The 71,567-nt window shown below is 49.1% G+C and overlaps 1 protein-coding gene across 1 annotated transcript; it reads right to left on the bottom strand.

Annotated features, from left to right (window-relative positions):
- Positions 1–15,420: 15,420 nt before the first annotated feature.
- On the bottom strand, positions 15,421–64,622 carry C5H14orf132 (chromosome 5 C14orf132 homolog). The gene is made up of 4 exons (XM_064486378.1): positions 64,617–64,622; positions 60,590–60,751; positions 60,208–60,468; positions 15,421–21,335 (listed from the first exon to the last, which is right to left on the bottom strand). The coding sequence occupies exons 1-4, from the start codon at positions 64,620–64,622 to the stop codon at positions 21,111–21,113; spliced, it is 654 nt and encodes a 217-aa protein (XP_064342448.1). The 3' UTR covers positions 15,421–21,110.
- Positions 64,623–71,567: the final 6,945 nt, after the last annotated feature.

Genomic DNA, 71,567 nt, shown 5'->3' with positions numbered 1-71,567 from the left:
GCAGGAATGCTTTTGTAAAAGTGTCAGAATAAAGCAATAACTCTCTGTAAATAACAAAAGATTTTAAAATGCCCATTAATAAATATCTGAATGGAATTTAGAAGGAAATGTGGTTATTACTTTAACATAAAACCTTTTAAGACAATAACTGGAATTATGACTGATAACATGATATCAGGACGTATCAGATTTCCAGGAATTCCACACAACTTCTGGAACACTTATAACATACACCTGTGCAGACACAACATAAAGAAGGCTTAGTGTTAATTTTTACTTGACAATCCTTCTCATGTAATTTAACATATAAAATAAATTTAATAAGTTTAACATCTCCCTTTTTATAAGGAGAGAGAACAATTTTTTTGGGGGGGGGGAAATGTTTCAGGGACCCTCCAGAAAATTTCAAAGTTAGTCTGAGGTCAAAAAAGACTTTCATTTAGAATTTGATGTTGGGAAGTTTGTCAAAAATATCAACAAATTTTAAGACACTTGGTCAAATAGGATCACGAATCACTGTGAAATAGTGTTTATCCATTTAACCCGTGGCAGCAGAAGATACTAAAGGCAAATACAGAAAGCTAAATAGTTGTTAAAAAAAAAAAAGCTTTAGCTCTTTTAATAGAGAAAATTCATCTTTCTAAGCATAAGAAATTATTTTGACAAAACACAGATCCTTGTTTTCTAGGCAGATTATTTTAAAAGGTGAAAAAAAAGTCTTTTACAATTTCTTATCAAGAGCAGACTGACCGTCTAAGAAAACTTTGTTCATTCAATAGAGAGAAAAACAAATTCTAGTTTTGCACCAGCTTACTTTTGATGTTAAAACACATTTACTTAATTAAATTCATTTCAATCCTAGCCATTTCTGACCCCACATAAAATTTCTTCCAGAGATTCATTTTTCATGAATTTCTTTAACTGAGGATACACACCTTACTTTCTTTGTGTAGGAAGCTGTTTCCCTTATTTCCTTCTAGTAGCTGCAATCACATCTATTAAAATTTTTTAACCCTTATAAACCTTTAATTTCTAGTAAAAATTAAAAAGTAAGCAATTTTGAGCCATCTTTTATATTAGCAGTCTGTAGACTGGCAAAAATACACTTTTCTATAAGTTATGGAGATGTGTTTTCTCATAGAAAATTTCTCAGCATGACACCAATCATGTTTACTAAGAGACTCAAATATCTTTAGTTTCTCTGTAAGAGGAAGCCAAAGGTAGATAAATCTATGATAATTACTTAATGTTAGAGTATTTTATCCTTTTTGGGAATGACCTGGATATTCAGTCAGTATCCATCATTTAATTTAACTAAGCAAAACTTTTAAAGTTTCATGTTACCAAAAAGATTTGGGAAAACAATTTAAGAAGTTAGCCCCGAAGCTTTTATCTCACTTACATCTATTTAATTTACTTGTTTTCAACAATTACGTTTAGATTACGTATGAAATGTTATCATAACCAGTTTTTTTCTTGCTGACAAATTTTGTAACAGAAATAACATGAACTTATTTGACTAATAAACCCAGGCTGGAGGAAAGCTGCATGTCTGCATCATACTCACTGTTGATAACTCTAAAGGCATACTGGTTTTAATTAAACCAACAACCTTAAGCTAGTTTTTATTTACTAAAGATTACTCTTAGATTATTTGAGATTGAAAAGCATTCGAGTTAGGTTCTATTACATTTTAATTCACAGAAGCAATTATTTATTTTTAAGCCAATTAAATAGAGCTCCTTTGCAAGTTAATGTTAGCCATGCCATCCAGAGGGAGAGAAATAGGACACACCCACACACACGGACACACAGGTGGATGCCAATAGCGACCTTACAGTGTTATTTTAAAATTCTAGTCGTGAGACAGGTGCAACAATGTAAAACTCACTAGCCGTTAAAGAAGCTGGATCTAAGTTGTTTTCTGGTAGATGGAATAAGTTAAGGTCACCCGATCAGGTGACTAAAGCCCTTCACTGATATTTGTAAAGAAACACTTAAAAGATTTTTGTTTATTTGCCCAAGTTTCCAATAATCTTTCTTCCTTTTTGTTCTCCCTCTGTAAAGAAATTTCTCCCCAAAGTTTGCATTTCAAAGAGCTGGCTATAGGGTCTGAGAGAGGACAGGGTAGAAAATCTGTTATTGCGAAGGCATGGAGAAAGTCTCCACATTTTCTCCAAGAAGTTTGGGGGTGTATTTCCCTATTATCAGAGGTGTAGAGTAATTATTATTTAAATTTCCTTCTTTTCTTAAGTACAGGACAATTCTGTCTCCAATGTCCCAATCTCTTAGAACATCTGCAAGCATTTTGAGATAAATAGAGGAGATTTTAGGAATGGCGATGTTTTCTAGGGGTGTATTTCTGGTTTTGCAAAATTTTTTGAGATAAAGCCAGTTGCTTTCAGCGAGTTTTTATTTTATTTTATTTTATTTTAATGGAGGTACTGGGGATCGAACCCAGGACCTTGTGCACACTAAGCATGCGCTCTCCCACTGAGCTATACCCACCCCAAAGACAGTTGCTTTCAATTCCTCAAGGGTTACGGCTTAAATAACATTATAATTTAATCTTTCCACCCAACTATATTATCCCCAAATTGCTTCTCTCTCTCTGGATATATAGTTTTATTTCAACTTGGGGGAGAAAGCTTAAATTTTTTTCCTAGCAGTCTCTGAATATCAGCTTCTAATCTGGTCAACTTTCGATTTACAGAGCTACTTTAAAAAATTCTTTTAAATATATATCTTGCCAGTTTTCAATTGGAGCAAATAGTAAATACTTCAAGCAGTATTAAACAAGTCCGTGGACCAAAGAGGCATCCTCAAAGAGGATATAAAAGTTATTAGCTTCCCAAGATCCAGAGTCACGCTCAAAGGTAGCCAAAAGAAAGAACCGCCAGCCTGTGTGTTCTGGTGGACGGCCAAGCTCAGCTCTTAGGACACAAAGTGAGATGAGCAAGAAGGGATAGCTCTCCCTGAGACAGGAGGGATCAATACCCAATAGATCTGGATTTGGAAAGGAAGGGACAGCGTGAAATTTTACTTCCTTTCCCGAAAGGACAGTATAGACAGAGATTTGGGAAAGTTGACTCTGGTTAGAATTCTCACCCTTAGCCAGTTTCTGCCGGCTCTCCCAGGATCCCACCTGCAGGCTCTGAGTGGGGCTTAAAGCGAAGAACACAGCTTTGATATTTACCAGAATTTGGCAAGATTTAAAAAAAAAAATTAATTTTAGTCTCCACCCGGCTGTTTAAGGAAATAATGTAGCAGTTTTCTAGAAAATTCCTGTCAACTCTGGGAGGGTCCCAAATGGGGGCCTTCTCTTGAAGGTAGACAAGGGGGTGTCCTTAAGGCCATTAACTTGGTGAGCTTTTGTTTACAATCTTGTAGTCTCTAAATTTTCTTTAACTGTTTGCAACAAATTTTTTAAATGAAGCTATCCAGGAATTTTGAAGCCTTTTGGAAGCTTCTGTATACCAATACAATAGGTATCCCATTCTGTTTGTTCACTTTGGGAATTCACACCTTTAAACACACTTCTTATCTGGTCCTATCTAGCTGGAACATTCCTTCTCATGGCCATTGGAATTCTGGGTTGTGTTTAGTAAGACTCGGCCATTTTTGTAGATGTTTACAGCTTCCAGGATTATAGATCTCAGACGTAAAATAAGCAGATGCACCAGAAGGTGGTGCATTTAACTCTTTATAAATAAATTAAATGTCTCATTTCTTTCAGCCAGACTTTATCTGCACAAAACAAGACAAACAAACACGTTCACATTAAGCCTCCAGCAGTGACCAGTTTTTGCAGCCTGGCCAAGACAAAGGCCCCGTGAGCACCACCACCAGTTCCCTAGTTCCCAGTGGAACCTGGGACGGGGGAAAGGACCGAACCAGTGGACCTTGAGTGAGGAACCACCAGCAGATTCCCAACATGGAATCTGGGAACAGAACCAATGGCTGGATTTTCCAATCAAATGTGGTCGGAACTGCCAGCAGCTCCCAGCGTGGAACTAGTGAGTCTAGACCAGTAGGGAACTGGCTGGAAAGTCCATTATATCAGGGATCAATGCAAAGAGAGCAGAGCTCAGAACCAGGAGGAGTTTACCCACGGCCCTCAGAAGTGGTAAGAGAGAAAGTGAACTCAAAAATGGGTTCGTGGGCACCATGTCTGTTTCTCAAAGTCCCCGAATGCTGGCAGAAGCTTGCCACTCATCTGTTAAAAAACAAAATTCACCTGAGTACATTTTAAAGATCTACTCTTCTTTACTAAATGATTCATGAGTCAGGTGGAATCTCATCTTGCAAGTCGGGAGGAGCTCCAAAGGGCTAAAGAAAGGGAAAGGTTTTTAAAGGCAACACAACCTGAGCTGCACCGGCCTGCCGTGGGGGAATGGGAAGAGGGACTTTGAAGCCCACGGTCATTGCCAAGGATGCTAGGAGTCATGTGCTTGCAAAGCTGGGGGAGGGGAAGGGCAGCTTCAGCCCTGGGGGAGGGGCGTCTGGGACAGCAGGGAGCTGGCCTTCGGAGGATGTGGTGTGCTCAGTGCTCTGGCCTTCCCACCGCACTCCAGAGCCTCATCTAGGTCCGGGCTGGGGTCATCTCAGTGGCTCTGGTTTAGGTCCACACACAGATGGAGCTGCATCCAGTTTTGAGGATGGGTTTATATCTAAGTGACCTGAAAATCAGGAGCCTGTGCTGCCTGAGCTCCTTCGAGCACGTGATGAGTCACACTTCTTCTACCAAGTTCTTCAGCGATTAGACACACACAGCAAACCCGACTGGTCTCCATTCACACCAGTTAGACGCCACGCAGCCTGTCTTCTGCCTGGAGTGTGTTTCTGTGACATGGGTCACCTTGAGGGCTGTGACTCTGAAGGACACGGACATCTTGGGGGTGCTTCCTCCTCCCCTTCCCTTTTCCCTCCTCCCCTCTTCCCTCCCCTGCTCCCCTCCAGCCTTTAAAAAATATTTACTGACAGCCAACTATATGTCAGGCACGCTGGTGGGTACTGAGGATTCAGGTGAATAAAGCAGAAAGCTAGTGGAGACAAGCATCATGCAGAGCTGTGGGCTGAGAGGCCTGCGACAGAAAAAGCCCGGGAGCCTGTGGTGGCCGGGGTGGTCAGGGCCCCTGCCCAGGGCCAACCGCAATGTACCAAAAGGAAGAAGAGTCTGGATAAAATGGAAGGAAAAAGCTTCTGGGCAGAAGGGCAGCTTAGGGAGGGCCTGAGGCCGGGCAGAGCCTTCTGCATTCACAGGCCACCCCCCCACACCAAATAAAGACATCTTGTGGGGGGGTGGGGTGGGGGGGCAGGCACTGCGGGAGCCGCAGTGGGGCGGGCTGTCTTGATGCTGATGGCTTCCCTGCACGTGGGGCCTTCAGCACTAAACCCCGGAGGGGGCGCCACCCTGGGGCGGGGTATGTGCGAAGCCCCTGGGGAAAGGAGCGCTGCCTCGGGGCCGGAAGCGGGTGGGGCTGGCGCGGCCGCGTGGGGGTGTGGGGGTGACTCTCCCTGAGCGGTTTGTTTTTGTAGGGAGAGGCCGGCCTACCAGCCGCCTGTGATCAACCTGAAAATAACTTGCTTTCCTCCGGGCTTCTCACACTCGGGAGCTTATCGCGCAGGCGGAAGCGTGTAAACAATGACTTCGCTGCCGTCCTGGCCGGCCTCCCGTGGCTCGGCACCTCTGGAGAGGGCAGAGGGCTGTAATTCCTGTCATCTGCACCATCTGGCTGTCTTTGGCCTCCTGCCCTGGCTCACACAGTCAGAGGTCACCCCTTATCTTTCCAGGAGCTTCCTGGGATGGCAGCCCTCCCTGGGGCCAGGAGGAGGGGTACTGGGCACCTCCCTGGGGTCTAAGGGTGCAGACACCTGTGGAGTCAGCTCTCAGCAGTGTGCAGCACCCAGGACTGGTGGGGAACTCAGAATCCTGGGGACCTGAGCCCAAAGTGTGGTCTAGAAGGGAGAAAGGGGGATCCAGACGGACACATTTTCTAGGCTCTTGGACCCTTTGTCCGACAGGAAAGTGCACGTAGAGGAGGACAGGGAAGGGCCCTTGACAGTATGGGTCCAGGTAAAGACGAAAACTCTAATTAAAAAAGATATATGCACCCAATGTTCATAGCAGCACCATTTACAACCTCCAAGACATGGAAGCAACCTAAATGTCCATCAACAGATGACTGGATAAAGAAGATATAGTACATATATACAGTGGCATATCACTCAGCCATAAAAAGGAGTGAAATAATGCCATTTGCAGCAACATGGATGGACCTGAAGAGCATCATTCTAAGTGAAGTAAGTCAGAACAGAGAAAGACAAATATCATATGACATCACTTATCTGTGGAATCTAAAAAAATGATACAAATGAACTTATTTACAAATCAGGAGCAGACTCACAGACATAGAAAACAAACTTATGGTTACTGAAGGGGAAAGGGAGGGAGGGATAAATTAGGAATTGGGGATTAACAGATTCGCACTATTATGTATTGAATAGATGAACAAAAAGGACCTACTTACTGTATAGCACTGGGAAATCTATTCATTGTCTTGTAATGATCTATAATGGAAAACAATCTGAAAAAGAGTATGTGTACATATAAATGTAAAACTGAATCACTTTGCTGTATACCTGAAACACTGTAAATCAACTATGCTTCAAAAAAATTAAACAAAACAAAATTTTTTTAAATGTAGGCCCAGGGCCCGGGCCCGTCTTCCTGGCTGAGGGAGGGGACCGCCATGAGCTGGTAAGTGGCCTCCTCCTTTAAAGCCCGCAGCCAACCTCAGCCCACGGGCGGGAGCACCCTGCGGATCTTCCCATTTTGTCAAGAAATCCAGATTTCTCTTTTGCTGTTGTTGTTGACAACTATTTAAAATGAACTTTGCAGCACCGGGCTGGCTTGAAGGGGTTTCTGGACGGGCTGAGAGCATTTGGCTTGTGGGCCTGAGTCCTTGGTTTATGAGTGTGACAAGAACTGTGAGCACATGACATGCCTTTGCTGCCTGTATGTCAGATTTCAACACCAAGATTCATTAAAACCGAGCCACGTCCAGGCCTGTCAGAGGAGGCCTGAGGGCTGGGCTCGGCCCAGGGCCCACCAGTTTGGACCCCGGCTTTATTGTCTGCTTAGCATTCGTTTCATGGGCCAGGGTCTGGGACCTGCAAGGAGATTTTGATCAGTTTCCTCGTCGTTTAGGGCTACCCCCTGGGGGAACAGTCCGCTGAAAGGTACCGTCTCAGAGCTTCTGCCTGTGCTTCCTGTGGGCGCGTGTCTCACACAGTTCTTACGCACTAAGTGGCAGAGATGGGCTGGAACCCACCTGCCCTAGCTGTCCACCTCCACCTGCTCACATTCCTGGAGGCACACTGCCCCCTGCTGGTCCTGGCCTACTGTGTTTGTCCATCTTTTTCTGGGCTCCGCGGGCATGGCGCCCTCTAGGGGCAAATTTTGGGAATGCATTAAAATCACCGAAGTTTTCTGGGCAAGGCGGGATTTTGAATGGGTTTTGGGGTGGGGTGGGGCATTGAAAAGTGAGTGTCCACACAGGTTCAGACACACACACATACTCCTTTCGCGTAGGACGGGGACCACAAGTGGGGATGGGGGAGAAGGTAGTCGTGACTTTGCCAAATGCTCCCCTGACGACAGCCGCAGTTCGGCAGGACTCCTCTTGCGCCTCCAAGCGGAGGCATTCCTCCCTCTGCTGTCACTACCTCCGAGCCAAGGGGCCCCCGGTGGTCTTCCAGCAGTGTCTGATGTCCCGATGGATTAACAAGGGTCATTACGTATTCATGCGCGTGCCCACAGGTGATCGATCTATCCTCAGTCCCGCTGCATTTTCATTCTCATTTTTGCCAAGTAATTCTCCTATTCTCCTTTCCCTTACCCTCCCCTCTCCCCCCATAACAAAATAATCCTAAGCACCCCACAAGGAAGGGAGTCTTGAGTGGATATAAGGAAATCTTTGTAAGTGGCTTTTTGCCAAGTATCCCCCCCCCGTTAACGAAAACAAGTCTTTATTAAGTAACATTTAATATCAGAAAATTTAAACTCACAATAAATTCTCTTTATAGCAAATATTGTGTCATCGATGCTTTGGCCATTTTAAGTTAAAGGCCCTTTGTCGTAAAATACATGGTTTTAAATTTTTACTCAAGTTGAATTATAATCCCTTTGACTTCCTTTCTAAACGTAACAAAAAAGAGGGTAATAAAATGAGCAAATTCTAAGCTGTACTGAAAATTTATCCCTCTTAGTTTGTGGGGTTTGGAAATAGCACACACGCCTAACATACACTGACTCCTGGGCTCTTCAGTCTCAGGAACAAAATACGCGCTTGCTGAACTTTCCGTTGGTGTCTGCAAGACGGCGGCTGAAGGTTAGGTTTCAATACTGACTGACATTTGTAACAAACTTCTTTTTAACTAGGAAGCAGCCACGACTGTGTTTGGATCTTGTGGGAGCTGCTCCGCATTGATCGTCTTCAGGGCTGTTAGGGATGGACGGGTGATGGCTCCCATCCCAGGATCCACATGATTGACTCACAAAGCAGGAAAAAGGATGGATGAGGTTAAGGTGAGAGGGGGATGAGACTCAGGGCTGTGGCTGCTGATGGCAGTGTTCAATGAAGAGTCTGGGCTGCAGAGAGCTCCCTAGGACTCTGACCTTGAACGTGGGGCTGTAGGTCAGACCCCAGGCAGCACACAGCATGGCGTGACAGGAGAGAGCACACTGGGAGCCCTTTCCACGTAGAAGAAGGGCCCGATAAGGTAAAAAAGCACCACATGGGTATGCCCCAAGCACAGCGATGCCCTGCCAGCGCCTCACTGCATGGGGGCCCATGCTGGGAATAAGAGGCCTTCAGAGGCTTCATCTCAAGGGAGAGCTGGGTCATGTCACGTGATCGCCTCTGAGCGGGAGCTCAGGACTAGACAGTGGGAACCTGAGGGCAGGAACCAGGCCCTATTCTTGTCTGTCCTGCTCGGAGTAGAAGCTCAGTGAACGCTTGTGGGTTAAGGAAGGATGCTATTTCCAAAGGCAGTTCTGAGACAACACTTGGTAAGAAGTGGGTACCAATCTCTCCTCTCTGCCCAGCTCCTCAGGGTGGCTGGGCACCTCAGTCACCTCTTTGAACTGTCGTCCTAGGCTGGGCCAGCACCACTCCTCTGCCAGGAGTAGAAGTTTTGAGAGCCGCAAAGGACTTTGCGCACGATGACCCTGTCCAAATCTCCGCACCAAAAGACCAACCTTAGCAGGCTTCTAGCAGCCTGAGGTGGTGTCCCTGGGCTGACCCAGCCCCCTTCAAGTTCCTGTCTGGAGAAGCTGTCGGAAGAATTTACCGTGTTTCCAGCCAATGCCTGACACAGGCCCCTGACTGCCTTTCCTCAGAGTATTTACCAGGAAGTGCTTTACAACGGCGAATTCTCCCTCTGTCCCTTTGAGACATCTGTGGATTTCCTACAACTCAGGAGAGTCTTTCTCAGGGACCTGAAAGCCATTCCTTTGAAACATGAGCCTTGGGAAGGCTGGACCCCTGTCCCCCAGGCTGCAGGGGGCGGGCGGGGCGTAGACTGTATTGATAGAACTGCCAGCTGGCAGACACAGCTGGCCTGAGCACATTTACACTGACCCACCCTTTGTAATTTTTCGCTTCCCTGAGCTCCCCGCACCTCGCCCCTCACCCCTCCAGCCTCCCTGATGGTGGTCCTTTGCTGGCACCTCCCACCTACGCACAGATCAGAACGGAGCTCAGCACCTCTCCTGCTGTCGGTGGGTCCTTACAGGATAAGCTCCGTTCTCACCGCTTTAACTCGTGCCTGATCTTTCTGTTTCCCGGCAAACAGCGTGCCTCTGCTTTCTAGCCTGTGACTAGCTTCATTTTCTCCCCATAACTCTGAGCACCATTTGATATTACAGGAAAATGGTTCCTCTGTTTACAACACTTCTGACACCACAGGTGTGGGGTTATTTGTCCCACACCAACCAATTCTCCAAGACTCCGATGCCAAGTGGGTGTCCCGCCCTGTCGTTTAATTCTGTTCTGACACTGACTACCTGGAGTTAGTGTCAGACCCCAGGTTGAGTGACTCGGTCCCAAAGATGCCCCCTCTGCAGACACCAGTCACAAGTTGTGGGGCCCCTGGGTCCCACACTTCTGTCTGATTGACTATAAATTGTTGAGGTTCTCACAATACCTTCCTTGGACTTGAGAATTTGCTAGAACAGCTCAAAGAACTCAGGGAAACACTTGACTTAACGTTTACCAGTTTATCATAAAGAACATTATAAAGGATATAGGTGAGCAGGAACACAGAGCGAGGTCTGGAAGGGTCCCCCGTGCGGAAACCTCTGTCCCCTTGGAGTTTGGGGTGCACCCCGCTCCTGTCACATGGATGTGTTCATCACCCAGGACGTCCTCCCAACCCCACAGTTTGGAGATTTTTATGGAAGCTTCATCTCATTGGCAGACCCTCACCTCTTCCCCAGAGGATGGGAGGTGGGGCTGACAGTCCCAAGCTTCTAATCATGGCTTGGTCTTTCTGGTGACCAGCCCCATCGAGGACCCCAGCAACACTCATCTCTTTAGAACAAAAGATGCTCCTGTCACCCGGGAAGCCAAGGGACTCAGGAACTCTGTGTGTGGCTCTCATGACTCAGGGAATGACAAGGGTCTTCGGAGTCCTGTGTCAGGCACCAGGGGCAGGGACCAAATATATATGTCCTTTTTGAAAAAAACACTTTATTGAGGTATGATTGATAGGTCAAAAGCTGTACATCTTCGATGTCCACAACTCGATGAATTTGGAGGTAAGTGAGCAGCCAGGAAACCGTCACTGCCATCAAGGCCACAGACAAGTCCATGCCTCCCAAAGGCTCCTCCACCCCCTTTATTATTATTGCTGCCACTGTCGTTGTTATTGTTGTCAGCGTCAGCACACTTAATGCTCCATCTACTCTCTCAGCGAATTTCAGGTGTGCGCTATGGGATTGTCAGCAACAGACACTAGGATGTATTTCTTACTATGTCACAGACATCATTTAACTACGTGCATTGTCGGAAGTTCCACTTATGCAGCCCCGCTGTCTAGAGTAGTGCCTGGCACACATTAGGTGCTCAATCATTAATCATTGTATAAGCAAGTACATGAAACTCATTTTGTTTTTCTAAAAACAGGAGTCTCAGCTTCTGGCCTGGGCTGCCAGCCTGGCCAGGAGGCCCTCCTCTGGCCGTCCCCTCCTCCAGGCTTCTCACTGTCCACGCCAACGCACTGTTGTCTTCAGCTGATCGTTTGTAAGCCTGTCTCCCTGGAGACAAAGCATAGGGAACCCTGCCTTGTTCCCCTGCACATCTCAGGGCCCAGCTGGGATAGGCAGTGTGGCGGAGCCAGGTCGGTGTTGGAGGGGAGGGTCCCGTTCAGAGGATCAGAGCTGGATTGGAAAGTGCTTTGTAAGCCCTTAGGGCAGCGCCTCTGCAGGGAGCTGGTTGCCCTGGTAGTTAATGTTATTTGTTTAGTTTGCAGAAAAGGCCCCAGCAGCCTGGCTCGTACAAACAGTCATCATGGGGCCCTTTCTGCTGCTCTGGTCAGGCCAGCACCCTACAGGAGTCTGAACCATCCCGAGCCTGGCTCGGTCAAAGGGGAAAATGCCCGGGGAGGGGCTCAGTTACAGTGGATGATCCCAGAATCACTGAGTCCCTCCTCTTCCCCCTCCCCCCAAGGCTCAGACAGCTCCCGAGGTGATGCAGGGAGTGGCCGTCCCCCAGGCATCAGTGTGCCCCTGCACTTTCCATCCCAGCTCACCTGTTTAGTATTCACCCACTTGTGAGGAAGCGTGGACTGGCGGGCACTGTGGGGGACTCAGGTGGGGGCCAAAGGGGCCTTTGCCCTCCAGGAGTGGACAGCTAGTCAGGGAGGCAGGCTAGTCCCAGAAATGGGAGCCCGCCCACCCCCCAAATCACAGTGCAGGGGCTCCTGGACAAAAGCGAAGATTGGTGGTTGTTTGAGCGATGACTTCCTCACAGGCCCAGCGCTGCGTAGCGTTCTGCTCCAGGAAGCCCGTTCCAGGCCGTTCAGATGTCAAGGTTGACTGGTAGCAGGCAAATAGAATGTCAACGTATGTATTTACAAATCAAGTTTTTTAAATTTAATTTTTAAAAAAATTGAAGTGCAGCCACTATGGAAAACAGTACAGAGATTCCTTTAAAAAAAAACACATGAAAAATAGATTTACCATAGGATCCAACAAACCAAATTTGTAAAATCAAAAATTGGGTGTAAATGCTAGCAGGGAAGGTGGCAGTGGACAGTGGGGATGTTTGTGGTATGGGCTGGACAGGTTGTGGCTTCTTAAAATATAAATACCACAGTTTGTACACTGGCTGCTCCCTTCTCTTGAAAAATCTTGCCACGTGCTGTCTTGGTTATTTCAAAATGATGCTTCTCAGTCTTGAGGACATAGTCTGTCAGGGCTTGTGGATTCCTCTGCCATCTTCACTTGTTATACCATGGGGAGGAAGACCCAAGGCCACTGGCCCGAACTAGGGGCAGGGGAGGTGCCGTGAGGGTGGCCGGAGGGGCAGGTTTGAGAGGCAAAATCAGGAGTTCCTTCCCAGCCTCCTTGCTGCCTCCCTAGATCCGCTTAGCAGCCTTATTCACATCACAGCCTTGACCTCCAGGCTCCAGCCTGATCTCCCATCCCCTAGTGCCCATGCACCCCTCTGCTGTGCACCTGCTTCTCCAGATCTTATGCAAGGTTGAATTTTGCCTCCTCCAGGAAGCCTTCAGTGATTTATTTGGCTTTACTTAACCATCTCAGAAACGTTAAGCGGCACTTCCATTGTGGAACACCTCCTTTCCGTGGATCTTTCCCCTTCCTCGGCTCACTTACCTGTGAGGGAGTTGACAGGCTGTCGTTTAGGACAGTGGGGCAGCCAGGCCCTGGGTTCTCCTCATCCAGCAGGCTAGCCTTGGCTCTGCAGGCTTCCAAAGCCATTAAGAGAAGAAGCTGAAAACCTTCCTGAGGACCATCTACACCCAGGACTGGCCCCACGTCCCTTTTGGAGGATGCAGTCCACCAAAGCCAGTCCAGACAGTCAGAGTTTGGGAAGACAGGCTCCACATTTGGATGGGGCAGCTGCAAAGTCACATTGTACAAGGCGCTTGCACGTAGGAATGGGAACATTTTCTGGCCTTTCCTGCTTCTCCCGCAAGCAATCAACATGAATTCCCCTGAAGAGCAGCCTGCGGGAGGAGACAGCGCGGTGGGGAGTGTGGTCCTCTGCCCCTTTCTTCCCCGGGCTGTGTAGCCCAGCGCAGCATGGCCAGGGTCAGCTTTGTGGGCACGTGAACTCTGCAGCTGCCCTGGGCTCCATCTTGAAGTCTTCATACCTCTGAACAAGAGCCCTGTGTTTTCATGTTACAGTGGGTCCTGCAAATTAGGTCACTGGACCTGAGAGGGGCAGGTGTGGGTTATCTTCCCAGTCTGGACTGACCCTGCTCTGATGAGACAGGAGGGAAAGGGCAGGGCACAAACATTAAAAGAATGACATAACCATTGAGGACATGACCAAAACTGGTTAGAACCTACTAAGCCGAAGATGGCGGAAGACTCACTTGCCAGGGGACCTTGAGCCTCAGCGTGTGCTCACCGTAGTACAGCAGCACGCTAAATGACGCACCGACAGGCTCCGTGACAGTTCTGAGGCTCACCATAAAAGGCCAAAAAGTGGGTGGTGGCCAAATTCCTGGAAATCTCTGCTCCTTCCTCAAGTAGTTGGAATAATCTTCCCACTTGTTAGCCTATGAAATTACCCCACACAACCCAACACCCCTTTACCCTGGCGCCCCTCTCGCCTTCCAAGACAGCCCACACTCTGCCTATGGAGTTTGTACCTCCCTGAATAAACCTACTTTCACTTTACTGTGGCTCGCTCTTGAATTCTTTCCTGCATGAAGCCAAGGACCCTCACTTGGCAGGGCGCGTATCAGGGACCTGGGACCTGTCACACCACCATCCTCTCTCGGCCCCCATTTTCCTGCAACACTGGGAGCCGTGGGCACTGGGTCTCCCTGCCTGACAGGGACTGGGAGAGCTGGGACCAGTTCAAGGCTAGAGTCGGGGGCGGGACGCCTCTGCAGCCCAAGGCTTCCTGGTCTTAAGACCCTGACACTCGAGCCATGAGTCTTTTGACTGGCCTGCCCCCTTCTGCACCTGCCCCCCTCCTGCACCTGCCCCCTCCTGCACCTGTCCTCTCCTGCACCTGCCCCCCTCCTGCACCTGCCCCCTCTTGACCTGCCCCCCTCCTGCACCTGCCCCCTCTTGACCTGCCCCCCTCCTGCACCTGCCCCCTCCTGCACCTGCCCCCCCTCCTGCACCTGCCCCCCCTCCTGCACCTGTCCCTCTCCTACCTTCTAGGATGACTAGGTTCTAAGCTGGGACCCAGAGCTCTGGGTCCAATCTCCCATCAGCTGTTAACTATTGCCTAAGCCACGGATCCAATCAATCCCTTACACCATTCCTCCTTCCCTAGGGTCCTGGCCACCACAGTGGGCCTCCTCTGGGCCTGTCCGGACCCTTCAGAAGGGATCCGAGTGCAGAGCGCAACACCTGGTCCCTTATCATTTCAGCACGTAACACCCGACAGTGATGGTGTTTGTGCCTCTTCCCCCTCAAAAATGTGTCCCGGACAGCATCCCTGCCCCAGCACAGGGCCTCTAGTCAGTGCTCATCAGACACTGAGGGGCATTTTACAGCCATTAGAATATGAACTGTGAGCCAGCCCTGGGTTCCAGTCCTGGTTCTGCCCTCACCGGCCACGTGCGAAACCAGTCCTCGCCTCAGATCCCTCATTTGTAAAACCAAGAAGGAGGGTAACAAAAATACTGACTTAATACAGCCATTGTGTAGACCAAGTGAGTTAATATACGTATAAAGAGCTCAGAACTGCACAGAACACCTAGTCAGTGCCGTATGTTTGCTGTGATCAGTGAGTGAATGAATTAAGCTTTAACTGCATACTCGCTGCCCTGTGTGGTGTTGAAATTCACTGGGCCGGTCCTTTGGCTACCACTCATTCATTCTCTGAATGTCAGTTGTGTGTTTACCACAGGCCAGGCACTGTGCTAGGCTGCGGGGGTGAGAAAAAGTTGGGATGATAAACTTTGCTCTCAGATGACTCAGAGGGCGGGGAAAACTGGTGGGTAAGTGAATGTTAATGAAAATGAATGTTAATGAATGAAAGCGATTTGCTGCAGGTGGTGGGGAGACTGGGAGGCTGCCGGCAGCGGTGGGGGGGGGGGCGTGCTGCCTGCGGGAGGGGGCGGCAGCTGGAGCGGAGCATCGCGAAGGTGAGTCGACAGCATCCTTTAGAGAAAGCACAGGCTGGATTCAGACACGTAAGAGTTGATGTTTCCTTTCTTTGTTTTAATTCTCATAATAGAAAATGACAACAAAGCAGCAGTGCCAACAGTCAACGGAGCACGATTCCACAGCTACAGTTTTACATCCATTAAGGTTAGAGATTTTTCATCAAAAGAGCACGTTGAAGCCCTACGTTAAGAAATAGCCTTTTCACTGTAGTAAAAGTTAGTGATCCCATCTCGAAACCTGGGGGCTTGAGTAGCAAAGGACTACAAGAATAGTGAAAATACCTTTTTGTTCAGTAAACTACTAACATTTACAAGTTGATTATGAAAACATTCGTAAGACACAGGAACGTTTCTGGTTCTCTTGGCATGAAGACTGGGTATCTGGACAGCGGTTAGTTACAAGAACAAGGTTTAAAACTTTGAACAGTAGAAACGTTAGATAGTAGAAAGGCTGTTAGGATATTTTCAACTGGGGGAAACAGGGTAGGAAAAAGTCAGAAACAAGAGAAGATGTGGGTTTGCCCAAAGGCTGTTAGCCAGTCCTCCCACCCCCTACCCCTTCTAAGATTTTCGCAGATATACTGGCGAGGGGCCAGGTCCCTCAAGGTCCCAGAGACACACAGTTACTGGGAGGGGGAATATTGGACAAGTTCAGCCCCACCCTCCCATTGAGTTTGTTGGATTTTTTTCCATCCAGGCTGACTCTGCACGGAAGCCCAAGACAGTGGCAAGGGAGAGGGCGTGGATTTCCAAATGGCTTGCTGGGTGCCGGACCACTGCCCTTGGCTGGAATTATTATTTGAACTTGAGGCAGCAACCATGATCACTTCTGCAGCTCAGAAGAGCTTTGAATTATTCAGTGACTCACAAATGGGGAAAGGTGGAGCTTTGGAAGACACCCACAGCTCTGGAGTCAGAGATAGCACGGTCTAGTGCTGGGTGTCCCACCCTCGGCACTACTGGTGTTTAGGGATGAATAATTCTTTGTCGTGGGGGCTGTTCAAAAGCATCCCTGGCTTCTATCCACTAGACACCAGTAGAACACATCCCCCCACATCATGAAAAACAAAACTGTCTTCAGACATTGCCAAAGGTCCCTTGGAGGGTAAAAGTGCCCCCAGGTGAGAACCACAGTCCCAGTGGTTGAGAAATGTCATAGATGTTCTGGGCTCAAGGCTCTGCTCCCCTGCTGATTGGTCTGACCTGGCAACTATCTCAAACCTCTCAGAGAGCAGGTAGGGCAGGAGAGGTGGGCCCCGCGAGGTAGGCCAGGCAAAGACAGAACATTCAGCCTCCGACTGCTCCCTCTGGCCAGGAGAACAGCTCCTAGGGCCTCCCCAGCCCACCAGGGACCTGAGGACAGTCAAAAAGCATTTGCCACGACGTGGAGAAGGGGGCTGGGTGACAGCTGGCAGAGAACACGATGCCTGTCCCAGGGCTGGGACTGGCAATCCAGGGTCCCCCCTGAGTTTCCTGGCGAATGCACAGCCTCTGGGCTGGGCATCCGGGCAGGGCCACCCCTGTCTCTCCGGCAAACGCACAGCACGCTGGGGGATGGCGCCCTGGGCCGGGCATCCCGAAACCTGTCCGCTCTCCACCAATTTACCGCGTGGCCCCAGCTGCCTTCCCAAAAGGTAAAGGTCCTGATGTCACTGTGAGGCTCTGAGACTGACAAATACCTGGGCACTGTTACCCACCCCTTCCTAGGACTCACAGTCAAAATCAGCTCTTCGGGACCAGAACAGCCCAGCCTCAGAAGCCCGTCCTGGGAAGGTCCATTCTAAAGGGCTCATCACAGAGGGAATGGACGCAGGGTGACCACCCAGCCTGCAGGGCCAGCAGCGCTGGCTCTGAACCCCAGCCCCTCCGCTGTGGGTTCCCAGGTGCACAGCCTGGCCTCAGCTTTCTCCACAGAAAAACATGACCGCACACCAGCCCCCAAGGGGTGATTTGAGAAGTACGTGAACTATATACAGCACACAGCACAGGAAGGTGTGTAGTCACGACAGCAGGAGGAATAATCATTGTTAACCACATCACCGCTAATTATGAGGGAGGGTCATGGTCCTGAGAGAGGGGAGTGCTTGTCTGGAAGGGATCGGCAGCAGTGTAGATGGCGGCCGAGCCTCTCCAGTCCCCAGGGAGGGATTCGGACAGATGCTTGTGGGCTGGCGGGCAGCCAGGCCATCCATTTAGAACAGACTGGAAAATGGCCTGTTGTCTCTCCAGCCAAGTTGTGCCAGCCTGTCCCCCCGCCTCTCTCCCTCGGATCCTACGAGACTCCTGAAAGGAGATATAAGCGTCTGTCTCTGGCGGATAGATGGTGTCAAGGGAATCTCGTTTGCCTCTTGACCTTGATCCCATGGAAAAGGGGAGGGCAGCAATGGCAGAGCAGGAACCAGCAGAGCGATCTCTCACTGGGTCCTCATGGGAAGCAGAATCTCCTTGGGACATGCTCCGGCCTCTCCTCCAAAATTCCAAGGACAGCAACTCATGACCTCATAAAGCAAGCGAGGTCTGTTTGGTGAAGGGCACACATGGGTGTGGAACACCTACGGCTCGCAGCGGGGAAATGGAGGGGCTCGCTGAGGGGCAAGTGCAGGGTGCTTTCCAGCAAACAGAGGACCCCTTCCCTGAGGAGCAGCGACTAAAGAGGCAAGCGTCTCCTCCCTCAGCATGGGCCGTCAAGCCAGGGTGGGCTCCGAGGCCAGCCTCACCTGGGAGAAGCCAGAACGGGAGCCCCAGGCTGGCTGGGGTCTGAGGGAGGAGCACCCCACCCCCGACCCCGACCCCACCCATCCCTGTGCTTGGGAGAGCCCTGGGGCTCAGCGGGAGGCCTGAGCCTGTGCTGGCTGGGGCCCAGCCTGCAGCATGGACCATCCCACATTGAGGATGTCCTCATCAATTCTGGCTGCATGAGCCTCCTCCTCCCGAGGGCCCCACTGTGGGTTCTGGGTCTGGGCCAGGGACCTTCTACACGTATCCCGAGAAAGCTGGTTTCTGGGAGCTTCTCTAGCCAGGCAAGAGACTTGTATTCAACTTTAAGGAACAGGGCAGGCGACACCGTGTTCCAGAAAGAGCCGGCTTTAGAAGCCAATGGTTCTAAATGGTTCAAGTTCAGCCTGCTCATCACTTTCATGCTGTGTGGCCTCGGGCAAGTTAGTCCACTCCTCTGAGCTCCTGGTTCCTTATCTGTGTATTGGAGCAATGATGCACTAGGGTAATTGTAAGGATTAAATCTGTGCATGCGAGTGGGGCACAGTGCCCGGACGCAGGACACAAGCCCTGATGTCAGATTTGCTGGCCTTTCTTAACACCCAAGACAGAACCCCAACTGAGGCAGGAGGGAGAGGGCAGCCACTCTGGCTGGAAATCTAACGTGCACATTGATTCTCACCATTATCTGAGTGAAGGTGGAGACAAAGAAACCACAGGAGATGGAGATGGAGTGAACTTGGGCAAGTCACTGTAATCTGTATGATGCAAAATTCGGATAGAAGGCCCCTAAAGCTCCTGACCATCTATGGCCCTGACAGAAAAGGGAGAAAGATTTGAAAGTTGAATTTAACTGTCACTCATGTCAGGGGGAAAAAGCTTTCACAGGGGAAACCCCTGTGCCCAGAAGTACCCAGTGAACAGGGGCCCACCAGGGCTGGCCTGGAGGCTGGAGCTCTCCTTACAGCTAGAAGCCAACCTTTTCTCTCCTCTCCCCATCATGGCAAACATAGAATTCTGTTTTCACAGGCCTTTTGAGAATAGGGAGCTGCCACCTGCCTCTTACAGGGCTGCGGGCTTCCCTGGGAATGTCAGGTCAGGAGGCAAAGAGTCAGAGAATTTGGACTTGAGTGACCCCCCATGAAGACACATTTTCTCCCCACCCTGGCTCTGGACCTCCCTCCTTGGCTCCTTCTCATAAAGACATGTGTCTAAGAAAGACCTCGCTCATGTGGCGGACGCCAGAGCTTCACGGAGAGGAGTTTGCTGTAGAAGCAGCTGGGACGGAGTGTTTCCCATGGCAACCACCCAGCCCTGCCTCCAGGCTGGTCCTGCCTGCACACAGCAGGGCCCCGTCAGTGATTCCAAAAGAGGTCCTGGTAGAAGGTGCCACATCCCTTCTCCCACTTTGCAGAGGTCACACTGGCTCTCTGTGCTCCTGATCTCCACTCGAGCTGAAGCATCTGTGGATGGACGCCGGGTGGCAGTGACGGATGCGGCCAATAAGAGCTGGCGGCTGTCTGCCGGCACTGTCTGGAGGTCGGGTGTAATCCTGTTACCAGGGCAGCTTGGTGCCAACCTCCCAGAGATGAGTGGCTGCCCCTGGACAATTAAGATGTCCCTTTGCCTGGCATCAGGAGCACTCATTTCTCCTGGGACCACAGTGACAAATTCAGCCTCTTTGCAATTGTCCGCAAATATGCATGAAGGCTTCTTATTGGTCCTATAAGTTTCTCCAGCACAAAGGGGGAGGTCATGCCCTTCATTTTCTTTTCACAGTGCAGGGGGGAGGCAAGGAGAAAGCCACTCCCTGCCTGCAGGCGAGTGAGCCCGCCTCTGAGCTCCTCCCACTCTCGGGGGCAGGGATGGGGGTCGGGGGAAGGCTGTCTCTGGAAGTAGGGGCACTGTGCAACGACCTTTCCTAAGGACGAAAGAAAACTGAGCCCTTCCCTCTACTGCCTCCTCCAGCACATCCATCCTGCTCTAGTCTTGACGAGGGGGCTCCCTGGTTTGCCAGTCCCCCCGGCCACTGGCTTTTAAGCACATAAGGACATTGACTCAGGCAGAACCCGTTCATGCCTGCAAGAGCACCTAGTGGCCAAACCACTTTTAAATGTGGGTGGCTCACCACCGTGCCCACCCTGGGCTCAACTGCCTGCGATCAAAGGCGAACCACGCCCCTCTCCTGCCCATCTGCCAAAGGAGGAGGTGGACTGGAGCCTTATTCATCCCAAACTCCGTGATTTCTCAGAGAAGGAAGGACATCTTCAGTAGGGGTCCTGAAGAGTTAACTGCCGGGCAAATCTGATTTTTAAAGATGCCTTCTCCTCTTTTTAAAAAGAAGAGATAGACTATCCAGCAGATAAAAACCACCACGACCACCCCGGAAGCCTCACCGTCTCACCAGTAACCCCCCCATTCCTGGGTTTTCTGATGCTTTCGGGTTTCATAAGGGGCCAGGTGTCTGTTGACAAAGATGCCATTTCTAAGTCAAACAAGGAACATTCAACGGCCCTTCAAGGGGCTACCGCCAGTATTCTGAGGGGCTGAGTGGGAAACCAAGATTGGCGTGGGCACACTCAAGTTCTGAGGGCTGCTCCTGCCCCAGTGCTCCACACACCACGTGTGATAAGTTTGCATAAAAAACAAGACACATAAATGATTATTTACTGTCAGCGAACTATCATCCAACCATGTCTGTATTTTAAACCTAACTGGCCATTCCCTCTGGTCTCATGTTCTTGAGATGCAGTTTTCAGAATTTCCCAATCTGCTCCTCGGAGGCTTGGCCCTGTCGTGCCTCTGGGGGCTGGAAGTCATGCCTTCGCGTTTACTGGATCAGCTGGACCACAGCGTGGAGTATTTGAAATCAGGGCTGCTTGGGGGAATTCCGGTTGCATGGTGGCTCTGCTTGGAGAGGCTGTGTGCCTGGTCAGAACTCCTGGTTCTAGAACGTGGGTGTGGCCCGCAGCCGACAGCCGCAGCGCCTCGCTGGCTGGGCCGTCTGGAGTCGCTCAGAAGGTGAAGGCGTACACCACGCCGACCACCACGATGTTCCCCAGCGTGGCCACGATGGCGATCCACAGCAAGACGGCATCATTGGAGGACCGGGGCGGCTCCTCCGGCTGGCCATGGCCGCTGGAGGCCGCGTGGACGTTGGTGGAGGAGTTAAAGAGGGAGTACTCGGTGCTGAAGTCCTCATTGGGCGAATCCATGAAGGCGCCTCCCATCATGGGCAGCTGAGAAGAAGGAGAGAGAGAATGAACAGGGCACCTGGGGGCAGGAGGACGGCCCGCAGTGGGGGGGGGGGGTGGTGGCGGGGCATCTACCTGGCCGAGCAGCCCTCTCCGAAGACACAGCATCTACCTGGGCTTTGCGTTTGGCGTTTTAAAATAATTGACGCCGCGTGGTTTAATCCAGAAATATCAGTATCCCTGCAACCTTGTGAGGCAAACGCTCAGGCCCATGTTGCAGGCGAAAGCCTCAGGGCTCCGAGCGGCTCAGCAGCCTTCAGCCCAGCCGGTGGGCAGCTCCCCTACAGACCCCCCTCCAGGATAGCATGCGTCCTAAATGTCTTTGCTCCTCTTCTAATTTTAATAACAATATAGGCTCAGGACGGAAGATTAAGACAATACAAAAGAGGAGAAAAAAGTGTAATCTCACCAATTTGGAATAATTACTGTTAATGTTTTGCACCTTAGAATGTTCATATTCTTTGTTCAATTGGCAGTCATTTATTCATTTATTTATTTAGAGGAGTAATTAGATTTGTCTATTTATTGATCGATTTTTAATGGAGGCACCGGGGATTGAACCCAAGACCTCGTGCGTGCTGAGCTACACCCTCCCCACTTAATCACTCTCAACAGTTTGATATCTTCCTTTGCAATCTGTTTTTCTGTGTGTGTGTATGTCTGTGAGAGAGAGAATACCTTTAAACCTGTGGCTGTATATTCCAGTATTAATAAGTCTATTAAAATACATTTTAACTGTTGTATAACATCGTAACATAAATACAAGCCATGACTTAACCATTCCCCTAGAACTGGAAAGCTAGGAATTTTGATGTTCTCTTATAGATAGCACACTGATAAGCATCCTTGTGCGTGCATTTGGGTGCACACACGTGCTTGCACACACACTTTTATTTAGTGAGCAGACCCAGATACAGAACTTCCCAGTCAATGACTTGTGAACATTTCAAGCTTCTGCTGCACAGGGACAAACTCCCCCCAGGAGAGTGATTCTAATCTCCAAGGCTTGCTTTTTGGCACCTGAAGATGCTGGTATGTTTGTGCTCCGGGGATCAGAGCTTCCTCTTTCCAGTTGTAAAGGCTTTTGCTCCTGAGACTCAGGATGGAGGTGGGAGAGGTGGGCTGCTCAAAGGGTGAGCTTGGCCTGGATACAGCCATGGAGAGGCCCCCTTTACCCGCTCCAGCCCAGGAGACCAATGTCCGTGCCATCCAGGCCTTTCCAGACCCCTCCAGAGGCTGACATGCCCTAAGCCTCAGGGTTGGCTCTGGCAACTGTTCGATCCATAGTAAACTTTTTTTTTTAATGGTACAGGAATGAATGAACACTGAACAGTTCATCTTTCCTTCAATTTATTGAGCACTATTCCTCTTACCAACATGGAGGCCCAGCTATGGTCAGGGAAAGTGCTAGGGATTTTTAAATACTCTCATCAAATCCCTCAGCTGTCCTGCTGGAGGGTACCACTGCACCCCCATTTCACAGATGGGTAAGCATGGGTCATGGCCACTGCACTCATCTGAGCTGCAATCAGGGACGAGAACCAGGTGTGTCCGACTGCAGAGCCAGGGTGCTTCGCACCCAGCACTCTAAGAAAGCGGGGCGAAACAGGAAGCTGACTTTCTCCCTCCCAAGCATGCCTGGACCTCGCAGCTGGTTCCGCAGCCACGTCCCCTGGCGTCCCTGCCGCACTCCCCCCATGTTAGTAACCGCACGTCTGGTGTCCTCTGCCCACTGGCCGGCTCAGCCTCTCCTCCCTCCCCCAGGACCCAGGTTTCTAGACAGACGTCCTGCTTGGACTCCACTCCTCCACCCTGTTGGGCTCTCTGGGCAAGTCCTGAACTCCCTCTCTTCTCTTCCGGGCATCTGTGCATTCAGTGAACATTTCCATCCGAATCACTGGGGGAAAAAGAGAGGGGACTGGGCAAAGCCTTTGGTCGGCGGAGGAGAGAGGAGCCCCCCGGCTGACACAGCCCTGCCACCAGCCTGCACGGGGGCTGCTGCCCCCGCCCCACGGGTCTCACCCCGTCCCCATCCCTGTGGGTATCTGACGCCCTGTGTTAGCTTCCTATAGCTAGTAAATGACCATAAGCTTCATGGTTTAAAAGAACACACATTTATTATCTGACAGTTCTGGAGTCAGAAGTCTGAGTCTCGCTGTGTTCATCATACTGGGCTCACATGGAGCCTCCAGGACCACCTCCCAACTCAAGATCCTGCACCTTCATCACCTCTGCAAAGTCTCTGGCTACCTAAGGGGACACATTCATGGGCGGCTCTATCTGGAGGTCAGCCTCCCACTCCACATGGAATTCTTCTGAAGACAAGGCCCCCTCATCTCGTGCTCCCTCAGCTCCACTCATAATGCAGAAAAGGAGACACATACAACCATGTGGAATTAATGAACTTGAAACCAGCAGAAGGGCTCCTAGCAGGCTGCACTTCATACCCCTGACCCCAGAGGGCCCCCAAGGTGGGACAGCTCATTATCCATGGTGAGCCCCCCTCTGCCTTGCACCTGCAGAGACGGACGGCTCAGCACTGCCAGAGGTCACAGCCAGTGTCTGATTCTCCTGCCTCAGAGCTTGGGGAACGGGGAAACGGGAGGGTTCCGCTGTCAGAAAGGCTGCCTCCTTACAGTTAGTACAGCCGAGTGAATCATTTAATCAGCTTGCCTCAGTTTCCTTCACTGTAAGTAATGAAGATAATACACTGGAACCAGCAGTATTCTCGCAAGGAGTAAATAAGATCCTATATGATAAGTCAAATGTGGCACAAGACAATCGCTCGATAACTCCTAATAGTCTTTCCTTCTCTTGTTCATGTAGTAATTCACAATCGAGAGTATCACGTGCATTTCTTATCCAACTGCTTAAGCTAAAATGAGGGAACTGGGGCCCCGGCATTTCTGGTCCCGAGCCTGTGTGGGATCAACTCACCACAGGCTCATCTGCAGCAGTGCAGGCTCCCCTGCTCACCCAAGTTCTGCCGCCGAGAGCTGCTCCAGGCCAGCACTGCCACTCAATCTGTCTCCTCAGGTTTGTTAGTTTTGATGTTTTTTTTTTCCTTTGTAAAAATAAATTCTACTTCAAAGTAATGGGGTAAGCAGGAAAATGAGTTTAAACAGCAAAATCCCATGAATAGAAAATCAAAGGAGGTCAGCCTTGGTTCCGTCATTTGGAAGTTGGGAAGATTTGATCAGAAACTGACTCTTGGTAAGAATGAAAGAATGTCGGTGGTGTGTCATTACTGAGACAAGCAACTGGGCCTTCTCACCCCTGTGGGCAGGTGAAGTCACTGGAGCCCTGAGCATGGGGCTGAGTGGCTTGGATGAGGGTTTAGCTCAGAGCAGATCTGGAGTGATGATACATAACTTCAAGCACCAGAGGGTCCATCATGCAGAACAGAATGCAGCCCGAGGAGGCGGAACGAGGGAAGGAGCCTCCTGCTGCTGAACTGGACACCAGCAGTCAGAAGGACACAAGGTTGGAGTGAGGGTGGGGGCTTGCTTCCTCATCAGAGATGACCGTGTCAAGATCAGGAAAACTCTCGCTGGCTTGTTGAAGAGGGCTCCCCAGCACAGAGTGGCCCAATGGCCAGTGTTCAAGGTCAGTGTTATCTCTACAAGCTTCCTGACCAGAACTTCCAGGACGGCAGGAAGCTTCCCTGTTTCCCAGTATCCCAGGGCCCAGGACAGAGCTGATGCTCAAAACACACTTCTTGAATAAATGAATTCTAGAATCAGCCAAAAATCCTGGGGGCACGCTGCGATTCAGCCCCTGAGCCAACATGTCCTCGCTCGGGGCCCAATTCTTAACCTGAGGCTCAGGCTTCTCATTTAAAAACAGGGAAAAGAACGCAGACTGCCTCATAGCAGAAGGGGGGCTGGGAGGCTCTGACAGTAAGTGAAAAAAAGCTTTTTGTTGGGGGAAAAGGCAAGTCACAAAAGAAACTCAGTTACCATCCCTGAAATTAAAAACACGCCTAAAAAAAATACTGTATCTCATGCACGGCTCCACTTGCAGGGAACCGTGCAAACATGGACTGTGAATATAGAGTCAGGTTCACGACAGCGGCTGCCTCTGAGGAAGGGGGTGGTGGGAGGAGACAGACTGATTTTGTTTAATATTTTATAATAAGAAAAGATGAGCAAACATGGTAAAATATGAAAAAATGGTCTATTCTGGTTAGTGGGCACACAGGCGTCTGTCACTTTTTGGTGTTTTAAACTTTACGACGGTAAGAGTGATGCTTTGAATACTGCAGCACGTCACACACAAGACGGTTAGGACCAGCTGCCCTCTGAAGCCAGGAGGGTGACCCAGCCCTCGGGGTCCCCGTCCCTCATGTGATGGGGTCACCGTGTGGCATGTGTGGCCAAGCGAGGAGTGGAGGGGCTCCAGGAGGATATGGCTGCCTTGGGCCAGGGGGAACAGAGCTGCTCGGAGGGGGCGTGGCCTCTGGGTCCCCATCTGTCCCTGCTGAGACAGAGGTTACGTAAATGTCCCCTAAGTGGGCCTCTCAGAGAGAGGAACAGAAGATGCTTTCAAAAGAAAGTCTTCAAAGCGCAGGAACCAGAGGTGGCCCAGCTGCACATTTTCCTGAATAATGACCGCCTTTCAGAGGAAATGAGAGAGAATGGGCTTTTGTTGGTGGAGGCTCTGTGAAGGGGAACTTGCTAGCCGTACCCCGGGCTACCCCAGGCCGTCCTCAGGGCCCTGGCACTGCGGCATCCCGGCCCTGCCACAACTAGATTCAATGCTCCTGGGCTGTGGATTTGAAGATAAATTTGTGCAGGAGTAAAAGCATTTCTGTAAGTGTCCCCTCCCACCCTCCTGGGCCCAGGAGCCTTGGGGTCTCCCTGCCTTCCTCGCTGAGCCTCGCTTACAAGGTAGCAGACCAGGAGAGTGATCGCCAAGGTCAAGCCCGGGGCCCCGGTGTCCTTGCCAGGTACTAAGGAGGTCAGACGCAGTTACAGACGGTCCCAAAGTGAGAGCTTGTGTGGTGAGGGTCGTCAGATAAACTGACAAAATCTTCCGAGAAAATGCAGGAGACCTAGTTAAATCTGAATTTCAGATAAACAACCACGAAACAATTTTTTTAGTACAACTATATCTCAAGTATTGCATTGGACATACTTACAGCAAAGAGTTATACTAAAAAATTATCTGACATTCGAATTCAACCGGGTGTCCTGTGTTTTTATTTGCTAAATCTGGCACCTCCACGCATGGCCAAGCCGAGAAAGAGCTGCAATTTCAGAATTTGTACAAGGGGCCGTGCCCTCAGTTTGTCTCTGCAGAGCCTGCCATCTGTGGCCCAGGCTCTCTGGTGACCTAGTTCATCGGAAAATTCCAGGGATGCCTCCAGCCAGACTACAAACATTATAAAGATAATTTCTCTCATCACTAAGTTCTCAAAGGGTCTTTTGCTCCAAATATAAAGGCTGGATAGATTTAGAGTGTCATTCACCCATTCATTATTCATTCAGCAAACGCTGAAGAGCCACTCTGCACCAGGAGGTGTTGGACAGACACTCGGGAGGTCAAGGGTAACCCATGACCTCTGCCCTTGTAGGGCTCACATTTAAAAGGAATAGAGACTCAAGCATGCTGTCCTAACATGGCATTACCCTCTCTTTAACAGAGATGAGAAAAGGCAGTGGGCTCCCACGGCGTGAGGCAGGGCAGGTTGGGGTCAATTCCGTGGGCTGGAGAACCAGGCATGAGGCTGAGCCCCAGCTCTGTCCCTTTCTGGCTGTGTGACAGGGGCAAGTGACTGACATGTTCTGGGCCTCAGTTTCTTTATCTGTAAAATGAGGATAATAATGGGAGCCACACCCTAGGGTCTCGTGTCTGAAATATGCAGCGTCCTGGCTGTAAGTACCCGGGGTTTGTGAGCCGTAATTGTTAGTATTGTCCTGAGGGGGTGGGGGTGGGGGTCCAGGCACCCGCGGCTGCTGCCCTCTCAAGTCCTCACCAGAGTGAAGCTCTCGATTTTCTCCATCTTCCACTTTTGGGTCTGTTTAATTTCAAGTGAATCCCACCGGGAGCAGGAGGAGTCCAGGGCCCACCGCAGAATGAACAGTGATGCCCTTGCAGTGTGCTCCGAAGGCGAGGGTTGAAGCCCCGTCAGGCGGGAGCATCAGGGGAGAGAGCAAGGCTCCGACTTCCACCTCTCGCCTGTGGATCTTACTAAGCGTCACGACTCCCTGGAGGCCTGGGTTGAAGGGCACGCTGAGCTGGCCGGTGAGGCCGCGGCCTCCTCGCCCGGGGAAGGGAGTAACCAGGCCGTGCATGGTCAAGGATGTCCGGAGATGCCCCAGGAGTTCGCGCCGTCCTGGCTCTAGGCCCAGCTGTGCCTGCCGGCCTGGCCCTCATTTACTGCTCGGTCCGTTTCCTGTCTAAACCGTGAGGCCTCCAGCCCCAGACCCAGGGGACCTTTATGAAAAAGTCAGATTAAGATGAAAGGCTTGTGGTGCTGGAGAGACACAGCACAACTAGGAACTCTCGACCTGGGGGCTGATGAGGGAGCAGCAGGCGGGGCGGGAGCGGGGAGCTTTCTGGGGCTCTGCCTCCTTCCCTGCCCACTTCCCCAGAGAAGCCCTGGGAGAAACCCTCCTTCTTGACAGAGAACTGAGAAGAGGGACACCCAGCAGCTGGAGAGCTTGGGGGAGTCTCAAAGTTCTTTCTTTTTTCTCTTTTCTCTCTCCTGGCCTTGTCCCAGGGCCAATCTCAATCACTGGACTGTGCTTTGATGGCCATGATGGTGGAGGCTGTGACCTAAAATGCAGGAGAAATCCCTTCTCTCCAGCTAATAGGATGGAGAAAAGGGGCCCTCGGGGTCTGAAGGGTGCGGGAGTCTCTCTTACCTTTTTTTCCTGCTTTGCCATGTGGGCATCTTGGCAGTATGGAGCTGGATGACAGCACAGGAGGATGGAACTGACAGAAACACCGACTTTCCAGCCAGAGGGTTGGGAAAGAAGGCCCCTGGGAGCCAGAGTATACTGGGGGTAAATCTCTGGGGGAGAGAGCTGGAGAAGGGGTCCTCTAATTCTGTGTGTGAACCTCACATGTTCTGGGCTCGCTCCCAGCTGCACATGCTCAGAAGTGAACCAAGGAATCACAATAAAGGCTTTGAGAACAGAATGAAGCCCCCTGAGAGCCCAGACTCAGCCCTGAGAGGTGCCTGTGCAGAACAGCCCTCACAGAGCTGCAAAGATGTCACAGCCAGAACTGACAACAGGACCACTGCTTACAGAAAATAAGGCAAAAACGTCCCCAAAAAAGAAACTGCTAAATGGTTTCACTGAAAAATTATATCGAATGTAAGGAAGAATCATACGAGTTCTACACAATCTCTCCCAGAAAACAGAAGAGGAGACACTTTCCAGTTTATTTTATGGGACATCTCCTAAATCATGTTAATGATGCTAGCATTATCTTGCTACCAAAATCAAAGACATGACAAGAAAACGGAAGATCAATTTCCTAACTGAACACAGACAAAAAGTAGACAACAAATACTAGCAAATTAAATCCAGCAACGTATAAAAAGGGATAATGAAAGACTGGGTCAACATTCAAAGTCAACTAATGTGATTCACTATAGTAACGGAAATAAGAAGAAATAAAACATGATCATATCAATAGACGCAGAAGAGACATTTGACAAAACTAAGTATCTATTAATGGTAAAAACTCTTAGCAAACTGGAAACAGAAGAAAACTCCTTAAATTTGATAAAGAACATCTACAAAAACAAAAAACAACAAACAACCTAGAGCTAATATCATACTTACTGGTGAAAGATTGAATGATTTCCCTCTAAGATCTGGGGAATAGGCAAGAATGTCATACTGGAAGTTCTAGCCAATGCAATAAGGTAGGAGAAAGAAATAAAAGGCATGTATATGGGAAAGGAAGAAATAAAACTACCTCTAATTGCAGAAGATATGATTGTCTGCATAGAAAATCCCAAGGAATTTACAAAAAGATCACCTCACTCTTAAGTGAGTTTAACAAGGTCATAGAATACAAGGTGAATATTAAAAACCAGGAGGGTGGATATAGTTCAGTGGTAGAGTGGGCCCTTAGCATGCGTGAGGTCCTGGGTTCAATCCCCACTATCTCTGTTAAAAAAAAAATGTAAAAAACCCCAATTGTATTTATACATTTAAGCAATGAACAATTGGAATTCAAAAAAGAAAAGTCTTATTTACAAAAGTACCAAAAATAAAACACTACTATAAATCTAACAAAATACGTGCATGATCTGAATGCTAATGAAATAAATCAAAAAAATATCTGAGTAAGTGGAGAGAAATATTATGACCCAGAAGAATCAAGATTGTTAAGATGTGAATTCTCCCTACAGTGATGTATAGGTTCAATGCTATAACAATCAAAATCCTAGCAGGAATTTTTGTAGATATAGACAAGCTGATTCCAAACACACACACACATGCACACACACACACACACACACAGACAAAGGACTGAATATAGCCAAAACAATTTTGAAAAAGAACTAAGCTGGTGCACTCACAGTACTTTAGCAAAAAAAACAAAACAAAACAAAAAAAAAAAAACAAAAAAAATACTTGCTATAAATAAAATATAAACTTATAAATAAAAACTTACTATAAATCTATAGTTACCAAAACTATAGTTCTGGCAAAAGAATAGATACATAGATCAATAGAACAGGGGGGTCTAGAAATAGATTCATATAAACATGGTCAATTGATTTTTGAAAACATTGCTAAGGCAATTAAATGAGAGGAGGGTAGTCTTTTCAACAAATGATGCTGAAACAACTGGACATCAATACGCAAAAAAAAAAGTTACCTGGAACCCAACCTCTTATATAAGAATTACTAAACAATTCTCATGACTTACACAAAAATTAACTCAAAATGGATCATAGACCTAAATGCAAATATAAAAGTATAATGCCTTTAAAAAATACAAAGGAGAAAGATGTCTGTGACCTTGGGTTCGACAAAGAGTTCTTTTAGATCCAACACCAAAAGCACAATCCATACAAAGAAAACACTGGTAAACTGGATTTCACTAATATTAGACACTTTTCCTTTGTGAAAGTCACTGTGAAGAGAATGAAAAGACAAGCCATAAACTGGAAGAAAATATTTACAAGTCACATATCTGACAAAGAATGTGTAACTAGAATATATAAAGTTCTCTGAAAACTCAACAATAGGGAAAAAAAATCACACTTTGAAAAATGAGCAAAAGATTTGAACAGCCACTGAGTGGGAGATACATAGAAGGCAGACAAACGCCCAAAAAGATGTTCAACGTCATTAATCATTAGGAAAATGCAAATTAGAACGATCATGAGCTACCACTACATGCCTATTAAAATGGCTAAGTTAAAAACACAAAAACCCGTCACTATTTAGTTCTAAGAATGTGGACGAAGCAAACAGAACTCTAGCACAAAGCTGGTGAGGAAGAAGAATGGTAGAGACATTTGAGAAAATCGTTTGGCAGTTTCTTACCAAGTTAAACATACACTTACCAAATGACCCTGGGATGCTGTCCCATGCATTCACCCAAGAGAAATGAAAACTTATGTCCACACAAAAATCTATGTGCAAATGTTCCTAATAGCTTTATTCATAAGTGCTCCAAACTGGAAACAGTGCAAACATCTCTTAACTTGTAAATGGACAAATGGTGGCACATTCTCACAATCAAACACTGCTCAACAATAAAAGTGACGAATTGTCAATGTACACAGCAACACAGCGAATGGCAAATGCGTTAGACTCTATTGAGTGAAGCAGGACTGAAAAGGCTGCATCCTGGATGATCCAATTCATGAGATATTCTGGAAGAGGCAGAATTGTAGGGCAGACACTGGGAGAAAGGTGTGGGTGTGACAACAAAGGACAGCAGGAGGCAATGTTCTGGGTGTGATGCAAAGTTCTAAATCTTCATCGTGGCCATCGTCATACGCCTCCACGCATTTGTTAAAACGTATAGGACTGGATCGCCCCCAAATAGTAAATTTTACGGAATATATATTAGAAGGTACATCACAGCGCACCAGTGGAAGGGCACTGTCATCCATGCCGCCCCCTCTCTGATCCAGGCGCTGAGCCCTGCCCGTAGCATGTGGTCCTCTTCATGCCCCCAGGAAGTGGTGGTAATGTTCCCGATTCACAGTCTGGGCTGAGGCCCCAGTGCCGAGCCAGACTCCACCCACGACAGGCTCCGAAGCCCAGGCTCTTTCTACGTGGCCCAAATTTTGCTGCATCTCTGGCAATGGTGATTAGGGAAACTGGGGCCCACATCAGAGATCACTGTGACGTTCTGACAGTTCTGCTGCGGCCTTAGGATGCTGACCTCAGGAAGGGCCAAGCACCCTGCCTGCTTTGCCTTCCTATAGCCACTCACTCCCTTGCCTCACTGGGAAGCTGGTCCAAGATCTACGTGTACCAAAATTTCAGGTCTGGGTACTATTTCTGGAAACTTCTCTTGAGGTTCCATCTTCCTCTGGTGCCCAAAGCATTTCACCTGTGGTTCTCCTCCCCACCCCCTCAACACGAGAGCACTGTGTACTCAGCTCATAACATACACACAAGAAGGATGGAAGGGAGAGAGGGAGGAAGGGAGGAAGGGAGGAAGGAAAAGTAGACTCTGATTCAAGGGCTGGAAAGTTTAACACCCAAATCCTGCCACCTTGGTCAGCACATAACATGGGTCAGAAGAATATTCTGATCAAGGAAAGTGACAGTCATGTGAAAGGTTATCAGGGTGGGGTCTCCTGCCTGTCACCCCCCGGGGCTCCTCATGCAGCACAGGCTTGGAGTTCAGCTTCCCAAGGCTGAGTGGTCCCATCCCTGGGGCTACAGGTCTGGTCAACAGGCTTCCTGCAGACCCCATCAGGAGAGAGGGCTTCAGGTGGTGATGAGTTGGCCAGAGGCTGGAGTCCCCACTGGGCTGTGTGGTGAGCATCAGTATCTTAATTGGAGTGACCGCAACAGCAATGTGCCCATCAGAACACTGGAGTTGATGCCACCAGGGCCAGGGCAAGGCTGGGGGAGGGGTCTGGCCCAAACATTTCCCCATATGAGGAAGTGATTCCCTTATGATGGAGGCATGGAGGTCACATGGGCACTGGTGGGAGAAGCAGCAAAAAAAATGTCACAGAACAGACTGTACGCCCAACAATGTGCTCAACAAAACACCTGTACACAAATGTCCACAGCAGAACCATCCAGAATCACTCCAAACTGGAAATAATCCAATTGCCCCACAACAGTAAGAGGATACATACATTGTGGCATGTTCACACGATGGAATTCTACACAGCAGTGAGAGTTAGGAACCACAATTCTACACAGCAGCATGGATGACTCTCACAAACACAATGATGACAATAACAAAACAAAATACCTAGACACAAACAAGAACAGTGTGACTCCATTTCTATCACTGGGTCTCAAGTAGGAGAAATTCTGCCCCCTAGGGGACATTTGGTGATGTCTGGAGACATTTTTGATGGTCACAACAGGTGGGGAGGGAGTTGCTACTGGCATCTGGTGGGTCAAGGCCCAGGATGCTGCTCCCAGGACAGCCCTTGACAACATAGAATCATCCAGCCCCAGTGTCAACAGTGTGCAGGTTGGGACATGGTGATTCTGGTAAAAGTCTTCAAAAAAAAAAAAAGGGAAAACTAATATCCGGTGTCAGAGTTGCTCTTGGAGTGGGAGGCAGAGTCTGAGAAGAGGATGAGGGGGTTCGAGCTGGGGGTTGGCTATGTTCTGATCTGGGTGCTGGTCACACGGGTCTGCTCACTTGGAGCAAATGCATCATGCTGCGCACTTTTCTTCGTGTTTATCATACTCCCAGAGTGGTCGTTTAAGAAGGCAGAGGGAACAATGAGGCTTGTACAGGAATCCTGAGTTTGATTCAAATGAGTTTTGAGATGGAACCTCCCTTCAGACAATTCACACCATCATGAGATGTTGCTTTCCCTTCTCAATACCTCAGGGGATGCTCAGAAAGAGCTCGCCTGTCCCTGCAAACCACAGGCAAAGAGCAAAGCAGTGTGGTGGTCATTACCACACACGTTTAACTGCCTTCCAGGGACCAGCAGGCCCCAAGGATGGGGAGACAGAGATGAGGCAGGGGCATCCTGGGGGCAGAGGCGAGGGCGGGATGTGGGGTGTGCAGGCATCTCCCGACACACCTTCAGTCTGGATCTGCAGAACGGCTAACGGCACAGAGAGGGCCGCTCTTATTAATGCCCTCAGTGGAGGGGGTGCGGAGGCTGGCTCTGGAAAGGTTTGAGGAGGTTTAACTGCCCAGAGTCAGTCCCTCTGCCCAAGGGGCAGAAATCCGAAGGTATGTGAGTGAGTGTGTGTATATGTGTGTGTGTGTATGTATGTGTGAGGGAAACACACACACACACACACACAGAGACAGAGACACAGAGATTGAGAAACAGGAAGAGAGACAGAGAGAGAACACGGATGAGAGAATCCAGGTGAGCAGGTGGATGGAACTTTGCGATTCCCACACCAGTTCAGACTCAGAATCCGGGTCTCTGGGTGACACGCCTTAAGTGTATCCTCTCCCTGAAGCCTTGCATGTCTACAAATAGAGTTTGCATTTTATCCACCGAGGGCGGCCCCAGAGAGGCCCAGGGAGGAGGATGACGACAAGATAGGTACCGGCTTCAGAGAAGGAAGGGGGGCCGAGTCCAGCTCCAGGGACCCAAGTCCCAAGGCACTGTGCTCTGCGGGACGCTAAAGGGGGAAATCACTTATTTAAAAAGCAAGCAAACAGGTCAAGATTGTAAGATTCTGGGCAGAATCTGGAGTTAATCACCGTGGGAAACAGGCAGTCCTGGGGGGACCACCCGAGTGCCCTCCACGGGGGAGAACCCTCCTTTGGCAGAAACGCCCACACCTCTCGGGCCCCTGGCTCAGCTCCGGCTGCGGGGCTGGAGGTCAGGGTGGCATTTGGGCAAATCCGCCTGGCTTAGTGCAAAGGGCAACTTCCATTCTGCGAGCAGGGCTCTCGGACATGATGTACTAAATGGAAGCAGAATGAAATCTGGCACTGTTAACTTCCTCCCCGGGGACCTGGGGAAAGGGGGAAGGAATGCTAACGAGCACAGGTGTGAAGACTTCTCCAAGGGCCCCTATAAACTCCCACGAAAATAAAGGTCAGCGGGCGGGAGCTGGGAAGAAGGGACCCAAAACAAAGCTCTGTTGCCATTCCCGGGATTATTAGGGAGATCGAGTCTCCACTGTGTGCCGGAGCTCAGCGCCTGGAACAGAGGTGCGAAAGGCGACGAGGTGATGGTGGATAGAAGCCTCTACAGTGGCCTGACCCTCACGCTACAGTGGCTGTGTTCTGCCCTCCTTTCCCACCAGCCGTGCTGACCAGCTGATGCCCCCAACACACACACATGTGCTTGTTTGGATGAAGGTGGAAATTAAGAGCTCCAAACAGACCCGCTTCGGTCTCATGTGGAAGTAGGACACCCTTCTCTCCTCCCAGGGAGGGTGCCAGTGGGCAGGCTTCCCCTCCTCCTACAGATGCTGAAGCTCACGGCCAGAATCAGCGCCCGATCGAGTCTCTAGTGACTGCTCCCCTCCAGCCCCAGGTTTTAGGAATCTTGCCTAAAATCACTCAAATGAGCATCACACATCTGGGAATGGCATCCGGGCCTCTGGAACTCCAAATCTCCAAGGCCCTCTCGTGAAGTCACGTGATACCTGGGGATGCTACCTTGGCAGAGACTGGCCCCCCAGCTTGGCTGTTTTGTTGGAAGAGCACAGGGGAAAAAGTAGTTCTGCCCTTTAATCAAACCTTGCAACGCACAGCCAGCTACCCACTTCCCTGTGTTTTCTCCCACGTAGGCTGCAGTTAATGGCAGTATTTGCTGCCTGATGTCAGTATTCGTCATTCGTTGACTAATGTTTACACGCTGAAGAGTTTTTAATTAAAAACAAAGCATATGAAATAAAAAGAAAAGCTAATATTTATTGAGAGCCTGCTCTATGCCAGATGTATTTTACAGGCATGATCACATTTCCTCACAAACAACGCCATGGGGTGGGTACCATCGTCATGTTTGTTTGCTAGGGGAAGAGAGGAAACTGAGGCTCACGCTGAGCGGGGGGAGTGGGGAGGCATCGCCCCACAGCCGCTATACGCAGACACCTCCGTGTACCAACACTTTGCAGGACAAAGAGGAGAGACGCTTCATTCCCTCAAAGTGGGGAGGCAGAAGTCACGCCTGCAGCAGTCCCAGGCAGTGGCGTTGGGACCAGTGCTGAGCACACACTGAGAATTTTTAGAGCCACCTCTGTGTTTATTTTGGTTCCTCGGTAGCACGGAACCATTGTGACAGCAGTCTTGTTCAGCGGTGACACACAAAAAGGTTCCTGACCAGGGATGGTGACGGGTCAGATCCCTTCACGTGCATGGGCCACACTGGCCTCCTCACCACCCCCTGAACCCTACATGCCGGGCATCTTCGTGACGCCACCTCACTGCTCAGGCTGCTGCCCCTGAGACAGGTTCACCTGCCCCTCCACTGCCTATGCTCACATCCTCTCCTGACGCTCTCCTGAGCATCCAGGGGCTGAGCAGGGATGAGCAGGAAGTCCCAAGGAAGAACTGCCCTGGGCTGGGTGGGTGCTGTTTCACCCTCACACCAGCTGAGGACAAAGTGGGTGACTGGGGGCTCAGAGAGGCGTAGTCATTTTCCTGAGCTTGCACAGCTGTACGTAACTGATCAGAAATCAACATCCACGTCTGCCAGCTCCTGACCCTTGCTGTCACTCGAGGCTGAATGGCTTTCTCCACTGCCCTCCTCCCTACGCCACTAATTTATTCCTACAGCTGGAATGTTTATTATGGTAATTATATTATTGTATCATATGATGTTGCATTACATTATGTTATATGACATTATATCAGAGTTAGCTATGTACTAACATTACATCGTTGTATGTTATGCTGTTACATTATATTACATTGTACTATTTTTAGCTGTGTACTTGTTTATCTTTCTTAGGGAATGTGAGCTTTTTAAGGATAGGAGCTGAGTTTAACTTCTCTTTGAATCCCTAGTGCCTAGCACATCAACTCACGGAAAGTAGATGCTAAAAAGATTCTTCATTACAAAAGAAAGATTTCTCGATTGCTTGCTGTGTCTTGTACAATGTGATACAATATCTACATGGGGGGTGAGGTGATCTACTTGCTGTGGCCAAATATTTCTAGACTCGCACAAGGCCCAGGAAAAGAGATATTTCTGGAATGCCTGAGAGCATTACAGAATTAAAGAGGAAAAAATCAAATTCACCATTTTTGAAACCGTTGCCATAGAAACTCAGCACAACACAGCAGGAGAAAATGCTGTCTCGTCAGAACACATCATCTTTGATTACCAGTAATAAAGGGAACATTTGCCTTGGAGACAGAAAGGCCAGACAGTGGTGTGGCGGTCCTGGGTTCCCGGACCCTGTCCCCCACAGGCCGTCCATGGTCCACGGTGAGAAGTCAGGTGCCATCACTTGTTTTTAGGGGAGGCTGGCTAAGAACCTTGAGGAGAAACAGCTAAAACCAGTTTGGGGCAATGCACCTGACAACTTACCGTCTCCTCTGAGAAGCCAGGGCTCCCCATGGGTGGGGTTGCCACACCTCTGTCCTTCAGCTTTGAGAAGCTCCCGCCACCTTCACTGACTGTTTGCAAGCGAGTAAACACGGAAACAATGGGGAGTTTTAAAGTTCTCCCATAGGGAACACTGGCAAAGGTGATCCTAAATTCCCATCCATTCTGCTGCCCCCAGTGAATTCAGGAGCATCCTTGGAGTCATTCAACAGCATCAATGCAACCAAATGAGTGTCCCCCCTGTGGGCCCACCCCCTCTGATCACCTTAAACTCCTTTTCACCAAGTAGAACAAAATCTCAGGGCCTTAGGGTGGTGGTGGGACATTTGTTCAACTCTTCATTCATTCACTGGCTGAACAAACATCTACATATGTGGGGGTGGGAGAGTGTTGGAAGCCAGAGGTGCAAAGAGAAAAACTATGTGATCTCTGTTTTGGAGGAAGAGGGAGGGAGAAAGGGGAAGAGAGAGAAAGAGGGAGAGAGACAGGGAGAGAGAAGGGTGGAGACACAACTAACAGATGAAGTAGAATAGAGTGTGTTCCTGTCGGCGAGCGCGAGCATCCTGGACAGAAGGCAGGCTGGGGCTACGGTGCACCCAGCACCTTTTCCTCCCTGAGTGGATCCTTCTGGGTCATTTTTAAATCTCCCCTCCTGTATATGACAGAATCCTTTTCAGTAGTAACCATAATATAAAACAAGTAACAGTAACACTGGAGGGGACACCAGGATCTCCACGGAACGTTTTTAAAACACCAGAGTCTTCTCCAGCCAATAAAAGTCCCGGTGGGTCCCACACCCTCCTCCCCAGGGACACCTGTGTGTGCAGGAAGAAGAAAGGACAGACACGCACAAGGCAGGGCACGACTCATGTCCTAGGAAGCTTCCAGAAGGTTTCCACGAGGCGGTGTCCCTTGAGAAGGGTCCTGCGAGATGGACGGGAAGGAGTCTGTCAGGCGGAGGAAGGGAGTTGGTCTGTCCAACTCCTTCTGATGCTCTGAGTTGGGACCTGGTTAGTAGCGGTCTCACCCCATCCTTCGTTGGCTACTGGTCATGGAAAGCTGGCTGCGGCTCGCACACGCCCACTCAGGACAGGTGCAGCCACACTGGCAGGTGTTTCTGGTCAGAAGCCAAAGAAAGACTCTCCTCCCCTCACTGAGAAGCTACAGCAAAGCCCCCTGCCTGAGCACAGGAGGAAAAGAGAGCCCGGTGTGCTGTGAAGAAGCAGGGCAGAAGAGACAAAGGCGGCCGGTGCCGCATGTATAACCCCCGCCAGAGTGCACGGCGGTTCCAGAATGGGCCTCAGCACAGCCCAGCGAGCCAGGAAAGCAAGTAAAGACTGGGCTGTGACTTTTTATTTCCCTCCAAAGACCCCACAGTCCTGCTCCTTGGGCCAAGAGGACTTTTAAAGGAGTAACTGCGTACAAGGAACCTTCATTCCTTTTCAGCTGGCCTGGCCAGCGAGAGCTACTCCTTCTTAACCCTCTATCCCCGCGGGTAGCCACCCACCACTGGGGGGCTCACAGGGGCAAGGAGGGCTGAGACCTTGCTCACAGCAGCAGCTACTTTAAATCCTCTCTGGGTTCAGTTTACCAAACTTTCAAACAAACCTGATGATTCCTGCCTCAGTGACCTATCAGAGTTTTTTTGAGCATCAGATAAGATTTTCTTTTTATGCCGTAAACAATGGTTTTACTGTGGACTGACCTCCTCCCCACCCCACTCCTGGGGCCTGTTTTATCTTTGATCCTGAGTGTTGCACACACAGCAGGTACTCGATAAATGCTCACTGGAATGTTTGGGCAAAATCAACTCTGCATTATTCGCCACAGGAAACCTGCCTGTTGGAGAGAAATCATCTTAGAAACAAGGTTGTGGTCCTCCCAAGAGTATTTAAGGACACTCGAGGGCTAATGAGGCCCAGGGTACCCCCAAAAAGGGCGTGTTTGACAGCCTAGGAGCAAAGACAGCAATTCGAACCTCAGTGGAGAAACCCTGGTCCAGTTTCAGATGAAAAAGCCTGGAAAAGGAGTCCAGGCCTATTCCCCAGGGCTCTGACGAGGATGCCGCTCAGAGGATTGGCACCGAGGGGACCTGACTGTTACCAGCAGCTGCCGGGAACAGGGCAGGAGGAATTTTCTCAGAGAAGTGGCAGAAAATGCCTCCTTTCCAATCGAAAAAGACAGTCCTGTTGTTTCAGATGATTAGCGGAAAGACACACGGGGGTGGCTGTAGTCTCCATGTCAGCTTCTGCAACACGCAGGCAACACAGAAGAGCAGATAAAAGAGGATAGCACGAAGAGCCATCGGTCCTTCTGGCCTTCTGTCCTGATTAACTGGGCGTGATCAGAGGCCGTGATGTTCACGGCATAAGTGGAGAGGAGGGGCGGGCTGGGGTGCAGGGCAAGGTGCCGATTCAGGCTCTGCCTCCCATGGACGGTGCAGCCACAGGCATGCTACCTCACCCCAAGCCCACGTTCTCCCCCGACCTGTGGGGCAACACTCCGACTGCCAGACCGAGGGGCGGTTCAGAGATGATGCGTACACAGCGGGCACTCGATAAGTGAAGTGACTTGCTGGGAAAGGCAGGGAGCGGATAAGAAAGCCTCCTGACAGGGCTTTTGACTTCAAAACCTGCTGCAGGGCTAGGCCAGCTGGATAGAGGATTTATCTTGAGGAATTTTGATTAAAGCCTCATTAACGAGGATGTGGTTACCGAGATAGAAGATGAAGTATGAGAGGCACCATCTCGCTGAGGATTAATGAGAAAGTGTGGAATTAGGCGGAGGCGTTTATGTCTTTAAATCTTGCCCCGCAGGCATTATCTGGTACACACTGGTTACACCATGGCTGACAAGTTCTACTTAAAAGAAACACAGTAAATTACACACACACACACACACACACACACTAACACCGTATTTGCTGCTGTAGCCTGATGTTCATCACGCCTGGTCCCAGCAATTACTCTGGGCTCTCCTGGTGGCCCCGCTTGCTATCTGTCAAACACTTAAATGAGAACAGGAAGTTCTTTGGGTGAACTTACGGACTAAAATCTGGGGTGACAACACACAGGCCCAGTGGCAACCAGTCACACCAAACCCCAGCTACTCTGACAGAAAGTACAGGAAGTTGGGCCATCTGTATTCCGACATCTGCTTTGGCTACCAAGGAGCTGTGTGACCACGGATTAACCCCTCACCCTCTCTGAGCCTTACTTTTCTCATCTGTAAAATGGGGCCAATGAGAATAGCTCCCTCCTTGGGGTGCTGTGAGGACCTCATGAGCCCATGGATGTAAAGACCTGAGCTCAACGTTTGGCACGTGGCGTTAAGCACAGGGAAGGCCTGACACCAGGCGGATAATGATTAATAAGCAATCATATTTCTAGCAGCTAGTGTTATAAGTATTACTATTAGCCATAGTAGTTGGTAGTTCTTTCCACTTTATTTTTGGTAATTTAAGATGGTGCATATTCTGAAAAGAATCTGTTCTCCTTCCAACTCACGAATCTGCAGCCATGAGCTGGGGGAAGGGGCTGGGGTAGAGGCTGGGAGATCAGGGAACCCTCCCCAGACGGCATCCTGGACCCTCTGATGTTTGCTGTGTGGACTGGATTTAGGGCTTATTCCTCTTTGTTGATTGGCTGGTGGTGGGTGGATTCTCTGGGGCTGTCCATGAGCGGGAGCGGAGAGGCACCCAGCCGAAAAGGAAAGCAAGTGAGTGGGTGAGGCAGGAAGGGGTGAGAAAGACAGAGGGAGAGGACACTGCCCTGGGGTAAGCTGAGCCCTGAATTCCCAGCTCATGGCAAGAGAAAGAGAGTGCGGGGGATGCAAACCATCTGCTTGAATCAACTCAACCTACTGTTTATCCACGGGACCAACAAACATGCACGGCACGGGAAACTCCTACACCCCACAAAGCACGTCTCCACCGGCTCTGCTCATTCGGGGCTCGCTATGTAAACGGGGCTGCTCTCCACCTGGCCTGTTGCTCGGGGGCGGGGGCGGTGAGGACCTGCCTGAGGTCTTGCAGCGAGCCTGGGGAGCCAACTCAGACCTGGGCCGGCCACCACAGTCCCCTGCCTTCACGCCAGCCCCACGTCCCCCACTAGGGGGAGGCAAGGGAGAACAGCGCAGTCTGGGCCACGGGGGCTGCGCCTGACGTCTGTCTGCACAAATGGCAGCCCAGTGGATGGGAAGGAGCAATGCTGAGAGGATGGAAAAGACGAAGAGCTCTGCCTTGGAGTGGGGACCCAGGGTACCTGGCTTCCCGGGGGAGATGGTTCTGAACCTGGCCTTGAAGGAGGGGAGGGGAAAACCCAGGCAAAGCATGGAGTGTTCGGGTGGCACCTGGCCAAGGCTGGGACCAGGAAGGTGCGTGTGGGGCCTGAGCCTTGAGAAGATGCCTGATCCAGGGGATGGAGGGTCAGTCCAAGGACTGCGACGTTATCCCACGGACGGAGGTGGGGGGCACTGAGGGGCCTCAGCAGGAGAAAGCTCCTGGGACAGGGGTGAGAAAAACAAAATGGATCAGGAAGGAACCAGACACAACCACCTGGAGAGAAGAGCCTGCAATGGTCCAGAGAGGAGAGGACGGCGGGCCAAGGGCTGCCGCGGCAGCACGGGAACTCAGGATGAATGTTCCCATGTCAAGAAACATGCTGGGACCTCTTCCTGGGGCCCCCTCGGCGGAGACTGCCCCCAGGTGAGCAGCATCCTACAAGTGATGCAGCAGCTGACAGGTGAGTTGGCACAGTGGCTGAGAACCAGGACATCCAACCGCAGACCTTCAAATCCCCTCTCCCAACGCCGCTCATCTGTTGTATGACTTGGGCAAGTGACGTAACCTTTGGGCCTCACTTTCCTGATCTGCAGAATGGGCACGATGGCAGGAGCACTTCCGGCTCCAGGCTGTGAAGATGGACACGTATGAAGTGCCGAAAGTAGTCCCAGGCACATGCTAAGTGCTCAGTAAACCCCAGGCTGCATCCTTACCACCACTATTATATTTGCAAAGCTGTTTGCACACCTTAGCCCATCAGTGTTCGGAGCAAACTGGGATGGCAGGTACTCCTGAGCCCATTTTCAGACAGACAGACAGACAGACTCAACTGGCTCAGGAACCTGAGGGTCATGGCTGAGCTGAGACTGAGGGCTTGAAGCCCCTTGGGTTACCTGTGGCTACTCTACATGGAAGATTAATAACCCACCAGCTGCCCTTGGTCCTGCCTCCAGGGGCCCTTCGGCTGCACCCCAGAGGCATCTGGGGAGGGGGCTGGGCCAGACCCCGGCACTCTAGGAAGGCTGATCCTTCCAGCTCCATCTTACGTCCATCCTGTCTGATCAGTTGTGTCCAGATGAGCCAGGCGGTTGTTGATCCTCACCTCACAAAGCTCTCTGCTTGAGAGAACAGGCTCACTGTAACATCTCCCAGTGTCACGTGTAAATCTCTGCAGCGTGCGTGAGTGCCTGGCTGTGTGGGAAAAGCCACCAAGTTAACTTCAATTAAAAACTGTTCTGATAAATCCTGCTCTGCTTCAAAATGTCCTCAGAGAAGGTGAAGGATTGGAGCCTTTTAAAAAGTCTCCAGCAGGAAGACAGACTATTACAATCCCTGGCAGCATTAAAACAAAGTGAATAATTTTAAATAAGCCAGTATTTTACATGATTTTTAAAAGTCAGAACGCGGGGGGTTAAGTGCTGGGGGTCAGGGAAGAGGGGCAGCAGAAAGGGTGTCATTAAGCCACGTTCTTCCAGTGGGTAAAGCACTCCTGAGACAGGGGACAGTTATTTCCAGGAGACAAAAGATGTGAGTAAACAGTGTAAAAAAGGGAAGCAATTCTTCTGTGTGAAACAGATGCAGAGGAGGGGCTGAGTGAGAAGGGGGTACCCCAAGGACTACTGGCAGGGATGGGGGGACAGTGAGAGCAGGTGGGGACAATGACCAAGTCTTTGCGGGGGCACTGGCGGGAAAGGGCATAAGGAAATGTTCCACTTCGTGATCTGGGTGGCAGTTATGGGGGTGTCTACATATATTTGTCAGGGTCCCCCAAACCACCCCAGGTTCAGTGATTCTCTGGGAGGACTCACGGCTCCCATTTATTTCGGCACAGAACACAAAGCAAAGCCAGCAAAGGGAGAAGGCAGCGGGGCGAAGAAGCCACGGGAAACCGGCACAGGCACCCTCCCGGCGGGCGGGGTCGCACGGGGCGCACCTGGTACCCCAGCAACAGGTGGCCATGAGATGGCCAAAATGTAGCCAACTCAGGGTACGCAGAGCCAGGGTTCCTCCTGGGGGCTGGTCGCGAGGCGCCCTCTGCCCAGCACATGCCCGATCCCAGACTCCCAAAAGGAGGGCAGGTATATCCACATAACCGATACGCACCATACTGTTGGCACGAACAGTGCAGAGAGCCATCCTTACCAGTTAGGGCAGAGCGGACCCCGGCCAAGGGCCAGCTTTGTAAGCAGAGCTTTCACAGGGTAGCAGCCAGGCTTGTTATTTAATTATCTGCACATAAAAATATGTAGATCTGTTGGGCTGCACGCTTAAGAGTGTGTGCTCTGTGTTGCCTGTAAGTTACCCTTCGATTAAAAAAATAAACCCAGAAACAAACAATAAAATAGAATCTACAGCTCTGCGGGGAATTTGAGAGACTATGAAGCTATTGACACTCCAGTTTTTCATCTTCATTTAAACAGATAAGAGGAAAGATTATTGAATATTTACATAACAGTTACCGTAAGATTTCAGTTAAAGCTATGCTGATTTTTCAGCTTGTCCTCTAAAGGTCACACTTCTTTTTCTTTACCAAGAGCCACCAGCTCTGCTGTTACCATGACAATTTTGTTTTAACAGGTCCAAGGGCTGCTGACTTAACAACCCTGGGTCTATGAACATTTGTTATCATTTGTGAGAATATTTGCTGTAGAAACCTCTTTGTTCAGCCAAGGTGACGGACTCTGCTTCAGAAGGATTCTCCCCACCCAGCCGGGCTGCAGGTGGCCCACCGATGGTCAGTCCCCTAAACGGGCGTGACTCAGCTCAACGGCGCTGGCGCTGATGGCCTTAAAACCAGGAACATGGCTAACGGCTTGTGCTTCCTGGCACCCAATTATCTTGCGAGTAAAACAGCGTGGCTGGCAGATGAGCTTTCAAATGCAATGCCGAATCTCACCCTTGACCCTCTGAAGGAGCCCCAAAACGGGAATGGAATCATCATATTTGAGATGCTTTGAAAACCAAGGTGGTAACCCCCGCCGCCCTTTCCGGCTTGCCAGACTCAAGCTCTGTGTTGTCAGTCATGGTGGAAACGTGAGGGATGCCAATTACTGCTGCGCTCCGGTTCCCCACTCGGGCTGAGCTCAGATCTAAAAACAAACCAGGCCCACCTGGAGAGCCGCTGAGCCCAGGGAGTGAGCTGTGAGGAGAAGCCCGGCTGCCGGGCGGCCAGTTCAGATCCCAGCTCTGCTGCTTACGCCACCGCTCCGAGCCTCAGTTGCTTCATCGGAAAAGTGGGCATACTTGTAATTTCCACTTCAAAGTGTGATGGTGAGGCTGGCTGCACGGATCCAGTAGAGCGCTTAGAGGAGAGCCTGGCGCCCTCTGGATCCAGGGATCCGGGACGTGGGGGCCACATGCTCCTCTCCCCAGAATACCCACTAGCACCTTTTAATTTTCCTGACCGGAAGTATAAAAAATGGACTTCAGCCCCCAGAAGGCCCAGTAAACATCATTTGTTGGGAGGAGGCTGAGCAGATTCTCCATCTGAGGAAGACACTGTTCCTCTGTCCGCCCACAGCACCGTCCACCCCGCTTGCCGCTGGGGTGCCAAGAGCGGCAGGGTCCATCAGCCGAGGCCACTCCAGTGGTTCCAAAACATCCCAAGGACTGACCCCTGGGTTGGGACAGAGCAACAGGCGGCTCCAGCCGTGGGGACCTGCTGTAGGCCACCTGAAGAACCCCGAGCGCGCCTCTGGCCCACCACCTTCCTACTCGCTACGCCCTGAACACGCAGGGCGCTCTCTGAAGCCGGCAGCCCTGCTGATAAAACTCAGAGCCGAGAGGGGCCCTGAGCACTGACTGGGGTCCCAGGCCGCGCCCGGTGACCAGCGTTTCCGCCACCTGTGGTGGAAGGAGGTGTGATTAGCTGGCGAAACTGATGATGTGGAGCAGAGAAGTAAAGTGACTTGTCCAGGTCACAGGCAACCAACAAGGGGCTAAAGGGAATCTGGACCAGGAGGTTTTCACCTTGATTCCAGGAGGCTTCCATCTCTTCACGCCAAGAGATCTTATGGTCTCCCGACTCCTGCCCCCTCTTGTGGACCAAGAAACAGGAAATAATATGGCATCAGAGTAGGTGCCATCTCTTGGCCAGGCTCTGCACCCACACGGCCTTCTGCTTCTCCCAGCAACTCCGTGAGGCAAGGAAGGGCATCAGTTTTCAGGGGAGGAGAGCGGGCTTAGGTGGCTGTACTTGACTCTCCCAGTTGGTTTCGAACTCAAGATTCAAACCCAGGTCTGTCTGAGTCTACATCTCATCTTAACCATCACCGAGTTCCTAAAAGAAGCCCAGAGATGAGATGTTAGCCACCCCGCCCCAAGGTTACACAGTAAGTGAACAGCCACTGCCAAGGCCAGGTCTCCAGCGTTCCAAGCTTATCATCCCTGAACCCCATGGGAGGATGCCTTGGGCGGTTAGTTCTGTATCCCCCCCCCCCCGGGAGGCAGAGCACACAGGGTCCGGCCACGTGAATGCCCATGAACTGCTCCTGAATGCTGCCAGCATGCTGAGCCGTCTGCAAGAAGCTTGCAAAATGAGTTTATACCCCACAGTCTTCTTTGTTTGGCTTCTCGTAATCAGCTCTCTCCAGGGAGCAGCTCGGATGGCCGCTTTCCTCACCAGGCAGCAAGCTCATGTCTTCAGCCCCACGCTGCGTTCCAGGAGTCTCAGGTTTCAGAAACGAGAGGGCAGCATAATGGCTCTGCTGAGCACCTGTCACCTGCGGACACGTTCCAAACAGTCCACATTTATCATCTCCTTGCGTTCTTCCTGAAATCCCACAAGGCAGGTGCCACATAACGGATGAGGAAGCAGAGGCTTTGAAATGAATTCATCTGGATCCTGGAGCCCAGGCTCTGCTCTCTCTGCTCCAAGTTCCGGACACCAGCTTCCCGGGTCTTCACCACTGGCTGGTGGGCTTGGGGCCAGGATGGTGACTCTACCCCTTTGACAGGAGAGAAGGAACGGGAGCCCCAAGTCATGGTGACTGCGGGTTCTGCTGCCTTCTCTCCGTGGTCTTCTCAGTAGCAGGCACAGTCAGGATGCTTCAAGGACACTACTTCAAAGACTCCTTTACAGCACTCCCGGAAGGTAGGACTAAAACCTTTCTCAGGCTGTAGAAACTGAGGATCAGAGAAGCTAGGGGTTTGCCCAAGGTGGCACAGCTCTGGAGTGCCCAAGTGAGATTCAAGCCCCGATCAGTGCACTGCAGTTCTGATGGATAAATATAAACATACTGTTGGGAGACAACTCTCCATGGGTCTTTGTGTTCCACATGCCTTCCTAACAAAGATACGACAGCTCTTGTGCCAGACTATCTATTCAATGATGTTTGTACAGCAAGCTGTCTCTTTAAAGAAAGAGATAGTGTCCCCTCTGGGGCAGAGGGCACTTTTACTTCCTGACCAGGCTGACTGTCTCCCTCTGAGACAAAGGCTGGGCAGGTTTGCTAGCAGTTCCCTTGAAAGGAGTGGGGTTTCCTAAGCAGGGGGTTCCTCACTGTTGCACAAACCAACTGCGCACACAGAATCCACCCGGGCTGCCCTGCCTGGTCCCCTGGGACGCGTGGAGTCAGGGGCACTGATGTGAAGCTGAGGCTGCTGACTGTGCTGTGCGCAATAAAGCCCTCTGTCTGTGAGTCTCACTTCTTTGGTCAGCATCTTTCAAATTGTGGCAGCCTACCTTGCAAGCAGGGTAAAATTTCAGACCCTTCATAGCTCTTGACATATCTGTGCTAAGGTTCAAGGAAATTAGTTGCACAAATTCTAGAAGGGCGAACTGGCCGAACAGCACCACTCGGGAAAGAGACCTCTCATCAGTATGAGGCAAAAGCACAGCATGACACAGGGCAGGATTCAGCTCTCAGCGGCCACATTAATGGGTGTATCAGGGTTAGATCCAAGGAGGTGACAGATTCTTCTGGAGCATCATGTTTTGTTCTGAGAAAATTGATTTATAAGAAGGCTGATAGACCAGAGCCTGACCTGGTGAAAATTCCAAAGAGAAGAATCATTTGGGAAAATAGCTGAAGGAAATGGCCACATTTAGTCCAAAATAGGGATGATGGAGAGGGAGGGTGCAGAATGATGGTTCAAACGTGATAAACTGGCATTTGTGCAGGGCATACTTTCACATCCAACCTCTCACTTCATCCTCTTGCCCACGCTGTGAGCTAGGTGGTACTGTTTCCATTTAACAGACGGAAGAACTGAGGCTTTAAGAAATTAAGCACCTTGCTCCAAGTCATGAGTGGCAGAGCCAGCCCTGGAACTCAGGCCTCCTGCTTCCCCATCTGAGGCGCTCTCTGTGGCCCCAGGCAGTCACAGAACAGGCTGCCACGTGCAAGTAGGATTAGATTCGCCTCCTAGATCAACAGGCAGAGTTAAAGCGAAGATGATTTTTGACTCAAGAGAGGAAGCTCATAAGTGGGAAGTAATTCCCATTTACTGACCACTTACCAGGTGCCACGTTACCATGTTTCAGCCTCAAAATCCTGAGGTTTATCATAACTCATCACAACTCCCATCAGCCCACTGCACAGTTAAGAATGCTGAGGCCTGGCGAGATGGAGTGATTTGTGATTTCCCCAGACGCATGGTGGCAGGGCCATGTCTGAGTCCAAGGCTACCTGCCTCCAGTGGAAGTCACTGCCTTGCGAGGTGGTGAGATCTCCATCAGTGAAGATACACAGAGGGCGATCCCACCTTCACAGGAATCCCGGGGAGGGATTCTGGCATTTTATGGTAGCTCTGCCGAGGTGATCTGGCCAGGTTCTAGGGCAATGCAAACACACACGTCAGAACTCATGCCCACAGGTGAGGCAGGCGCTGCCCCTGAGTGGAGGAAGAAGGGATGGATGGCGTACATGAACTTGAGCACCTGCTGAGGGCCAGGCTCTGTGCTGCATGGCTCTCCCGTGAGGGCAGTGTTATCACACGCCTATTGCAGAGAGGAGGATACTGAGGCTCAGGCCCAAAGTCGCCCAGGCAGGAAGAAGTGCCTGGTGAGCTGATGCAGCACGTGTTTTCTACCCAGCTTTTCTCATGCTTTTATTGATCCTCTGCTCTCTTGATTTATTTATGAAATATTTACCAGCTCTGGCCCTGGGCTGAGCAGCACCAGTCCTGGCGTAAATAAGACAGGAACCTTTGCCTTCAGGGACCCTCAGACACAGGGATGCCCCGAGGGAGAGCTGGACTGAGCCTCGGGTTCAGAGGAGGAGGGAGGGCTGATCGCTTCCCCCACTCCAGACCCCTCCCTGGTTCTCTGAGCCTCCTGTGGGCTCCGCCTCCGGCACTGATGCCAGGCTGCCTGAGCTTTGGAGCAGCTCGCTTCAGTCACAATGTTCTCTGCCCACACAGGCCCGAGGGAGGAAGGTGTAGGCTTCCAGAGGGCTGGTCCGTGGAGGCTTGTGATTGAAACACACCCGCCTGGGGCTCAGGTCCCCCTCCACTCCCACGTCAACACTCTGCAAACTGTCAGCTGCCACTCAGCATTGGAGCCTGGGCCCCGGGCTCAGACCTAGCCTGTCTTCCCTTTCCTGCCTGAGTGACTGTGGGCCATACCCTCAGGCTCTGAGCCTCAGCATCCTCTTCTCTGAAATGGGTGTGTGAAAGCGCTGTCCTCAGGTGGAGGGGTGCGCGCAACACAGAGCCTGGCCCTCAGCATGTGCTCCGGTTCATCCGCACTGTCCACCCCTTCTTCTTCCACCACAGGGTGGCTCCTGCCTCACCTCACCTGTGCGCTTGAGAACAATAATCTGTATGTAATTCATGCTCACATGATGTTGGTGAGGGTGGGAAAGATGGCCAAGGCTGGTGATGGCTTCATTTTAGCTCCTCGACATCTCCCAACACAGCACGGAGGGTGTCCCCATGGCGTGCTGCCTGCATGGCATTCTCTGCCTGAATGACCTGGTTATTGGGATCCGCTGCGGGGCCCAGGCAGAACCTCCAGCGGGAGGGAAGAAGTGTCGGCAGGATGTCAGAGAGGAGGTAAAAGATGCAGGTGGCACGTCACGGCTCAGCAAAGAGAGGTGGGGGCGCAGGAGGCCCAGGGAGTGCAGTAGTCACCTCCCACATGTCGCCCTCAAAGCCGCGGGAAGCCGAGTCTTAACGCCTTTCTACTCAGCTCCCAGAGCTCCGTGCTGAGATGGATGAGGGGCCGTCACGGGGTCCGGAGAGGACCAACGGGGGCCCAGATGTTGACTGCCAACCTGGGCGGGCCTGAGGCTGGAGCAACCTGTTTCCCATTCTTCACTTTCACCCTCCCGGGGAACGGGGCTCCCCGGGGTTCAGGTGCCTGGGGTGCGGGCCTGAAGGAACCAGCCCTGCTCGCTAGGCTGCCCAACTTCTGGCTGCTGGCATGAAGACCTGCCACCTGGATCGCTGCCTGGCTCTCGATTTTGCAGGGAGCGTCCCATCACAAGGATGTTTCTAACTCTGGTATCCAAGACTCACCTGTGAGGTTAAGCACATACATTAACCACACTTTACGGCATTCGGAAGAGACAGAGAAATGCCAGAACAAGGTGCCAAAGCTGGGAGGCGGAGGCAGTGGGCCAGATTCAGGCTTAATGTTATATTCCGTTCCCCACAAGGGGAGGAAAGGACGCGGGGTGGAAACATACTTGCTAAAAACACAGGGTTAAGAAACCTCTGCCTCCGGCCAAGGTGAAGTAACAGGGGCTGGACTCACCCTCCCAACAGAAACAATAAACAAAAGGACAAAACCTATCGCAAAATGATTATAAATCAATAAAAAAAGTTAAAAAAAAAGGACAAAACCTATCGCAAAATGATTATAAATCAATAAAAAAAGTTAAAAAAAAAGGACAAAACCTATCGCAAAATGATTATAAATCAATAAAAAAAGTTAAAAAAAAAGGACAAAACCTATCGCAAAATGATTATAAGTCAATAAAAAAAGTTAAAAAAAAGGACAAAACCTATTGCAAAATGATTATAAATCAATAAAAAAAGTTAAAAACAAAAGGACAAAACCTATCGCAAAATGATTATAAATCAATAAAAAAGTTAAAAAAAAGGACAAAACCTATTGCAAAATGATTATAAATCAATAAAAAAAGTTAAAAAAAAAGGACAAAACCTATTGCAAAATGATTATAAATCAATAAAAAAAGTTAAAAAAAAAAGGACAAAACCTATTGCAAAATGATTATAAATCAATAAAAAAAGTTAAAAAAAAAAGGACAAAACCTATTGCAAAATGATTATAAATCAATAAAAAAAGTTAAAAAAAAAAAGGACAAAACCTAGGACAATTGTTTTCAAGACAGTGGATATCAGGCAGTGAAGGTTAGTGACCTCAGAGAGATGGGAAACAAGCAAAATAAGCCCTGTAATTGACTCAGTTCGTGGCCTGGGCAGCGTTCCCAGGCTTGGAGCAGGAAAGGGGAACCCAGATGGAGCCCAGTGGGCTCCCTGATTGAAGAGATGGGACTGAGAGTCTGGGGAGACCAAGGCGTCTGGAGACCACGAGGCAGAGGATGGAGGATGCAGGGCCACACAGATATTTAGCAGAGGACCGGTGAGCGCATGCGTGTGAGGAAAACACCTGAGGCGGGAAAGAATCACTGGAAAGGCTGACAGGGAATAGTGCCCGGTGCCCATGCAGGCCAGGAAGGGCGCCTTGTTTCCACCAGCCATTTTGAAAATCTTGTAATTCACAGGGAATTGGATGGAATACGCAGGGCAGCCTTCACGCAGGAGTGAGAAATAGTTGATCTTAGACTAAAGCTGGCTCTGGTCCTGCCTTCAGTCTTAAAAGCAGGACCCAAAAGAATCAGACTGTTTCCAAGCTACACAGTTGCATCCCAGAACAAAGCTTGAGAATATTTATAGGAATAACAAAATATCTAGCATCCAACAAGGTAAAGTTCACAATGTTTGGCATCCAATACAAAACTATCAGGCATGCAAAGCAGCGGAAAATATGATCCATGAGGAGGAGAAAAGGCAATCGATCAAAACCAGCCCAGAGCTGATGCAGGTTTAGGATTAGTGTATGAGGACGTTAAAGCAGCTGTTAGAGGAAATACTGAACATGTTAAAAAGAAGGCTGAAAATATTTTTAAAAAGACCCAAATTAAGCTTCTAGACATGAAAACCACAGTGTCTGAGATCAACAATATACTGGATTGGATTAGCAGAGATTAGGTATCCGAAAGAAATATTAGTGAACTTGAAGACAGGTCCATGATAACTATCCAAAAGGGAACACAAACAGAAAAAAAAAAAAGGCTCAAAAAAAGTGAACAAGCCTGACGGAGCTGTGAGACGTCAGGCAGCCTAATATATGTGTAAATGGAATTTTCAAAGGAGAGAAGAAAAATCTGTAAAGAAATAATGGAAAACTTATAAAATTCAGTAGTTAAAAAAAAAAAACACTCAATCAGATTAAAAATGGGCAGAGGACATGAATAAGCATTTTTCCAAAGAAGATGTTCAAATGGCCAACAGGGACGTGAAAAGGAGCTCAACATCACAAGCCATGAGGGAAATGCAAATCAGATCCGCAAGGAGATGCCACCCCACACCTATCAGAATGGCTAGCATCAGACAGACGGAGCTAACAAGTGTTGGAGAGGATGTGGAGAAAAGGGATGCCTTGTTCATTGTTAATAGGAATGTAAATTGGTGCAGCCACTGTGGAAAACAGGATGGAGGTTCAAAAACTAAATTAAAAAATTAAAAATAGAGCTACCATATGATTCAGCAATTCCATTTCTAGGTATATATCTGAAGGGAATGAAATCAGGATAGCCTGAAGAGATACCTGCTCCTGCATGTTGAATTTACTGCAGCGTTATTTACTATAGCCAGGACATTGAAACAACCTAAGCGTCTATTGACAGATGAGTACATAAAAAAAGTGTATGTGTGTATTATTAAGCCATAAAAAAGAAAGAAATCTTGCCATTTGAGACACCATGGGTGGACCTTGAGGGCATCATGCTAAGTGAAATAATTCAGACAAAGACAGAAATACTGTATTACCTCACTTATATGTGGAATCTAAAAACAAAAAACAAAAAACAAAAAAACAAACCTCATAGAAACAGACCAGATTGGTGTTTTCCAGAGACAGGGGGCTGGGGAATTGGGTAAAGGTGGTCAAAAAGTACAAACTCCAGGTCTAAGATAAATAATAGTCAAGGCATTCCATTTGCAGTCCACCTCCAGATGTCCTGATTCCCTTAGCTCTGTGAGATACAACTGTTTCAAGTCAAATGGAATGCCTTGGCTCTTAAAACTCTATCTAGATCTGCAGATACTAACTGCTACATATAAAATAAATACACATCAAGTTTCTTCTGTACAGCACAGGGGACTATATTCAATATCTCACAGTAACCTATAATGAAAAAGAATATGAAAATGAATATATGCATGTATATGTATGACTGAAACACTACACTGTACACCAGAAGTTGACACAACATTGTAAACTGACTATACTTAGGTTAAAAAAAAAGAACGCTATCTAGAAATTTGGTCTACAAAACATACAACAGATTTTTACTTCTTCCTTAACTTCTCATCACATCCCTGCAAAAACGTAGCACTATATTCTGTCCCGAGGCAGGTCTAATTAGAATGATGAAATATTTAAATCTTTAAATGGGAATCTGAAATACAACGAGACAGCCCTTAGGTTAAAAACATCTGAGATAACAGACAATTTGTATTTTAATGAGAATTCTTGCTTTAAGAAAAAGGAGCAGTCGCTGGCTGGGGAAAACATTATCTAAGTAGCAAATTGCCAGACCGTCTAGAATTCTATTTTTCTGGGCAGAGCTGTGTTCCTCCGGGGAGGGAAGACTTCTACTGGTTTCTTGCAAATCTTTGGGAACGCTCTCACAAGCCCTTGAGAATAGCTACGATCATTTCAAGAGATAACCGAACCGCCTCTTCAACATGACCAAAGACTTGCGGGTTTGTTTTTTTTTTTCCCTCTCCACGAAAAATAATTAAAATGCAAATTAATTGTGAGCCTCCCAAGGTCCGGGGGAGGGAGGGCAGGAGAAGAGGGACCGACAGTGGATGTATCAGCATCTCAGCTGTGATGAGACCATGCATCTCGTCTTCCAGAAAGACCCACCCAGTGGGACATAATGTTCCAGGTATGACTGTGTTCTCTCACCAGCATGACCAAGGTTCTCAGAGCCAGGCTGAGGGGAGAAGTGTGTGTGGGAGGTGGTCCCAGCTCTTCAAACACGGGAAGCCACCTCAGATCTCCCCAGTGGGTAGCGACCACCCCTCCCCCTGTCTCCTCATTCCACCTTACATCTGACAACACTTCCTCCCTCCAGAAGTCAAGGAACTTACTCCCAGTTAGCACCTAGTAGGCTGAACTATATGAAATTGTCATTTGATAGATCAAAATAGTCATGTATCAGCAACTTCATATGGTTCAGTCTAATAAAGTCACGGTCCACCTCCTTAGTAATAATTTACTTCTCTCCTGGGCTTGGAAGTTTACAAGGTTTTGGCAAGCTCTACACACACCTGTCCCGTCTAGAGATATTCATTACACTGGCAGCCCTGGGATGAATCCAGCCCACACACCTGTTCTGTTTGGTCCACATGCAGCCTGTCTCCACAGATGGCGGCCATCCATCCTTCCCGCCCCCCGGATGTGCATGCTGCTCTTTGCATCAGGAGGTGAAATCTAATCCCCTCCCCTTAAATCTGGGCTGGCCTTAGGATTTTCTTGACCAAATGAACGTGGAGTTAGTGACATTCTGGGACTTCCCAGTTTGGTTCATAAAAAACTTCGCAGGTTCTGGGAATGCCGGTTTGGTGGGGAAGCAGTGCCACACACGGAGTTCGACGACCCGGAGACCAGCATGCTGGAAGGAAGCCCCGCTTGCCTAAAGAAACATCTACAGGATGAAATGCCAAGTGCAGAGAAGGGTCAGGTTGCACGGAAGTGTCAGACAGGTGTGTGCAGCTGTGACGGGTGTCTAGACTCCAGCCCCAGGCCCCCGCTGATGCCATCGGAGCAGAAACAAACTGCCTAGCCCACTTCTTCCCAAGTGCCCGCAAAATCAATGATTGCTTTAAGCCACAAAGTAACTGAAACGAGAAGCAATAAGTAATTAAAACAGCTCACATCACGGTTGGTTGGTTGGTTGAAAATTTTTAATTAGTTGCCAACATGTGAAAATCCAGACTGCTTGCAAGCATCAGAATTTTCCATTTTCTTGAAAACCCAGAAGCATCCGTGGCTCTGCACCTGTGTGCTTGCAGAGCACAAGTGAGTTGTGGGTGCTCTGGGCCACTGTCTGTGCCCCCCCAGGCCAGGCGCCTGCTCTCTGGGTCACTGAAGTCCCCACCCCACCCTGCTCCACTCCCTGAGGCCACTGGCCCAACCCCTGTCTTCTGGGCCTCGTCCCCGACTCCCCTGCCACTTACCCCTCGGCCCAACCAAAGGGCTGCTTGCAATTCTCATTCCCAACAGGAGACACTACTTCAAGCCCCATGCCATTCCCTCGTCGGCCATGTCCTCACTCCTTCATCTACATAACAGCTATGCATCCTTCAAATTCAGCTCAACTCAAACCTCCAGAAGTCTTCCCTGATGCCCAAAGCTGGGTTAGGTGCCTCCTCTGGGCTCCCAGGGCACCTACATTTACCTCCACCCAGTTGGGTATCACAGGGCAGGGCCTGTGACCCTCTGCCCCCAGTACTTCATGTAGGGAGCGCCTGGCGCACAGGGAACACTTGCTGAATGACTAGAGGAACAGTTCCACGAGGAAGTCCATTTGTCCCCATTTCACAGATGATGAAACTGAGGTTTAGAGAAGTGGTCTGTCCACTGCTTCTCTAAGACCCATGGTCACTAAAAGGAAAACTAAGATGCTTATCCTTTAGGGATCTTCAGACCCTATTATAGATTGAGTTGTGTCTTCCAAAAAGATCCAGAGAAGACTCTAATTTGAAAAGACAGATGCACCCCAGTGTTCACAGTAGCACTATTTACAGTAGCCAAGACATGGAAACAACTTAAATGTCCATCAACAGATGACTAGATAAAGAAGATGTGTATATATATGCAATAGAATATACTCAGCCATAAAAAGGAATGAAATAATGCTATTTGCAGCAACATGGATGGACCTAGAGATTATCATATTGAGTGAAGTAAGCCAGACAGAGAAAGACAAATATCATTTGATATCACCTGCATGTGGAATCTAAAATATATATATATATATATATATATATACACACACACATATATATCCTATTTATAAGCCAAAAACAGGCTCACAGACGTAGAAAACAAACTATGGTTACTAACGGGGAAAGGGCAGAGAGGGATAAATTAGGGGTTGGCATTAACAGGCACACGTTACTATATTTATGATACAAAAACAAGGACCTCCTGTACAGCACAGGGCGCTATATTCAATTTCTAGTAATAACCTATAAGGGAAAAGAATCTGAAGGGAAAAAATACATCTGTATGTATATGTATAACTGAGTCACTTTGCTGTACACCTGACACTAACATTGTAAATCAATTACACTTCGATAAAAAATTAAAACAAAAAAAAGATACTGAAGTCCTAACTCCCAGTACCTGTAAGTGTGACCTTATTTGAAAACAGGATCTCTGCATATATAATCAGATTTTGATGAGGTCATTAGAGTGGGCCCTGATCCATTATGACTGGTGTCCTGATAAGACAAGAAGGGACACAGACACCAGGAGAGCACCAGGTGACAACGGGGCAGAGGCATGACAGCGTCTATGAGCCACGGAACGTCACAGATTGCAGACAACACCACGCAGCTCCAAGAGGGGTGTGGAATTATCCTCCCCGGGGCCTTTGGAGAGACCCCAGCCCTGTCCACACTTTGACTTTGGACCTTGAGTCTCCAGGACCAGGAGGGATTAAATTTCTGTTTTAAGTCACTCAGATTGGGGTAATTTGCAGCCTTAGGAAACGAACACAGACTTCTTTAAGACCTTGCTTAAAATTACACATAAACACAATATTTTGTGTACCTCAGGTCCCCATAAGGACAAAAATGAGGCTGGGCTCTTATGCCATAGGCATGCTTGTTCCACAGGGGGCTACAACCTAGAAGCGTGTGAACAGAGCTCCTGGTCCCCCTAGTCCATTCGATGTGCTGGCCCAGCACACAGTAGGTTCCTTAAATGTTCATTCCCTTCCTGCAGGAGGAGAGTCTTGTGCAAGACGGCGGACAGCTTCCAGAGCAAGCATGCCAAGAGTCCCAGTATTCTTACAAGCTAATCTCACAATGTCACATACCCGCGTTGTCCTGGTCAGGAAGGTCACTAAGGCCAGCTCAAATTTAGGGGGAGGGTAATCAGATCCCCCAACCCGCTGATGTGGGGGCCTGTACACACACCTGGGAGGAAGGCGAGGAAAGGATGGGGCCCCCGATGAAGACAGGCTACCCCATCAATGGCACAGGGAGAGTCTGTGATTCTCCCCTCCTCCCCAGCTCCTGGAGGGTCTGGGTAGCCCTGCCCTTCTGATCACCTCTGGCCCTACAGAAACAGAAGCTCCTGTTCACTCTTCAACACTCCAGAGGGTCTAAGGACCCAGGGACTGTGTGGAGTATGCTGGGGTGTTTTCAGGGGATTGGGGGTAGGGAGAATGACTGAGTCCCTCCAGGGCTCAGGAGCAAGCTGTGCCTTTATATTTTCAATGCTTACAGCTTCTTCTAAGCCCAAACGCACAGCCCCATGTCCTCACACCAGGGAGGGCATATCTGCACAAGAGGATTTGCAGGATAACTGATGTCCACTCTGGACATCCAAGAAGAGTGTCTTTTCAATGCTGAGGTTCTGAGAGGGAAATCTGTCTCAAATGGCATATATCCTCTGGGCCTTTGTAAGCCACGAGCAGGAATCATATTTCACAACATGATGAAGAGGAAGAGAGTTGGGTTTGGAAGTCACAAGGATCTGGTTTCTTTCACTCAATCAATTAATCAAGCAGGTGTGCCCCCCTGACTCCCCCATCCCTCCAGCTTCTGGCCTCTACTGGGGCCGGGGTCTTCCCAAGGCACTGCTTCATTTATAAGCTGTTCCCTGCTCAACCTGCAATGGCTCCTACTGTCTACTGATTAAATATGGCCCTTTCATCCCCAACAGTTAGTACCTTCTAGAACCTGGCCCTGGCTTCTCCCTCCCAGATCTACTGTGTTCCCTACCCTCCAGCTTCCTGAAGGATCCTGTGAATATATTCTGGGCTTTCCTACCTCTGTGCCTCTCTGCTTAGAATGCCCTTATTTCCAAGCCCACCAAGGGAAAAGTTCTCATCCATCAGAAGCCCCACCCTCAAGTACCGATGAACAGGTGTTTGACGGGGAGGGCATCTGACACCTCAAACTCACCATCTTTTCCTGTTAATGTGTTTTCATGCACATACATCTCACGCTCAACAATCATCTAACAGATACTTCCAGAGGGCTTACTACGTGCCAGGAGTTTTGGTTGCCCTTTCTTGGAATGGCCTGGTCCATCATTTCTCCAATACTCTGCAAGCACCCAGAAAGAAAATCTATCTCCCATTCAACTGACCCCCAGCAGCTCCGTCCCAGCGCCCAGCACGGAGCTTGGCACAAGGCAGGCTCTCAACATTTGCTGAACAGGTGGCTGGAGATATTCACATTTCTCTATCAAACTGCCCTCTGCTGATGTGTAGGGACAGTGCTCGGTCACCCGCACCTGGTGGTCACTGCACACTCACAGCATGTGCTGAACACTCATTGCAGCCAAGCCCTGCTAAGTGCTCCCAAAAAAGAAGTAAAAGTTCCTGCCCTTGTGCGGATAAGAGGGACAGAGGATCATCAGAATGTCCATTAGATCACAACGCACCATGATAAGACCACTTCCGGGGGGAGGAGAAGGGATGAGTCATCGTTAAGTATGTCCACCCTGTCCCTTATGCTGTGTCTTTTTCAGGGTGAAGCAGCAAGGTGGGAAACCTAGCAGCTTTGCAGATACTCAGACCCGGATTTGAAACCAAATTCTTCTTGTTAATGGTGTATCATGGGCAAATTATTTTATTTCGCTGAAGTTTGGTATCCTGATCTGTAAAATGGGGATAACAGTGCCGACATCACAGACGTGTAAGGATCTACTGTAACAGAGCGTGAGTCCCATGGCTGGCACACAGCAGGTGCTCAGCGAACATCGGCATCTCTCCCCATGTGATGGCTTCGTGTTTCTGCTCTTTGTGGCCAGCCCAGGACTGAGCATGTAATCAATGCCCACATATCTGCCCACGGGAATAAACTGACCACATCAAACTTGAGTTGTAAACAAAAAGAAAAAAGAAAAAAAGAACCCAATCTCTGTGCAGTCTCTGCCTCTAGGTGCTGAAAAGCCCTGTGTTTATTTTGTCAAGTTACCATAGCAACTCCTGATGTTCCAGCCAGCCCCAGGGTTAGCAGTCATCAATTTATCTTGTAACCATGGAAACACCAGCTGTTTGGTGGGATCTAGAGGGGGAAGGTAGAGGTAAAGGGTGTGTGAGCTTCTCTCTCCTCTAGAAATAAATCCGGTGACATCTCCTCAGTCATCATGCAGCTACGGTCACCACTATCTAAAATGATGTCCATATGACAATATTTATAAACATGGCTTTAGGAACAGGAGACAGAAAATTAGGCAAAAAAAGACCAGCATCGATCATGGGAACAATTAGCAATATTGTGAACTTGTTAAGAGGCTGAGGCTGCACAGAGCTGGAATCCAGGTTCCTTTGAGCCAGCCTGGGGATTCTGCACCCATTCATGCCTCCACTGGGGACTCACTGGCCCTGCAGCCTGGATTTTACTGTTACTTTTAAACAGGCTTCCAACATGGTGCAGTTTGAGGGGAAAGTGTCTCCTGAAACTCCATTCCCTGGAAAAGTAAACAGCAGCCAGTGGGGCTCCTGCCACATACCCAGAGGATGAAAGGAGTCTTGGGGGCCCTTGTTACCACTAGGCTCCCAAAATAACCAACCCTATAGAAGGTGCAAGGTCTGAATTTTGTACATGGGAACTTACTCTCTCAGCCCAAATGTGGTGGCTCTTCCCTTGAGCCAGACTGTAACTCCAAGAGGCCACAGCCTGCTCGGGAAAGCCAGCGATGCCTTTGTTCTGGCTGGATAGTTCAGGCGTAAAACATAAAGATCACCCCACTCTTAGAACTCTTGGGGATTCTCCTGCAGCAAAGACCAAGCGATGAGAGGTCACCTGTTTTCTCTGCCACTGGGAACCTGTTTTGTGTCGAGGGAAGAGTTATGGTCGCGCCGGGCACTGATGGCTACAGACTCAGCACAAAGCAAAAAAGGCTGAAAACGAGCGCTTTGCTCTGGCGCTTGGCTGGTCACATAGCGGGTCTCTCCGCCTTCCTCAGGCTGCAGACGCCCATGATCTCCATCCGAGGAGTGAAAAGTGAGGTGGGAGGCGCCCGAGGTCAGTGGCAAGTGACAGATTACCTGGCGCCTCGAGAAGATACAGAATGGGGAAGAGAGAGGTTGCCCGCCCGCCAGGATTCGCACGGATCCGGGCAGCCCCGTCGAGGAGGGCTCCGGGGCGCCGGAGAGGGGACCACAGCGAGGGGGATGAGCAAAGAAGGGACCACTGCCCAGGCCCCTCGCACAGGTCGACCCGGGGAGCTCAGGATGCACGGCCCGCCCCACCATGGGGAGCCACGCTCGCCGCCCCACCGATGCGCTCACCAGGTGGGGATGCCAGCCCGCACAAAGGACCGGGACTTGCATCCCCGGCGGCCGCCACCGCCCGGCCTGAATCCTCCCGGTGCGTCCAACCCAGGCGGGGAGGGCGAGACCGTGGCCCCGAACCTGCCCAAACTTGGCGGCCCGGGGCGCGGGTGGAAGGTGCCCTGTTACCTGTGCGGCCATAAAGGACAGATCCATGGTGTCGCTGCTGCCGCCCGCGCTCGAGTCCTCGCTGCTGCTGCCGCTGCTGGTCCGGCGCCTGCACCGCTGCCTTGGGGAAGGCCGCGCAGCGAGCCGGCGTCCCCGAAACCCCGCGGTGGCGGCGCCGCCCTCAGCAGCCCGGGGGTGGCGGCAGGTCCCGAGCCCGCGACGCGCCTTGGGCTGGCTCTGCACTCTCGCCTCCGGACGGCGGCTGGGCGGAGGTCCTGGAGCCTGGGGGCGGGGCGGGATGGGGCGGGGTTCGGGGGACCCGGCGCCCCTCCACGTGACCACTCCCAGTCCCACCCCCGAGGGCGGGGCTCGGCGGAGCCCCTGAGAGCTCACAATCGCCTGCCTGCGTGTTCCGGAGGGAGAAATTGAGGTCCGAGGTCAGCCAGAGGGTCTGTGCACGAGCCAGCGTGGAACCCGAGTCCTGCGCAGGCTCAACGGGGTCAGGATTTACAGGCTTTTTGCGCCAACACGGCGCCCAGAGTCCGGTGTCCTCGGGGCTCTGGAACTGGGCAGAGGGAGGTTTAAATCCTAGCTCAGCTCTTGCGGCTTGGCAAGGTAGTGTCTCTCTGAGCCTGAGTTTCATCGTCTGTAAAATGAAGAAAACAGAACCAGAGAATTAAATGAGATTATGCATCTGGTACATAGTGTCTTCCATAAATGTGAGCGCTAACATGGCTGATAACAGAGACCAAGATGCAGGGAGAGGCGTATTCCCGTGTGTGTGTGTGTGTGTGTGTGTGTGTGTGTGTGGTGTGTGTGTGTGTGGTGTGTGTGTGTGTGTGTGTGTGTGTGTGTGTGTGTGGTGTGTGTGTGTGTGTGCGCGCGCGTGTGTATGACACAGAGAGAGACAGACAGACATCCCAGACCGGGGTAAGGAATGGATTGTGGGAAGACAGGTCTCAGCGAGTATTACTTGGACCCTCCTGGTGGTGTTCCTCCCAGGGCCTTCTCACCCATGGTGGCCATGAGCCTCTGGACCGCCTGTGAGGGAGGCAGCCCCCACCCTCTGGCTTTATCAAGGGTGAGTGAGCAGGGGCACAGAGAGATGGAGGAGTTTGTTCAAAGTCACCAAGCAGCTGGGAGACCAGCAGGGGCTGTGGGAATGAGATGACTGCCTTACTGACAATGTGTCCTTCAAAATTCGTATGTTGAAACCCTAACCCCCAATGTGATAGCATTTGCAGGTGGGGACTTCGAGAAGTAATTAGGTCACTAGGTCACAAGGGTGGAGCTCTCATGATAAGTAAGAAGAGACACCAAACAGAAGTTCTTTATTTTAATTTAGTTAAAGTTTATAGATATTTGGCTTTACAGTTAGCCCTTATTTAAGAAATCCTTTCCCAGCTTGAGACCATAAAGATACTCTCCTGTAGTTTTAAATTTTTATTTTATTTTTTTATATTTAAGCCCTTTTCTTACTGATTTTTTTTTTTTTGGTGTAGGTTAAGGAAGCAGTTTCCTCTTTCCCATATTAATAATCCATTGTCCACCCTTTTTATTGACCAGTCCAGCCCTTTCTGTTTGATGCTGACTAGCAACACCAAAGTTGTCAGGTTTTTATCTAAGTGTGGGTCTGTTTCTGGGTGGTCTGTTCTAGTCCACTGACTGTTCATCCTTCTGAATAGTAATACCAATCTGACTTAGCTACCATGGTGGTTTTTATCCGTCAGCTTAGCTGGGCCACAGGGTGCCCAGAGAGCTGGTTAAATATTAATATGTATCACACTGGGAAGAAATTATGTATTTACCGTGTTGAGTCTTACAATCCACGAACACAGTATGTCTCTTCATTTATTTAGAACTTCTTTGCTTTTTTTTTTTGTCATCAGTGTTGTGTAGTTTACAGCATATAAGGCTTATGTTTTTTTTAAATTTTTTTTTGTGTTATAGTCAGTTTACAACGTTGTGTCAATTTCTGGTGTACAGCACAATTTTTTAGTCACACATGAATATACATATATTCATTTTCTTACTCATTTTCACCGTGAGCTACTACAAGATCTTGAATATATTTCCCTGTGCTATACAGTAAGGCTAGATATGTTTGTTAAATACACACCTAAATCTTTCTTTCTTTTCTCTTCTTTTCTAGTGATTGTAAATTTTTGATATTGTACTTTTAATTTTGGTGTCCATGTGTTCACTGCTAATATATAAAGATATCATTGATTTTATATGTTTGTCTTACATCCTGTGACCTAGAACTTATTAGTTCTTAGAACTTTTTTGTAGCTTCTTTGGGATTTTTCTATGTGGACAATCATGTCATCTGTAAACAGGGACCGTTTTATTTATTCCCTTCTGATCTGTTTGTTCTTTATGTCCTTGCCTGGCCTTATTGCACTGAGCAGAACATCTACATTCAATAAGGGTGGTGGGAGCAGACATTCATGTTTTTATGTCCTCATGAGACTCAGGGAGGTGGGCAGGGCAATGAGGAAGGCAGGGAGATCAGCACGAGGTGATGTCAGCTGAAGAGTGGGGCTCACACTCCTGTACCCTCGCTGCTTCATAATGACAGTGTTCTGCGGACCAGGTGGCTCACCTAGAAGGTACTTTGCAGATAAAAGTTTTGTGCAATTACTGGCATGCAGGCCTGGCCTTAATCAGGGGAACCCAGCCCTCTTCTGGGACTCAGCTCTGAAGAAAAAGAGAGACAGGCCCAAGGTGAATTGTCTATTTGCTTGTTTTTATGTTTTAAAACCAAACTTCCTTGAGCAACACCTTGTAGTCAGTTATCTACATCAAGCTTTGTGTCCTTGAACCAATCTCTCCTCTCTGGATCCCAGTTCCCTCATCTCTCAATGAAGGGGCAGCCATGGACCTGCCAATCGAGCTTATTTTTAATGCCCACTGTGTCCTGGAGGTGAACAGAACTATGTAACCTCAATGTCCTTGGAGAAAGAAAATACTCTCACTCTTGACAAGGAGGACCAGAGGATTTAAAAGGCTGTCAACAGAGCTTCACTCCTTTTTATGGCTGAGTAGTATTCCACTGTATATCTACACCACATCTTTCTTATCCATTCATCTATTGATGGACACTTAAGTTGCTTCCATACTTTGGCAATTGTAAATAATGCTTCTACGAACATTGTGTATGTATCTTTTCAAATTAATGTTTCTGGTTTTTTTATATATATAATGAAATTTTGCCATTTGCAATGACATGGATGTATTTAGAGGGCATTATACTAAGTAAAATGAGTCAGATAAAGACAGATACTGTAGGATAGCGCTTATATGTGGAATCTAAAAAATACAGCAAACTAGTGAATAAAACAAAAAAGAAGCAGATTCACAGATATAGAGAACAAACTAGTGGTTATCAGTGGGGAGAGGGAAGGGGGAAGGGCAATATAGGGGTTGGGGATTTACAAAAGGGTTATTTTGGGATTATACGAAACCATGTACATGAAACTTGAAAATTATAAAGCACCATAGAATTTAAAGTCTTTTATTCAATAAAAAATAAAATAAATAAAAAAGAAAAACATTATTTAAAAAGTTTTTGGGTTTTTTGAGGGGAGGTAATTAGGTTTATTTATGCATTTTTAAATTAATTTTTAATTTAATTTTATTTTTTTAGTGGAGGTACCAGGGATTGAACCCAGGACCTTGTGCATGCTAAGCATGCACTCTACCACTGAGCTATACCTCCCCCCAAAAAGAAATTTTATAAAGAAAAATAAATAAAAGCTTGTCAGCCAAAGCCCAGGCTGAGGTATTTTTAAATCACTCTGTTGATGTATCATTTACATAAATGTCTCCGTTTTACACACACAGTTGATGAATCTTGATACATATATACACCCATATAAACAAAACTATAACCAAGATATAGAACATTCCACTCATCCCTAAAAGTTCCCTCTGTCTGTTTGCAGACAACCCTCAGACCTCCAGCCCCAGGAAAGCACTGATCAGGTTTCCATGACTGCAGATTAGATTTGTATTTTCTAGATTTTTCTATAGATGGAATCATACAGATTGCAGTCTTTTCTTTGTTCATTATTTCAGCAGGATGTTTTTGAGGATCATCCAGATTGTTGCTTATATGAGTAGTTCTATTTTTATTGCTGGAAAGCGTTCTGATGTATGAACGTACCACAGTTTGATCATCCATTCTCCTGTCGGTGGACACTTGGCTGTTTCTAAGTTTTTTGCTTTTGTGAATAAAACGCCTGTAAACGTTTGTGTTCAAGTCTCTGTATAGACATTTGGTTTTCATTTTCTTAGGTTAAAACCCTGCGAATGGAATTGCTTAGTTCTATGTTTATAATAAACTGCCAAACTGTTATACAAAGTGTTTGTACATTTTACGTTCCCACCAACAGTGGATGAGAATTCCAATTGCTTCATTTTCTCACCGGCATTTGGTATCTTCATTGTTTTTCATTTAAGCTGTTCACGTGGATATACAGTGATACTTTATTATGGTTTGAACTTGCATTTGCCTGATGACTGCATGACGTGGAACATCTCTTGTACTCGCTCATTTTGGCCATTTGTATATTTTCTCCTGTGAACAGTCTGTTCCAATCTTTCACCCATTTAAAAAAATTGGATCAATTGTCTTTTTATTACTGAGTTGTTAGAGTTCCTTATGAGTTTTGGACACAAGTCCTATGTCAGATACATGTAGTGCACATATTTTCTCAGTCTGTGGTTTTTTACATTTTCTTAATGATATTTTTCAAAGGAAAGTTCTTAGTTTGGATAAAATCCACTTTATTATTTTTTTTTTTCTTTTATGGTTCATGCTGTTTGTGTCCTAGTTAAAAAATCTTTGCCTAGCTCAAGGTCATGAAGATTTTCTCTGTTTTTTTTTTTCATGAAGTTTTACAGTTATAGCTTTTATATTTAAGTCTGTGATCTATTTTTGTTTTTTATATATAGTGTGAAATAAGGATTCAGGTTCTTTTTTTCCCCAAATGAATGTCTCATTGTGCCAGCATCATTACTTGTCATAACTATCCTTTCTCCATTGAATTAGCCCCGAGCAAGACTAGATTTAAGAAGACACAAAATTTAAGGTGGCACGTACTCTCAGGTGCCAGCTTTGCACTTGTGCAACCTTGAGAGTGTCTCCTTAAATTCTGACTCCTAGTCTCCTTGCTGCCCCACCCACTGACTAGTAGGCACCTCTCAGGTGGATCTGTTAGAAATATCACTCTATAGTCCTTCCTGGTCAACCTCATCCAGGCATGTAATGGTCCAGTGAGGACACCCAGACCTCTGTCTTGAGCTCTACATTGGCATATCCATCTGCCTATTCAGCAACTTCTGGTGGCTAATGGCTTCTCAAATTTATCCTGGCCAGCACTGAGCTGTGATTTCTCCCATCCACTCAGCTCCATCACGAGCAGATAATGGCTCTACCCAGGTCCTCCATGTACAGTTCTGCATGTTGCACACTGCACAAGGGTGTCTGGCAGAGAGGCAGATGGGGTTAAAATCCAGCCATGCTCCTCTCATGGAATCCTGTGTGTGGGTTAAGGGTGTGTCTGTCTAGAGTAAGAGATGCCTTTGCATCTCACAGTAGACCCAGGAATCATCCTTCAGTATTATTCTCTCCCTTGGGAATAGACACAATTCAACCCACAACAACAAGGGAGAGAAAGATAATTATTCACTCTCAGCCCACCAACCCTTTCGTTCACTGTGCTCTGGCCACACGGGCCTCATTTCTGTCTCAGCAACACACCAAACACACTTCCCTGTAGGGACATAGTCTTTGCTATTGCTTCTGCTTGGAACTCTTTTTTTCCAGATCTTTCTTTTGATGGTACAGGTTTCATTTCCGAAACTACCTCCTCCAGGAGGCAGTTTAAATCATCCGTCCTTAAAATAAAAACACCTTGTTTTATTTTTCCACAGCATTTCTCCCTTTGAACGCATTTACTTGTTGGGAGAGGCCATCTGAGCGTCTTGGGCCTCAGGCCACCTGTGTGCTCTCGGTCCTGGCAGCTCGGCTTGGGGGCAGAGGAAGGGGATGGGTTTTTGCGTGGCACACTTAGAGGATCTGGGTTCCAGGAACAGCCTCAAGACTGCTGTTCTGCCAAGTACTGCATGCATAATTCATGTGTGCAGAGAACTGGGGATCCTGCGGGGAGGCACATTCCATTCCTTAAAAGGCTCTTGGACTGAAGGCCACAGCAGGGGGATGTGACCCTATCATTTCGCCTCAACTGGGACCCAGATGGAAAGGGCAGGGGGCCACAGAGACCATGGGCAAGATGCCCTCTCTTCCTGGGAGGACTTTAAGAAGGGTTTAAGGATTCATGAGCTTCTCACCAAGCCATTTAATCAATTATTCAGGGCACATCACAGGGGCAGAGATGGCCCAGGACCCATTCCGCTTTTAAGCTCACAGAACAAATGGAAGGCAGCAGTGGGGGCAGCAAAATGCACAGGAAATCCCGTTGTCCTTGGAAGCCTGGCCCCAACACCTCCTCCTCCGTCAACTCTCAAAGCAAGAAGCTTCTGACCATTCAGCAAACATGGGCTGAGCCAGGATTTGAACCCAGATGCATCTGACTCGAGAATCCACATGTCTTCTACACTATGGTTCCTGCCCATAAGGAACCTATATGTTAGACCAAGGCAAAACCAAATCAATATAAAGTCAGGAAGAATTCATCCATCCATTCATTCTTTAATTCAACAACTATTCCTTCATGCATTCAGCACCTCCTGGGTGCCGGGTGCTGTATGTCTGGAAGGGGTGGAGAGACTCAGGTAGAGCTTTCATAGCAATGACAAGGCACTGTAGTGTGGTCCAAAGCTCCCCATCTGGAGAGGCTGAAGACTCAGGTTTGCATCTTGGTTCTGCCACTTGCTAGCTGGATGACATCAGGCAAGCTACTTAACCTTTCTGAGCCAGGGATCTTTCCATCTCTAAAAGTGGAGGGTTGAATGAGATGACGGGAAGAGTGACCAGCACTGAACCCAGCACATAGTAGGTGTGCTGTCAATGGAAGGAGAGAAGGAAAGTTGGTAAAGTCCATGGGGAGAGGGAGGGTTGTTAGTTTTATCCAGAGATTGCTCAATTGCTTATGGTTATCCTAGTTCAAACACATGTTCTGCTAGAACAAGTACTCCAGGGGGCTACAGAGCGGGAGGCAGGATGGAATCTTCCTTGTCTGTGAAACGCAGCAGCACCTGGCAAACGCCTGGCTTACATAAAGGGCTCTGGGAATGTTTCCTGAACGAACAAACTAATGAGTTAATAAGCAATGATGGCTGAATAAATGAATGGATGAAATTAAGTAGGAGGGCACAGGAAGTAAAACGGCTCCCTCTGTCCCCTTCGATGGCTTCACTTTGATGCTTTCCTTTGCTCCGTGCACACACGCCAGGGCTGATATTCAAAATGCCTGAATGCGGATGCTGGAAGCTCACCTGCTGGACCAACTGTTTCCTCGTGGATGTGGGGCTCCCGCAGCACCAGAGGGAAAAGGAACTTGCAGGCCCAGAGAGTTAGAGACCCACAGCTCCCAGCATCACTTCTTAATATAAAAGCAGGGAGACCCGCACACAGTCGGTCACTTCAAAACCTTTACTGAGTTCCAAGCAAGAGCCAGGCCTGTGCAGGGCTCCCTGGAGGGGTGAATACAGCCTCGTTGGGCCACAGTTCCTCAGGAGGGAAATGTACCAGGTAGACACGTGGGGACAAGGTCATCACCCAATGTCAACGCAGTACAGACCTGCATTGTCCAACACAGTAGCCACTGGCCACACAGGGCTGTTAAGCACCTGAAATATGACTGGTCTGAGTTGAGACATAAGTGAAAAATACAGGATTTTGGAGACTTAGTATAAAAAAAGTAATGATTTTTTTTATATTGATTACATGTTGAAAGGACAATATTATAGATATATGAGGCTAAACAAAATACATTATTAAGATCAATCTCACCTGTTTCTTTTGGATGTTTTAAATGCACTACTAGAAAAACTTAAGTTGCCTGCATCGTGGCTTCCTAAAATTTAAGTTGTATGTAGCTTCTACGTCTGTTGAAGAACACTGGCAGAGACAGTTCAGAGCAAAAAGCACTGGAGGGGTCTGGACCAGCTTTGTGGCCTTCAAGGATGGGCTGATTTGGGGCAGGCGAGCAGAGACGGGGACAGAAAAAGTGCTCCAACCAGGGGGCAACTTAAAATAATTCCCCCGTTTCTTGAGAGAGAGGCATTTCACCATACGGGAAAGGTAACAGCCCACTGCCCCCTGGCATCCCAGGGCCAGAGCAGGTGGATCACTTAGCCCCAGAAACCCTGTGACCCCCTCAGAAATCCATGCCTTGCCGTGTCTCCCACACACAGAGAGGACAGTGCCCCTCTCCCCCAAACCCCCAGCTAAACCCTTCCATGCCACCCACACTCCCTTCTCTTCACAGGAAGCTTCCAAAGCTCCAGGCACCATCCCTGGAAGGTAACTGTTGTTTTTGCTTCCTTTGTTGGCTGCGCCTCCAGACTCTGATGAACTCATTTTAATTAAAGCGCTGATTGCATTGGGAGGAAGCAGTGGGGGATGTGCAGGTCTGCTGGGGAAGGCGGCAGGGCTGTGACGCAGGAAGATGTTTCTTCCTCCAGCTCTGCCTGCCCAGGGCAGCCACATCTACTTATCTCCCAGTAACAACAGCAATGATGATGATAGTAATCTTGTGGTCCCCAGGCTGCGCTTAATTCCTGCACGTGGATGTCCCCAGTCCTCTCATGCCCACCTCTCGGTCACTGATGTCCAGGATAGAGTGGGAGCTTCTCACTGAGGCTTCCCCACCCTCCTGGTTCTGCCCTGCCAGCCTCTTCAGCTTCCTCTTCCAATTTCCCTTCTTGACTTCTCTGCTCTGGGCATGCTGAGTTCTTTTGATGAATCCAAACCAGCTGTGTTCCCTCTCTCCCCAGCCTCTGCCCACAATTTCCTTCTGCCTGGAGCACACTCCTCCCTTCCCATCCCTGCCCCTCCTGCTTGCATCCTCCTCATCTCTCACGGCCCCACGCAGTCATCCGGTCCTCTGGGAACCCGCCTGTGTTGGGGGTGGGAGGTGCCCAGCTGCGGTGACCACCCCATGGGTGCCTTCACTACTCACCACACTGACCCGATCTCCCTGCCCAGTGAAAGCCCCTGGGAGGTACACACCGGCTTCTCCACCGCTGTGACCCCAGGAGCTGGGTCCTCGACCTGAGGCTAGAGGCGAGCAGGGACTCTGGACCCAGGCTTGGCTTGGATTTGTTGTGGGTTGAATTGTGACCCTTCCAAAGATATGTCGAAGTCCCAAACCCACATACCTGTGATGTGACCTTACTTGAAAGTAGAGTCTTGCGGATGTAATTAAATTTAAATAAGTTCAATGGGCCCTAATTTAGTGTGATTGGTGCTCTTGTAAGAAGAGGAGAAGAGACACAGGAAAACACGCGGGGAGAGGATGGCCACATGATGATGGCGGCAGAGGCTGGAGTGATGCCGCTGTGGGCCAAGGAAAGCGGAGGACCGTCTGCCTCCACTACCGAAACCCAGGAAGGGATTCGTTTTCCAGTCCAGACTAGAAGGGAGGATTCTCTCTGGAGTCACAAGGGAACAGGGCCCTCCTGACACCTCGATTTCAGACTTCTCACTTCCAGAACTAACAGAGTGAATTTCTGTTGTTTTAAGCCACCCTCAGAAACTAATACAGGTGTCCAGCTCAACAACTAACTAAATCATTTGCCCTCTGCTTCAGTTTCTTGTAAAATGGGGATATAATTACAGCACTTATTTTGCAGAATAGTGAGGTTTAAATGAACTAACAGTGTGAACCCTAGTAAACAATAAATGCTATTTGAGAATTAGCTGTTACTATTTCTAATAGGTCCTCAGAGTTTATGTTGAAAAAATAAGCAGATGACAGGCACATAGTAGGTGTTCCAGAATTGTTCATTGCCTTTGCCCTCTCCAGGAAGAGCTGCCATTTAAGTCTGGAAACTTACAGGGCATGTGTGTTCTTTGTGTCTTGCCAGCTTCCCTTCTTCTTCTGATGACAGCCCCCCAGCTTTCCTGGGACAGCCCCCATCCTCAGCTCTCTGTCCATGTGGCTCAGCTGGGGCTGATCCTACCTCCCACTCCCAAGGAATTGATTCAGGGGAGAAAGCGTAATCCCAAGTTGGCCCAGGAAGAGTTAGCCCTGGAATTTTAACTGGAAAGAGGAGCTGTCTCTCGGCGAGGTTGCTAAACCGGCAGAATGTGAATTTGGAGTTGCTAGTAGCCATCTTCCTAATGAAGCTTACCCACGGGGAAGCAGAGTGAGAGACAAGGAGACAAAGTTCCCAGTACCGTCACTGAGCAGCTGGATCCTATGGTGCCTGAAGGCACGTCTACCCCTGGACTTTTCAGTCACTGGAAAAAACAAATGGGAGTTTTTATCTCTTGAAACCAACAGATCTGACTCAATATTGAAACTGGTAGCAGGAGTGGGGTGTTGCAAGTGATGGAACCTAAAATGAGGGGTCAGCTGAGTGGTGAATGGCGTGGAGCGATGAGGGAAGCTGGCAGCCCTAATACACCATAGCAAACCAGCTACTGAGAGTCACCTGCTTGTCTTGGGACTAGGGCCATGTGCCTACTGGTACTGGATTTTAAGAGACATGCCAGGAAAAAGGATGTTAGAACATGTTGGTTTCTTCCTGTGGATTTCAGTAAGTTCTTACAAGAAAGAGATGAACTTTGATGAAAATTGGCTCATTCAAGTGATAAGTGAGAATAAAATCTGACTTCCCTAAAAGAGGTTTATTCTTCCTGTGGTTTACAATCCAAGTTAGATAAGCTTCCCCATTAGAGGATCAGAAAGGCCAGCTCTGCCTCCGAAGCATGTTAATTTTGGGGAAAGAAACAGAGCAAGCCATGCAGGGATCTTAAAAAAAGGTGACATCACCCTCCTCCCCTAGTCCCTCCCAAGTACCACCTTTCTGTCCCCTATGCTCCACTGACAAGGGTGAGCCTTGTCTCGGGATAAAGAGGTATCACTAGTGTTCAGCCCGGGTACAGAGCAGATGAGCACACTTAGCTGCCTAGGCATCGTTGGCAAGGTTACCTGGCCAAAATGCGGTAGACAGAGCCAGAGGGAGGCTTGTTTCCAATCCATAGAATTTTCCAAGCCATGGCCTGGATGCAAGGACCCCACCTCAAACACAAGTTCTGGCTTTGGATGCTGGTTCAGAAAGTTGTCCTGAAACAAGTAGACTAGGATCTTTAAAAAAATTTTTTTGAAATATAATTGATACATAACACTGTATCAGTTTCAGGTGTACAGTATAATGATTCAATATTTGTATATATTGCAAAA

The sequence above is a fragment of the Camelus dromedarius genome, chromosome 5, assembly GCF_036321535.1.
Source record: "Camelus dromedarius isolate mCamDro1 chromosome 5, mCamDro1.pat, whole genome shotgun sequence".
Lineage (NCBI taxonomy): Eukaryota > Metazoa > Chordata > Mammalia > Artiodactyla > Camelidae > Camelus > Camelus dromedarius.
Note: the sequence above shows the minus strand (reverse complement) of the source record. Positions and strands in the feature narration are given on the sequence as shown.

Coding starts and splice junctions, on each gene's coding strand:
- C5H14orf132 (XM_064486378.1), bottom strand. Junction 60,469..60,589: donor TCTCCCTCCGGAACACGCAG/GCAGGCGATTGT, acceptor CCCCGCCCCCAG/GCTCCAGGACCTCCGCCCAG. Junction 21,336..60,207: donor TGTCCTTTATGGCCGCACAG/GTAACAGGGCAC, acceptor CCTTCTTCTCAG/CTGCCCATGATGGGAGGCGC.